Source organism: Vicia villosa, unplaced genomic scaffold (assembly GCF_029867415.1).
Source record: "Vicia villosa cultivar HV-30 ecotype Madison, WI unplaced genomic scaffold, Vvil1.0 ctg.002868F_1_1, whole genome shotgun sequence".
Classification (NCBI taxonomy): Eukaryota; Viridiplantae; Streptophyta; class Magnoliopsida; order Fabales; family Fabaceae; genus Vicia; species Vicia villosa.
The window spans coordinates 229,926-302,014 of NW_026706050.1; the positions used below are offsets into that span (position 1 = coordinate 229,926).

Here is a 72,089-nt window from a genome sequence, read left to right on the forward strand (position 1 = left end):
ATCCTAGTTCGTTGTTAACTAAACTACTCCAGTCCACCCCCTTGGAGTGATTTACCTCACCTGAGGATTTAATCCACTAATCACACAAGATTACAATGGTTTTCCACTTAGACAACTTCTAAGTCTTCTAGAGTATACTGATCACAACCTGATCACTCTAGGAACAAACTGCTTAGATACCCTCTAAGACTTTCTAGAGTATTTTAATCAACAACCTGATCACTCTAGGAATAAACTGCTTAGATACCCTCTAAGACTTTCTAGAGTATTCTGATCAACAACCTGATCACTCTATTTCTTACAACTTAATGTAAATAAATTCGTTTAAGAGTTACAATGCTTCTTATAAAGCTATTATCACAACTGTGATTTTCTCTTAAGTTTAAGCTTAATCTCACTAATATATTACAACAGCAATGTAGTGAGGTTGAAGATGAAGTTTGAGAGCTTTTTGAATTTGACAGCGTTTCTGTATATTTGCGCAAGTGTTGTATTCAAAGTTCGTAACCTTGCTTCTCATCAGAACTTCAATATATAGGCGTTTGAGAAGATGACCGTTGGGAGCATTTAATGCTTTGCGTGATCCGTACAGCATTGCATTTAATGTTTCACTCTTTTGTCAACTACCTCGAGCCTTGCTTTCGATGTGTCTACTGACGTTGCCTTTAATAGCTTCTAACGTTCCTTTTGTCAGTCAGCGTAGCCTGCCAGCTTGTACTTGCTTCTGATCTAATGTTTGTGTAATCAACGTTTGAAAATCATCAGAGTTAAACAGCTTGGTGCAGAGCATCTTCTTGTCTTCTGACCTTGAAGTGCTTCTTAGCGTGATACCATGAGAACTTCAGTGCTTCTGCTTCTGATCTCAAGTTCTTCTGATGCTTCCATAGACCATGTTCTGGTTCTGCTTGACCATCTTCTGATGTCTTGCCAAACCATGTTCTGATGTTGCATGCTGAACCTTCTGAGTCAGTGCTTCTTGCGCTGATTTTGTGCATACTCTTTATATAATTCCTGAAATGGAAATTGCATAGAATTAGAGTACCACATTATCTCATACAAAATTCATATACATTGTTATCATCAAAACTAAGAATATTTATCAGAACAAATCTTATTCTAACAAGAAGTTCTAGCGGACTAGAGGAAGAAACAACGTTCTTAGACTTGAATGCAGGATTGGAGAAATTTCTCTTCTGACATGCTTTGCAAAGAGCATCTGATTTATATTTCGGATTTGGGAGTCCTCTGATCAGATTTAGTTTGTTAATTTGAGAAATCTTTCTCAAACTAGCATGGCCTAATCTTCTGTGCCAGACCCATTGCTCTTCGCTAACAGACATAAGACAAGTTACCTTTTGATTCTTAAGATCCTGAAGATCAATCTTGTAAATGTTGTTCTTTCTCTTGCCTGTAAATAGGATTGAGCCATCCTTCTGACTTACAGCCTTGCAAGACTTTTGATTGAAGATTATGTCATAACCATTGTCACTTAATTGACTTATGGACAATAAGTTATGAGCTAATCCTTTTACAAGAAGTAAATTAGATATGGAAGGAGAGTTACCAGTACTTATGGTTCCAGAGCCAATAATCTTGCCCTTCTGATCTCCTCCAAACTTTACTTCTCCAGCGGACTTAAGCACCAGGTCTTGGAACATAGACCTTTTTCCCGTCATGTGCTGCGAGCACCCAGAGTCCAGGTACCATGACATGCTTTGCTTTTTCTTCTTTACTGCCAAGGATATCTGCAACAGAAATTATCTTCTCCTTAGGTACCCACATTTTCTTGGGTCCTTTCTTGTTAGTTTTCCTCAAGTTCTGATTGAACTTGGGTTTAGCATGATAATTTACAGGAGGTACAACATGATATTCCTTGGGTTGAGCAACATGATATTCTCTATTTTGTGTCACATGCTTCTTAGTGTGTGTAATGTGAAAGCTTTTAGCATGTGAGGTGAGCCTAATATCATGGGAGTGGCCATACTTGAACTGATCATACAATGGCTTGTATGTGATTTTCATATCATCTACGGGTTCAAGTTTGTATGGGGTATCACCCTCATAACCTATGCCAACTCTATTGTTTCCAGAAACAGCATATATCATAGAAGCAAGATGACTTCTACCAATACTTCTAGATAAGAATTTCCTGAAACTCAAGTCATATTCTTTAAGAATATTGTTCAAGCTTGGAATAGATTTTTCTGAACCAGAAGATGACTCAACATCTTTGGATAGTTTTAAAACTTTTTCTTTAAGTTCAGAATTTTCTAATTCAAGCTTCTTAGTTTCAGATACAAAGAGCTTTCTCAGCTTTTTGTACTTGATACTAAGCTTAGCCTTGATTTCAAGAATTTCAGCTAAACTGGAAGCTAGCTCATCTCTAGATAGATCAGAAAATACCTCTTCAGAGTCAGAGTCTGATTTTGATGTAGATTCTGCTTCATCATCCACAGTAGCCATCAGCGCAATGTTAGCTTGCTCGCCTTCAGAGTCTGATTCTGATTCTGATGGATCTGAATCATCCCAAGTTGCCATAAGACCTTTCTTCTTATGAAACTTCTTCATGGGCTTCTCCTTCTGAAGCTTTGGACACTCACTCTTGTAGTGACCTGACTCATTGCATTCAAAGCACGTGACCTTCTTCTTGTCATTTCTTCTGCTTCTAGAAGATTCTCCTCTTTCAGGCTTTTTAGAACTTCTGAAGTTCTTGAACTTCCTTTGCTTACTCTTCCAGAGTTGGTTTACCCTTCTGGAGATCATGGACAATTCATCTTCTTCTGATTCTGATTCTTCAGAATCTTCTTCTTCTGCCTGAAATGCGTTAGTACATTTTTTATAATTAGATTTTAACGCAATAGAATTACCTTTCTTCTGAGGTTCATTAGCATCTAGCTCAATTTCATGACTCCTCAGAGCACTGATAAACTCTTCAAGAGAGACTTCATTCAGGTTCTTGGCAGTTTTAAATGCAGTCACCATAGGACCCCATCTTCTTGGCAAGCTTCTGATGATCTTCTTGACGTGATCAGCCTTTGTGTATCCCTTGTCAAGAACTCTTAATCCAACAGTTAGAGTTTGAAATCTTGAGAACATTGTTTCAATGTTTTCATCATCCTCCATCTTGAAAGCTTCATATTTCTGGATTAAAGCAAGAGCTTTGGTCTCTTTGACTTGGGCATTTCCTTCATGAGTCATTTTCAATGATTCATATATATCATGGGCAGTTTCCCTGTTAGATATCTTCTCATATTCAGCATGAGAGATAACATTCAGCAAAACAGTCCTTGACTTGTGATGATTTTTGAATTGCTTCTTTTGATCATCACTCATTTCTTGCCTTGTCAGCTTTACTCCACTAGCTTTCACAGGATGTTTGTAACTGTCATACCCCAAAATTTGCCCACCATTTTTCAAGGTATCTTGGCCCAATTAATTTCCCCAGACATCTATGATCATCAGATACTCCAGGCTATGCAAGAATTGGGCATGCTCACACTTCTCCTAAGCAATGGGTCCTCAACTAGGGTTTGGCCTCTCCTCAAAGAAATAAGATTTCTGACACCTCAAGTGAACTTCATGGCTTCTTATATGTTTCAAGGAATCCCCATATCAATTTCCAAGCCTTGATTCACAAGATTGCTCAATCAATGGCTCAAAAAGTCAACAGCCGACTATGCTAAGTTAAAAGTCAACTATGGTCAACATACAGTCAAAACTCCCGATTTTTTGGTCAACATCAACATTTTGAAGTTACATTCATCATCTGATCAAGGGTTGATCACGATTCATCCGGAAAAGCTCAAAAATCATCAAAAGGAAAAGTTTCTAAATAGGGTTTTTGGAGTAAAAGTCAACAGAACTTTGACTGGCCATAACTTTCACATACTTTCTCAGAAATTTCCCAACCAAAGCTCAGTCTCAAGGAAATTCAATTCTCTACAAAGATATGGATCAAGACATTATAGGTCCTTCTAGATGTCAATAAAAAGCTATCTTTTGTCAAAGCCAATATCTTCAAAATAATTCCTCAAATGCAAAAAATGTTCCAAAGGGGGTTGTAGAGGACATCTTGGGCTTTCTAAAAAGTACAAGAACATCTCCATAGGACAAAACTTGAGAGAGTTATGATTGGTAGAAGTTGGCTAAATTTTGAAAAAAATGCTTGAAGCCACAATTGAGAAACTTTGAGTTTTTGAGTAATGGGCCCATACTTTTATGTTGTCCACGAAATTGCAAGCTTATTATGGGCCCATAAACCTATTAATATTTATTTCTTGATTTTATATCATTTTTATTTTGATTTATTCAATTAAATTCAACATAAAAAGAAAAAAATAAAAATAAATATTAAAAAGGGGAGTGTGGCGCCTATTTTTAGGGAGATTCTAGAAGGTGAATCATACTCATTCAAAGCCTTAAACATCCATCAAAGACACGGTCTCTTGAGTTTGGAAATTTTTCAAAATTTCAAGGAAAGAATCCTTGAAATTTATGACCATCAAAAGCATGTTTTGGGCCATGATTCTCCACTCTCTATTCTATAAATTGAAAGCTTTCTTCAGCAAAAAGGGCACGAAAAAAAATCCAGCAAATAAACTTTCGCCAAACTTCCAAAAATTCAAGAAACTAAGGCATTACGATTTTTTTTCTTTACAACCACTTTTAATCCAAACCAAACCTTCCAGTCGACTTATGAACGCACATAGGGTAAGGATAGGTTGTTTTTCATGCTCATTCACGTCTGAAATATAACATATCATGATCATCCTTTTCATTCATTTTTGAATTTTTCATATTTTAATTGTTACTGTGTTTTAACATGAACTAATGCTTTCAATGTGTTCCTAAGCTTGTTTAGAACAGGTATAGGTGGTTGTATGGGGAAGATAACGTACAAATTCATGGATGCCATGGTTAGGGCATAACCATGGTGAAGCTTCGTTCTCCCATTTAGAGGCCGTTTTAGACCAAACGGGCACCACCATTTGACTCTTAAGGGTCGATTTAGGGGGGGTAGGGTGTTTTGACTTTTAATTTTTCGTGATTTTTGCAAGTTTGGTTTTTCTGCAGGTTCTGCTACGCAAAATCGTAGCTAATTTTTGCAGATTTCCTAGCCAAATCGTAGCAAACTGCTACACTGAAATAAGGAAAGAGATGAAGTTGACGTGGCACGTAGGGCCATTCTAATTCGCTGGTCAGCCCATTGTTGGACCAGTTTGACTGCTTTAACCATTTAGTACTGTTTTTAATATTTATTTATTTTCTTGGACATGGTTGACAACTAATGATTGTAGCAGGAGTGGTAAAGTGTGAAGATTTTTACCTTCAAGATCTCGGTTCAATCCACATGGTTATTTAATTAATTATTAAATAGTATACTTTTTTATTGTTTTCACCTTTAATTAATTATTAACATCTGATTAAATTAACATTTTGCCATTAATCACTAATAATTAGATTTAGGTTAATAATAATTAAGTTTTCTATAAAAAAAAATTTTGTTGCAAATATATCTTAATTAAGACGTAATAAAATTAAAAAAGACGAGGTAGGATTAAATTGTTATATATATATATATATATATATATATATATATATATATATATATATATATATATATATATATATATATATATATATATATATATATATATATATATATATATATATATATATATATATATATATATATATATATATATATATATATATATATATATATATATATATATATAATTAATTAGTTATTTTGATTGGTATTCTAGATTTTTAATTTTGTAAATATTCTTGTACTTAATTTTTTTAATTTTAATAAAAATAATAAGCCATAATATATATATATATATATATATATATATATATATATATATTTATATATATATTGAAAACATTAATAATTTTAGTTATTTTTAATTAATAATTTAATTAATATAATTATTTTGTAAATAGTTTCTATCATTTAAAGTCAATCGTTAAATTTTTTTATTTTTTTTGTTAAGTTTGTATAATTATCATGTATAATTAAATTTAATTTGTAAATATCTCATTTTAAATTTCTTTAAACTTTGTTTAACTGAAATAATAAAAATCATAAAAATCTTTAGACTTAGGTTTAATTTAATTTTTTTTTATTGAATACAGTTAGCATTTTCTTTTTTAACATAGGATATAATTAGTTTAATTCTAAAATACCTTCTGAAAGATATAAACGTTAAAACTTTCTTCTAAATGTTATTTTCTATTGTTATTTAATTTTCTTAGAACAATTGTATAGGTGGCAAATATTTGTAATAGCTTTAAATAGGTTTTATATTCTCGCATCCCCCCATTTTTTATTGTAAACCCCCTAACCCCGAAGCCTTGTAATAGTTAGGATTTATTTTCTTTTTTTATTTTCCGCACTATATATTTGTTAGATGTATGCTTAGGATTGTATGGGAAGATAATAATCAATCGCTAGATCACCTTTAACTCCAAGATAAATAATATAATCGAATATAACACACTTGCACGCACTCACCTCTAGGGTACACCCCTCTTGGTTGTCTTACGAATAAAGGTCGTGTCCCTCGAATATAGAGGTATCTTAGAAAAACGATGACCCTCGAGTAAAATCATCATAAAAGATCATAGTCCCTCGATGTCCCTCAAGGTTGCCTTCGGTAAATGATCTTGTCCCTCGAAAAATGATGATAATCCCGCTAAAATGCTAAGGTACCTTTATTTGTTGCCTATACGACCTCGATGACCCTTCGATTGTCCCGAACGTCCAATTAATAGGACTACCTACCCTAAATGGTAAGGATAGCCCTATCCCTTTTCTAGAAGAATAAAAAGCATAGAAAAGACCAATTTAGGGTAGTGCTCTTAATATGCTTAGCTCGATTAAAAAAAAACATCTTTTCAAAACTCTTTCAAAGACTAAGGCTACGCATTTACGCTAAAGTCCTTATGTCCCTTTTCAACTTAAATCAAACAAAACAAACATGAGCTAAGTAAATTAAGTGCCCGTAGACAACTACGGATGAAAAGGGTGCTTACACCTTCCCTTTTCATAATCTACCCCCCGAGCCCGTTTTCTTAAGAAAGGGTCTTTTTCTGTTCTTTTTACCCTTCCAAGATGTAGGACAAAATAAAAGTCGGTGGCGACTCATGCTACCACAACATTGTTTGCTCAAAATTAAAAGTCAGTTCACCGAGTTACAATAACCATCCACAAGCAAGTCCCACAAATCACCATCTAGACTAAGAAAGTAACTTTCCAATCTATCTTTCCAGTATTCTAAGTTTTCACCATCAAATACTGGTGGTCTAGAATATCCATTGTTTCCATTTCCATTGTGTTGCTCAGCAAAGCCAGATGTAGATGTAGGTGTTGGAGTATAGCCCATCTTGACTTAGTGTTTTTCTCTTCCTGAATCTTTTCTAACACGGTTAAGTGCTTGCACCTTAGAACCGGCGCTCTGATGCCAATTGAAGGATAGAAAAATACTTAGAAAGGGGGGTTTGAATAAGTGTAACTTTAAAAACTCTTAAGATAAAAACAATTGCACAATGATTTTTATCCTGGTTCGTTGTTAACGAAACTACTCCAGTCCACCCCCTTGGAGTAATTTACCTCACTTGAGGATTTAATCCACTAATCAACCTTGATTACAATGGTTTTCCATTTAGATACCTTCTAAGTCTTCTAGAGTATTATTCTGATCACACCTTGATCACTCTAGGAACCTTTTACAAATCAATGTAAAACAAATTCTTACAAGAGTATAGAAATGCTTCTTAATAAGCTATAATCACAACTGTGATATTTCTCTTAAGTTCTAAGCTTAAATCTCACTAAGATATTACAAATGAAGTGAGGTTGAAGATGAAGTTTGAGAGCTTTTCAAATTGACAGAGTTTCTGTATTTTTGCGTAAGAGTTATGTGTTCAGCTTCTCATCAGAACTTCTATTTATAGGCGTTTTGAGAAGATGACTGTTGGGAGCATTTAATGCGTTGCATGATCCGTACACCATTGCATTTAATGTTTCCTGCTTTAACTGAATTTGCCTTTAATAGCTTCTAACGCTCCTTTTGTCAGTCAGCGTAGCCTGCTGTAATACGGTGGGAGAACTGACTTTTTTAGAAATGTCGCGGTAAGCAAGAGTCGCCACCGACTTTTATTTTATCCAATTGGAAAGGCTAAAAGAACAGGAAAGACCTTTTAAAAAAATTTTGAGTTCGGGGGGTAAGTTATACAAAGGGAAGGTGTAAAGTACCCTTTGCATCCGTGGTTATCCATGGGCTCTTAATTGCTTAGCTCACTTTTTAATTGTTTGAAATGTTTGAAGTGTCGTGTGTGAATAGTAAAAACTTTGAAGAAGAACTTTAGCTTGTAAATAAGCGTAGTCTTTTTTAATTTGATTTTGAAAAGAGGTGTGAAAAGTAATTTGAATTTTAGAGCAAGCAATTAGTAGCAACTACCCTAAGTTTGAAAAATCGTTCTTTTAGCTTTTCGGGCGAAAGGGTCTATCCGTACCATGAGAGGGCAGGAAGTCTTTTAATTGGATGTTTGAAGGGTCATCAAAATTATCGTTCGCCATAAGACTGTCCCATGCCATAAAGAGGGAAGGTAGTCTAAGGAAAGGATATAATAGTCATTTAATATTTGTAGGCATTAGGCGAGGATACCTTAGCAATTGGGACAATCATCTTTTACCGAGGCAACTTCGAGGGACTATATGATTTTCAACCTCTTTAGGCATCTTTAGGCAACCTTGCTTTAGGTATCCTCGAAATCGAGGGACTTGACTATTTAGTACACATAGAGGCAACATGCAACAATTAAGGCAACAATATAAGGCAACAAGAAGGTTTACCCTAAAGGTGTGTGGGTGCACAATCACGTAGTTAACTTCGATGATATTTATCTTGTAATTAGTGAGCTATGTTAATTCAAGGCTTGCACTCCCTAAGATTACAAACCACAACAGAAAAATAAAACAGTTTAAATGTCCTACGCTATTACAATAAACACATGCGGGAGAGGGGGAATTAAAGCAGAAAATAAGAAATATGAAAAATTAATTTAATTATCTTTATCTTGAGCCTTGATCCTCCTCGAACCTTCGATTGACTCTGAACATCTGGGAATTAAATAGAAAATAATAGGGGTGAGTGCATTACAGCTTCATTAACTATTTGAAGCAAACCCTATTTTGGGCAAAAGGCAAAAATAAAAGTAAAATAATATTTAAATAGGAAAAGAATTAAAAACTTAGCTTTCGATCCAATATGGCGCGTAATCGGAGGATCTTGAGGTAACCCTGAAAATTTGCACAAAGAAGGGAAAAGGTTAGTGCATTAGTGATCTAATGACAAACCTCACAACCCTGATTAGGGCACAAGTTAACCATGGTTAATAGAAGAAACAGGTAAAAACCTAGACTAAGGTTAACGGACAACACCTACGAATAACAGTGATTAGTGATCATGATGAAAAGAAATAATAAAAATAAAAATCAGGGTTTTAAACATAAAAAATTAAATTATTACCCTAAAATAATCATTAGTAAAAAAAAACCTTTTTTATTATAAAACAATTATTTTTTTATGTTATGAAGAAAAATCGAATCTTTGAATAAAAATAAATACTTGTCAAAATATAACATTATTTAATCAATATAAAATATTTTTACAAAAAAAGATAATTACTAAGAAAAGAAAATAATTAAAAAGAATAATGTAATTGAAAAATAAAAGAAAAAAGGAAAAAAAAAAGAAAATAAATAAATAAATAAAACTTAGCTGGATCTGGTGTGTTGAGTGCTGAGGGAACATGGTGGACCAGCATCATGACGTGCGTTGGATCTAGAAGAGGATGGATTTGATGGCCTGAGATGAGGGTGCGTCGTGGTAGCGCTGCATAAGATCCACACGCAATTGCTTTGCAAAACAAATGAGGAAAACAAGCTGGCGGAGTCCAGTTTCAAACCCATGCCCATGGGGTCTTACATCTCCTCCTCTTGCCAACTGAGCCAATTGTGTCTGCGCGCGTCCAATTAAAAGAGAGAGGGATATGGATTGTTTGACTCGCCAACCAGTGCCTTCCACGCGTGAGGTTGCAGCTCATCATCTTCCACAAATTTCAAGTCCTAATTTGCTACGAATTGCATGCCACTTTGCTACGGTCTCTGCAACAAGAATTCGTAGCGATTTCTGCCTTCTAAAGAAAACCTGCGAAACCAATTTAAACAAATAGGGAGATAGCCCAGATCCACCAAACTAACCATTACGAGTTCAATGGTGGGCTTCGTTTGGTCTGGAAATTCCTAAAAGTGTGAGAACGAAGACAACCTTCGCATATGCCCTAACAATGGCATGACCTCATTCCCACGTGAAAGCTTGGATGTAAAGGCTCAATTCTTTCTTAAATCATATCAGAAACTCAAGAAAACGATTAAACGTAATTGAAGCATGGTAAATCATAGTGAACAAACATCAAGAACGCATAAAAAAATAGAATGGTAGCTCGTCGTTCTGGACGTGAACGACCTTGGTTCTTGACTTTAACTTACCCCTTAGTGTCTCTGGAACACGTTTTGATGCTTGGCTCTGATGGAGGACGGTTGGAGATTGGAAACTCGCTCTTCACTTTTCCTTGAAATTTTGCTCTTTGAAGCCCTAGCCTTATTCACCAATTCTCCTATTTTCGTCCTCACTTGTTTGTTTAGGTTTAGATATATATATATATATAGAGGAGATTAGGTCAAATATTTGGAGAGAAATCCAATCTTTTTATGATATGGAAATATGCAAAAAAAATTTATTGAAAATCAAATCTTAATATTTCTATTTTTTATCAATCTTCTCCAATCACCTTGGCCATGAATTAAATTGAATATTGGATACACAAAAATAAACCAAAATAAAATCTTTTGTGTCTTTACTATTTTATATAATTAATTTATGATTTAAAATGATTAAAAACCATAAAATAATTAATAAAACAATATCAAAAATAAAAGGCTCTTGTTTTGGGGCGTGCATGGGCCTAGGATAAAGATTGGATGGAAATAAAATAGGCCCATTTGGAAATATTTGGAGTTTTGAACCTTTTCTCTTCATACATGCCCTTGAAAATAGGTGAACTTATGTACCTTGCCATTTCCTCATATTTCCACATTTTTTCAAGTTCTTGGACTTTTTAGAAACCTTGAAGAGTCCTATAACCAATGTATTTGGTCTCATGTCAAAATATTTTTCCATGCTCCTAGTATGCTCTTTTGAAAAAGATGACTTTTGGTTGATTTTCAAAAGGACCTATAATGTTTTAAGTCATATCTCTCAATTGAAGCATTTTTAGACTTGGCATGTGAGAGACAAAGTTGTAGAGAATTCAATTTCCTTCAAAATGAGCTTTGGATGGGAAATTTATGATGTTCCATGTAGGAGTTATGGCTGGTCAAAGTTCAGTTGACTTTCTCCTATGAAAACCCTAATTTAGAAACTTTTGAATTTGTTGATTTCTGATCTTTTCTTGATGAACCATGATCAATCCTTGATCACATGGTGAATGATACTTCATAATGAGGATGTTGACCAAAAATCAGAAGTTTTGACTGTGGTTTGACCATAGTTTGACTTTTAGGTCAACCAGTCGATTCTTGATCGTTTGGGCCATTGGGTGAGCACTCTTTTGAATCAGAGCTTGAAAATTGGCATGAGGATCCTTTGAGGCATATAAGAGGTTATGAGATCCACTTGAATTGTCCAAACCTGACTTTTCTTTGAGAAAAACAAAACCCTAGCTCAGAGGCACTTGTTTAGGAGATAGGTAGCTTTGAGCAATTGGAGATCTTTGAGCATTTGAAAGGTGAAATGAGATGGGCAAATTTTGGGGTATGACACCTGCCATCTTATACTTTCTTCTGATCTAATCTTTGTAGATACAACGTTTGAATATCAGAGTCATTCAGCTTGGTGCAGAGCATCTTCTTGTCTTCTGACTTTGAAGTGCTTCTAGCGTGATACCATAAGAACTTCAGTGCTTCTGCTTCTGAACTCAAGTTCTTCTGATGCTTCAATAGACCATGTTCTGATTCTGCTTAACCATTTTCTGATGTCTTGCGAGAGCATGTTCTGATGTTGCCTACTTGAACCTTCTGAGTCAGTGCTTCTTGCGCTGAATTGTGCATTCTCATCATATATTTCCTGAAATGGAAAATGCATAGGATTGGAGTACCACATTGTCTTATACAAAATTCATATACATTGTTATCATCAAAACTATGAATATTGATCAGAACAATTCTTGTTCTAACAGATCCTTGTTTGCCACATGCTTTAGTTCGATGTTTCCATTCTTATGTGAGAGTTAATATCATGAATAGCTTGTTTTAAAATATCAAACATAAACTTATAGAGGTGTTAAAAAAATGGTTTGTTATCCTCAAAACTAAAGATCTTTTAACACTTACGTCACTTGTAACACCCTTCCAAAACCCCGCGGAAAATTAACAATAATCAGAGTAAACATGAAAAAGGGTATTACAACTCCAAGAAAATAAACAAATATTCATGTCATGCCATAAAAGGAACGATAAACCAAAATTTTCCAGATAACATGTTAACACAGTGGAATATTCTTAACATCTGAATAATTAAACATCCGGAGTCGGAGACTCATGATTCAACCATAAAACCATAAACAAAACAAGAGTCTATCAGTCAACTCTAAAATAACGTTCCCAGTGTTACACAACCAGAGCATGACACAGACCCAACTGACTCTAACGAACTACTTGACGAGCTAACCCTCACCAAGTACAAAAGCTACTCCTCAATCTGAAAAATAACAACAGTAAGGATGAGTTTCATTCGCATTAACAAATGTTATAGGAAATGCATGTATCAACCACGACATGCTCATTATCAACATCCACCAACGATTCATAATCATTCATCCACAACACACAAAGCATACTAATATCACAACCATTTGATATTTACCACAACATAATACATTTAACACAACAATATATTATCACCTCACCAATCATACTAGCTAAAACACCGCATAACATATTCATACCGTTACTCAATTTACTACCAAATACCAATTCTCAAAACCAAACAAAATGATTTTTAAGTTATAACTCTCTATTATATTTCATAAAATAGAGAATTAATTCATCTAACGGTTTCTCAAAACGACGTACAAAAAGGAGTAACGGTTTAAAAGTTACGGATATTTAAAATAAACATTTTTTTCAAAAAGCTTCAGTGGTAACCGGTTACCTGGATGATGTAACCGGTTACATCACTGACAGTAACTTGTATTTTTCAATTTCTCCAAGTGGTAATCGGTTACCTGGATGATGTAACCGGTTACATCATCGCGCAATGCAGTTCTTTGCTATCCTGAGACCATGTAATCGGTTACCCTCCTCATGTAACCGGTTACATTACTGATATAGCAGAAAAATCACTTTCCTGCAGCACTTCATTCATCCCAAATGCGAACCCAATCATACCAAAACGTCCATAATCTCATAACAGCACGAAAATGCATATTTACACATACTTCTAACTTGTTTTAACATCAATATCCAACATCAATTATCATTCACAACAAATCAATTGCATCACACATCATAGATTGAACCTAAAGTTCTCCAAAACCCCAAACTCCGACCTATAATCCAATTTAGAATCCTAACATACAAACTCAATCGAATCATTCATAATACCCATAATAGAGGTTAATGAGAAGAATCCCCCCTTACCTCGATGTCGAATTCTTGGATGCTCTCGCTCTTCACACTTTGCTCTTCTCCCAATTTCACGTTCAGCGCTACTGTTCTCTCTAGGCTTCCAATTTTCACAACTTTCTCTCTTTTCCTTGTTTATGAAAAATATAACCTTAGTTTAGTAAAAGGATTTGCAACTGACACACCCCCTAATCGCTACTCGCAACACTAGCCCATTAGCCTTATTATTCCATATTTCTCAAATAACTCAATTAATTCTAATATTTAATTAAAAAAATCAATTAAATTAAATAAAGAAATTTATGGGGTGTTACAACTCTCCCCCACTAGAAAAGTTTTCGTCCTCGAAAATATACCTTAGGCAAAGAGTTCCAGGTAGGAGTCCTTCATCTGGCTCTCCAATTCCCACGTAACATTTCCACCGGCTGGTACTCCCCAAGCTACTCTGACCAACGCTATCTCCTTGCCACGCAATTGTTTCACCTTCCGATCCTCAATCCTCATAGGCAAAGCTTCAACTGTCATATTATCCTTTACCTGTACATCATCCACTTGGATCACATGAGACGGATCAGCAATGTATTTCCTCAACTGCAACACATGGAATACATCATGCAGATTCGCAAGCTTCGGTGGCAACGCAATGCGATACGCCACTTCCCATACTCTTTCCGAAATCTGAAACGGACAATTAAAATGAGGAGTCAATTTCTTTGACTTTAGAGCTCGTCCGATACCAGTCATAGGAGTAACTCTCATGAACACGTGATCACCTTCTTGAAATTCAAGTGTTCTCCTCCTCTTGTCATGATAACTCTTCTGACGACTCTGAGAAGCCTTCATCTTCTCCTGAATCATCTTAATCCTTTTCGTTGTTTCCTTAATTTCCGGTCCAATCACAGCACTTTTGCCAGATTCATACCAACATAAAGGCGTCATACACCTCCGACCATACAAAGCTTCAAACGGAGCCATACCAATACTCGAGTGAAAACTATTATTGTTGGTAAATTCAATCAAGGGTAGATAACTATCCCAAGCACCGCCTTTTTCCAGTACACAAGCACGCAACAAATCTTCTAGTGATTGAATAGTTCTTTCCGTCTGTCCATTAGTCTGCGGATGATAAGCAGAACTCAATCTCAGCTTAGTATCCAAAGCCTTATGCAAAACTTCCCAAATTTTAGATGTAAACCTTGGATCTCTATCTGACACGTTACTCGAAGGAATACCATGTAAACTCACTATCTTCTCAATTTACAATTGAGCCAGTTTCTCCATCGGATAATCCATTCTCATTGGTATAAAGTGAGCAGACTTTGTCAACCTGTCTACAATAACCCAAATGGCTTCATAGTTCTTCACCGTCCTTGGCAAACCAGAAACAAAATCCATAGATATACTATCCCACTTCCATTCTGGAATAAATAACGGTTGCATAGCTTCATACGGCTTCTGATGCTCAATCTTCGACTTCTGGCAAATCAAACAAGCATAGACAAATTCAGCTATCTCCTTTTTCATTCCAGGCCACCAAAACAGCTTCTTTAAGTCATGATACATCTTAATAGCACCAGGATGAATACTCAATCCATTACGATGTCCTTCCTCGAGAATACTCTTCCTCAATTCAGCAACATCAGGAACACAAACACGATTACCAAACCTCATAATACCGTTCTCGTCGATTCTGAATTCACCTCCCTTGCCTTGGTTAATCAGAGTCAACTTATCAACCAACTCGACATCAATCTTCTGACCCTCTCGAATCTCTTCCAGAATACTACTAGTCTGTAAACTCGGTTTTTTGAGGCGAACTGACTCCTTGCTCTTTTTTTTGATTTTTTTTTGTTGCAAGAGTCGCCACCGACTTTTATTTTATCCAAATAGGAAAGGCATAAAAGAACAGGAAAGGCCTTTTGACAGATTTTGGGTTCGGGGGGTTGGTTATACAAAGGGAAGGTTTTAAGCACCCTTTGTATCCATGGTTATCCATGGGCTCTTAATTGCTTAGCTCACTTTTGTTTAAATGCTTTATTGATTTGAAAATAGAAGAAGTGAAGATGGACAATAGGTCACATAGGTCTCTGAAGAGTTTCACCGGGAATAATGCCCTTCAAATACCAGATGAAAGTTTTTGGAAATAGATGAGAAGTTTTGAAAACACGTTGTTTGTAAATGAAAGGTGTTTGAGCAAGCAATTAGGAGTTACCTACTCTCAATTTATAAGATCTTTCCTATGCATTTAATACTTTTCTTAAATGATGGTATGATTAAAAAAAGTAATAAGAGGGAAAACCATAGAGGTGCAAGTGTGCAAACTTCTTGTCACACTGATAACTGTATCAAACAAATGATCCTTTGAGAAGGACTGATAAATTGTGCTTGGGGATTGCTGAAGAAGATTGCCCCTGATTGAATAATTGTTGCAAGTTAACTGATCATGGCTTCAGTTGAACTATGTTGGGGATGAACTGATCATGGATTCAACTCTTGAAACGAATGTTGGGAAGACTTGCCATAGTATACATCTTGAAGAGGATATTCTGATCAACAAATCTTGATTAAACATATGAACAACAGGATCTTGAAGTAACGTGCCCCTGATAGGATCACTGACCAAGTTTCTCGACTGTTTGAACTTCCTAGAAGATGAGTGCTTACTTGCAAATAAAATGTTCATTCAAGAATGGTAATTTTAATGCAATGCTCAAAACATATTTTTTGAAATCAAAGTCACTTTGTAAAGAAAATGGAATCACTGGTCAAAACATAAAGGTTAAGACAATCAACGTGAAAGATAAAGCAAAGATATGGTATCAACATAAATGATTGGTAAATCTCTTGGGAGTCAGCTTACGCAACCTTGTTGTAGTATGCTTTCAAAATAAACCTTGCTTCAATTGGGGCTTTTGAAGGTTGTAACGTGGTCAGGTTCAAGGTTTAAAAAACAAAAGGTATAAGGCTCAAAATTTTTGTAACCCACCCCATCTTCGTGATGATCTTCAGTCCTAAACTCAGTTAATTCAAAATATGCATTCAGGTTCCAAGAGACATTCTGGAATTTTACCTGTTGTAATGATGATAGTTCAACAAGCCAAGAAAACTTAGAGACAACAGTCACTTCTTCCTTTTGATATTCACAACATTTTGTGGTTCAAGAATTTATTGACTTATCTCTCCTTTTTCTTTTTGATATCCCTAACTTTTGCCTGAACTGTTTATTTTGAACTCACAGTCAGTGGGATGCCTTAATTTTTGCCTAAGTCATTTTTTGATTTTGACTTAGCAGGCTTCTCTTTGATTTTCTTTTTTGATACTTTTTTTTTGAAAGATAGTGACTACCTTGCTTAATGATTATAATGAACCATCATCGACTTTTGCTTGGCATCTCCAACATTTCTTTGATGTATGTGGAGGAAAGCTAGTGATTGAAACACTTGTTGGAAGGAGTACTGAATGATTCTCTTGAAAGTGAATGCACATCCAAATTAATTGAGAACTACCCTACCCCAGGTTAAAATGTGGGTTATTTCGTACAGAAAGAAACACTAACTTCTAGGCTCAAAGGGGTGAACGAGGGATTATCATCCTTATATCTCCAGTGTTTAGGAATTGAAGGAATGCCTGTACATCGTCAACAAAGTTTTATTTGAAAGCATACTAATGCGACTTGGATATTTCGTTTTCATCATCCTCCCTCCAATCTTTGCATAAAACAAAAGTTTGATAGAGAAAGCAAAATAGAAAAAAAAAATTTGTAAAAGAAGCATAAACATAGACATAGTAGATGAAAATGAATTCAAACATACGATGCTCATTTCGTTAAAACTAACATTCAGGAATAAACAAAGTTTAAAAGCAAACAATACAACTGAGGAAATGCAAACAGTAGGGAAACATGGCCTAGTGACTAATCAATGACGAGGATGAGCTGTCCTGTCTTGATACACTGGCTTTAGGGAGATAATTGTCTCTGACCCGTTTTCAGCCATTCTGATTCGGCAAAGGATTAGTGACAACATTGGGACCAACATCCTTAAAAGATAGCATCTTTGATCTAACCAACTCTTGAACGCTGGCCTTCAAAGGGAAACATCTTTCTAAATCATGGCCTGCTGCCCCTTGATGGAAATGACAATGAAGATCAGACCTAAAACCTTCTGGAAGAGGATTCCGAGGAGGAAGAATCAGCTCGATGGTAGACAGATAACTTCGAAGATGGAGACATACAAGGATAAGTTGCATGGATAACCTGGATGTATGTATGCAAATGATGCAATTGTTGTTTATATTATTTTTTTTGAGTTTCAAAGAACTTAAGATATTAATTTGCAAACGTTCAAGCATTGGATTAAAGCATTGATCAAGTTATCATCAAAATCAATCATCCATTTTGGTAGATTAGAGTTTTCACCCCATCAACACCCAAGATCCATTGAGTTTGATGAAACTTATGATGTTTATAAAGAAAGACCTCTAAGTTCATTGGAAATCAAAGGAAAAGATTTTTATGAATTTATGAATGCATGAATGTATGTATGCATCATGCATGAATGCATGGATGTATGAATGCCACATATACAAACATGGTAACACAAACATGGTGCACATAAGATAGGTTCAAAAGTTCAACGTCATGAGCATGAGGTCAAAGAACCAAACATGGGATAGTACTAGGGGTTAATCACCTGCACAACATGTTCTACTGATACGTCAGAGTCCACATTCTTCTTTCGGATATTACCGGCTTGCGCAACTGAACTTGTGAGCCAATAATATTCTCAAGAAAAACTCGTCTGCGTGTGATTCTCTGCATGACAACTAATCCAAGTCTACACCTAAATAGTTTCTGCATCACAACCTAAGAAGGCCAAGATGGGATAATGGGTTCTACAGTCAACTCAACTTCTACAGTTCAATGAAAGCAATAATGTTTTCGCAACTGAACTTGCTAAAGATATACTACCAGCAAGGAACCTCCACTGAGTGGAAGGATTCTCATGACATCTTGTTAAGGACTGAACTCCTTGTATGCCTTACATGACTTTACCTCCACCTAATTCTTATGTGTACTTAATCCGGGTTAGGATTTGTCCATAATGTATCTCAAATGACGGAACGACACATATATCATGAAATAACAAATATGTAAAAAATAAACAAGTATAAGCAACTATTAAAGTGATCTAAAACTCTAAGGTAACCCCTCTTTTAAAAAGCTTTTTCAAGTCCCCAGCATAGTCGCCAGTTCTATAAACTCGGTTTTTTGAGGCGAACTGACTCCTTGCTCTTTTTTTGATTTTTTTTGTTGCAAGAGTCGCCACCGACTTTTATTTTATCCAAATAGGAAAGGCATAAAAGAACAGGAAAGGCCTTTTGACAGATTTTGGGTTGGGGGGTTGGTTATACAAAGGGAAGGTTTTAAGCACCCTTTGTATCCATGGTTATCCATGGGCTCTTAATTGCTTAGCTCACTTTTGTTTAAATGCTTTATTGATTTGAAAATAGAAGAAGTGAAGATGGACAATAGGTCACATAGGTCTCTGAAGAGTTTCACCGGGAATAATGCCCTTCAAATACCAGATGAAAGTTTTTGGAAATAGATGAGAAGTTTTGAAAACACGTTGTTTGTAAATGAAAGGTGTTTGAGCAAGCAATTAGGAGTTACCTACTCTCAATTTATAAGATCTTTCCTATGCATTTAATACTTTTCTTAAATGATGGTATGATTAAAAAAAAGTAATAAGAGGGAAAACCATAGAGGTGCAAGTGTGCAAAGTGTTTTTTTTTAAAGTTTTATCTTGATTATTAATGTTTTAGCTCAAAGGTAAAAATATGGTCCAAGTGGACAAAAGGAAGATGACGGAAACATAAACAATGCGTCCAAATGGACAAAGAAAAAATAGCGGAAGCATAAATAATATGACTAAATGGACAAAGAGAAAATAGCGGAAACATAAATAATATGTCCAAATGGACAAAGAAAAATAGCAGAAACATAAATAATATGTCCAAATGGACAAAGAAAAAATAGCGGAAACATAAATAATATGTCCAAATGGACAAAGAGAAAATGACATAAACATAAATAATACGTCCAAATGGACAAAGAGAAAATAACAGAAACATAAATAATACGTCCAAATGGACAAAAAGAAAATAACAGAAACATAAATAATACGTCCAAATGGACAAAAAGAAAATAACAGAAACATAAATAATACGTCCAAATGGACAAAAAGAAAATAACAGAAACATAAATAATACGTCCAAATGGACAAAGAGAAAATAACAGAAACATAAATAATACGTCCAAATGGACAAAGAGAAAATAACATAAACATAAATAATACGAATGATACAATAAAGCATAAAACAAGAAATATAAAGAACAATATAATAAAATGCGGAAATTAAAGTAAATTGTTAGTATGTTAGCACGCGAATCATCTTGAAGCTAGTCAAGTATATCCACGATGTTAGTGAAGATCGATGGTGAGTGAATGATGATCTCGGATTTAAAGTTAATGAAAATTTATCAGAAGCTTGATATAATCATAGCGACTACACGATAAATTTCTAAAAGTCTTAAATCAACTGCATACAATCTCTGCCATATTTGATCTTTTATTCCAATTCGGGACAAAGAAAAATATAAGAAATAACATCAAATAATATACAAAAATAAACCTGAAATTGTGAAAAATTTACACAATAATAGGAGAGATATTTTGAAAGTATAATTAGGTTAAGAGAAAATAAAATGACAAAATCTTAAATCTAAAACAAATTAAACCTAATTCATTTTTTTTTGTGATTTTTTTGGCATTGATTTTAAGTTAATTAACAAGCTAATTAAACAAATAATTATACAAACAATTAAACTTAACAAGAAAAATAAATCTAGCTATGTATAAAATTAGTATATAACATATAAACCTAATTTAACAAAATAAAATATTTTTTTTCGAATTTTTTGATAGGTTAGAAATAATTAAAAAAAGCAAATATATACATAATTACTAATTAATTAAGAAAAATAAATTAACTATGAATAAAAATAAAATATTTTTATGTCAAATATTAGATTATAAAAATATAAACCATAATCTAAAAGGAAAATATTTTTGGAGTTTTTTGATTGGTTGAAAATAATTAAAAAGCAATATTTACATAATTACTAATTAATTAAGCAAAATAAATTAATTATGAAAAGAAATAAAATATTTTTATGTTAAAAATTAAATAAACATTTTATCAACTTAAAACTAAAATTAAAACATTTTTTTTGAGAAATTGAAAATATGCATAAATATGGAGTTTTTAATTCATGAACTCCTAACACTACTACATATTAAAAACTACATTGTACTTACTCTATGATGTCCCAAGAGTGGAATAGAGTGATTGAAATTGATTGAAGGTGGCTATTTGAATGAGCCTTGATTTTTTACAAGTTTCTTGAAACTTTTGAAAAATATGAAATGCTTAAACTATGGCTTTGGTGTTTGTTGTTGTTCTTTCCCTTTGGCTCCTCTTTTTTTTGCTCCCATTGAATGAAGAAAATGAAGCTCTATTTATAGGCAAAGAGTTTGATCTTGGAGGCCAAGCAAGTGGAAAAAACCATGATTGATTTTGTGGAAAAAGAATGGAATATTCTTTTATGCTAAGTTAAAAAACTTAACCATGGTTTAATCACTCAAGTATTATTCTCTCCAATCTTGCAATATTATCTTTAAGCATCTTGAATGGTCATTGCTTGCATCACATGAAGCTTCCTTGCATTATCCTCGAATTATCTTTGAATTATCTCACTTTAATTGAATTTTAAATAAATAAAATTCAATAAAAAATGAAATGAAAAATGTTATGAACCATGGATATATTTGGAATTCCCTTAGCCTTATTATAATCAAGATTGAATTACAAAAGAATTGGCCTTTTTGAAAAAAAAATCAAGTTTTGGTCATTACTTGTTTCATGCATTTTTCCAAAAAAGGTGAACTTCATCAAGGCATATCTCCCTCAATTTTGATCCTATGAAAGTGTTCTTGTACTTTTTGGAAAACCCAAGTTGTCCTATACAAACCACTTTGGAAGCTTTTTTGCATTTGGAGAAGTTATCTTAATGATATGGGCTTTGACAAAAAACAGCTTTTTGTTGACTTTCAAAATGACCTGTAATGTTTTGGCTTATATCTCTTATGCGGAAGCATTTCTTGACCTCGGGCCCAACATCAAAGTTGTAGAGAATTTAATTTCTTTGAGAATGAGCTTTGGTTGGAATTTTTCTGATAAATTATGAGAGAGTTATGGTCGGTCAAAGTTCAGTTGACTTTTAGGTAAAAAACTCTAATTTTGCAATTTTGAGTTTTGTTGATTTCTGAACTTTTCTTGATGAATTATGATAAATCCTTGATCAATTGATGAATATTACTTCCAATGATTGATGTTGACCAAAAATCTTGATTTTTGACTGCAGTTGACTTTTTTCGATGAACCGCAGTTTTGCGATCTTTCAATGAATCAAGGTCTTCTCCTCCATTAAATGACATGAATTGAATATAATGTTGATTTGAAGGCCTTTGAATCATGAGAGAATGATGAACCTCTTGTGGGCCTCAAAACCCTAATTTCTTCAGCTTTCTTTTGATCATTCTCCTGTTTTTGACACACAAGCAACAAACTTTTTTTTTAATATTTTTTTGTTAGTAAATAAAAATATGCATGATGATAAATGATAATGATAATGATCACGATACTTAGAAAAATGATGGGATCTCAGAGGTCAAAAATTAGGGTGCAACATAGTCAACTTCAACATACCCAACTTAACACTGATAGGAGTTTCTTCGCATACCAAACTCAAATCTCTGAATTGTTCAATTAAATTCAATTCTCTCACCATTAGCATAGACATATGCAAGGACTTCCTACTCAAAGCATCGACAACCAAGTTTGCTTTACCCGGATGGTAATTCAATCCAAAATCATAATCCTTGAGGAACTCTAACCATCTTCTTTGCCTCATATTCAGCTCTTTTTGATCAAAGAGATACTTCAGGCTCTTGTGATCACTAAATACTTCAAACCTCGAACCATACAGATAATGCCTCCACAATTTCAACACAAATACCACTGCTGCCAACTCTAAGTCGTGAGTCGGGTAATTCCTCTCATGCACTTTGAGTTGTCTTAACGCATAAGCGACTACCTGTTGATTCTGCATCAGTACACCTCCTAATCCCATCAATGAATCATCACAATAAACAACAAAAGATTCCGCCGGATTCGGCAAAATCAAGATCGGCGCACTAGTCAGCCTCCTCTTCAACTCTCGGAATCCTTCTTCACATTTTTAATCCCAAATGAACGCTTGACCCTTCCTAGTCAACTTAGTTAACGACAACGCTAACTTTGAAAAACGTTCAATGAACTTCCTATAGTAACCCGCAAGACCAAGGAAACTACGCATTTCGGAAACTGACTTCGGAGCTTCCCATTGAGACACTGCTTCTACTTTCGTTGGGTCAACGACAATACCATTTTTAGAAATTACATACCCAAGAAAGCTTACTTCACTTAGCCAAAACTCATACTTTGACAGTTTCGCATAAAGTTTCTTTTCCTTCAATAGTTCCAATACCACTCTTAGATGCTTTGCATGTTCTTTTTCACTCTTAGAATATATTAGAATATCATCTATAAATACCACTACAAACTGATCCAGGTAAGGATGGAAGATCCTATTCATATACTCCATGAAAACACCTGGCGCATTAGTTACTCCAAATGGCATCACTGTATATTCGTAATGACCATGCCTTGTTCTAAATGCCGTTTTCTAAATATCGTCCGTCTTCACCCGAATCTGATGATATCCCGAACTCAAGTCAATTTTGCTGAACACGCTCGCACCAACCAGTTGATCCATCAAATCATCAATCCTCGGTAATGGATACCGATTCTTGATAGTAACTTTATTCAATTTCCTATAATCCACACACAATCTCATAGAGCCTTCTTTCTTCTTTACCAACAACACCGGCGCACCCCACGGTGACACACTAGGACGAATGAATTCTTTTTCCAGCAATTCTTCTAGCTGACTCTTCAACTCCGCTAACTCAGATGCCGACATTCGATATGGCGCCATCGACACAGGACTAGTTCTAGGAACTAACTCAATAGCAAATTCTACCTCCTTCTCTAGCGGTAACTCTCTTACATCTTCTGGAAAAACTTCTGGAAATTCACATACTACCGGTAAGTCACTACTCACCATTTTCTTTTTCACTTCCATAGATGCAATCAACATAAACACGTCAGCCTCGTCCTTCATTGCTTCATCCACTTGTCTAGCCGTCATCGCTAAGTCCTCAACACTGACATCTTTAGGAAAAATAACCGTCTTCGTGAAACAGTTGATATGAACCCGGTTAAATTGCAACCAATTCATACCCAGGATAACATCAAGTTGTTCCAACGGAAGGCACACTAAGTCCATTCTGAATTCTCTACCAAAAATATCAATTGGACAGTTCAAACAAGCAAACGAAGTAGTCACTAAACCCGACGCAGGAGTGTCAATGATCATACTTCCATTAATATCAGATATTTCCAAGTTCAGTCGTTTAGCACAATCCAACAAAATAAACGAGTGAGTTGCTCCAGTATCTATAATTGCAATTAAAGGAGTGCCATGGATAAAACACGTACATTTAATCAATCGATCCTCTGGAGTAGTCTCTGAACCTGATAAAGCGAAAACTTTACCCCCAGCTTGATTCTTCTTTGGCTTAGAACACTGTGGACTAATATGAACTTCTTCACCGCAGTTGAAACAAGTCACAGTCTTTCCTTTGCACTCAACAACAATGTGGCCAGCCTTACCACACCTGTAGCACTTTTTCTCTTCACTTTTGCATTCGTGAATGCGATGTCCAGGTTCCCCACACTTAAAGCACTTAACAGGAGCACCAGAGTCTCCCCCACTAGGCTTCCTCCAACCTCCAGCTTTTTGATTACCTCTACCATATGGCTTACCATGGTCCATAGGCTTCTTCCCTTTCTCGTCAACTAACTCGCGAGAGTGAGATGACTTCAGCTTGAGGTTATCCTCTTCATAGATTCTACTACAATCCACCAAATCAGTAAACCGACGAATCCTTTGATACCTGATACCCTGCTTAATTTCATCACGGAGACCATTCTCGAACTTAACACACTTCGAAAATTCGCTCGCTTCATCATTGTTATAGTGGACATAGTATTTAGCCAGCTCAACAAACTTTGAAGCATATTCCGGCACCGTCATGTTACCTTGCATCAGCTCCAAAAACTCAACCTCTTTCCTGCCCCGAACATCTTCAGGAAAGTACCTCCTCAGGAATTCTCTCTTGAACACAGCCCAAGTAATTGATACACCGGCAGCTTCAAGTTCATCCCTACTAGCCATCCACCAATCATCAGCTTCTTCAGACAGCATGTGAGTACCATACCTCACCTTCAGATTTTCAGCACAATCGATCACTCGAAAAATCCTTTCAATTTCCTTCAGCCACCTCTGAGCGCCTTCGGGATCGTGCGTGCCTTTGAACAACGGAGGATTGTTCCTCTGAAAACTGTTCAGCTGCCTGTCAGCACCAATACTAGCTCCATTGGCATTCCCTCCCAGCATACCAGCAATCATGCCTAGAGCCTCTGTAATCGCGTCGTCGTTTCTTCCTCCTCTTCCGGCCATTGTTCTACTAAATATAAAACAATATTCATTAGAACAAGAAGTATCGATAGTGTCAACCTTACACTAATCGTATACGAGGGATTAACTGACGCTAAGACTCTGACTCAAACGACCGACTATGCTCTGATACCACTAATGTAACACCCTTCTAAAACCCCGCGGAAAATTCACAATAATCAGAGTAAACATGAAAAAGGGTATTACAACTCCAATAAAATAAACAAATATTCATGTCATGCCATAAAAGGAACGATAAACCAAAATTTTCCAGATAACATGTTAACACAGCGGAATATTCTTAACATCTGAATAATTAAACATCCGGAGTCGGAGACTCATGATTCAACCATAAAACCATAAACAAAACAAGAGTCTATCAGTCAACTCTAAAATAACGTTCCCAGTGTTACACGACCAGAGCATGACACAGACCCAATTGACTCTAACGAAGTACTTGACGAGCTAATCCTCACCAAGTACAAAAGCTACTCCTCAATCTGAAAAATAACAACAGTAAGGGTGTGTTTCATTCGCATTAACAAATGTTATAGGAATATAAACAATACAACCTCATTCATACATTATTCAACCAAATCAATTATATTCAGATAGTATAACAACATTCATCAAAATACAACCATTCATACCAAACACATACGAATTATAACATTGGACAACTTCCATTCATGTTATAATTATGCACAACAACCTAATGCAATGCAACTAAATGTATGTGTTACCAAATACGGGACGAACCCATCTCACCGGTCCACCATCGTCAAGGATACGACGACACCCACTCACTAATTCCACACAATGGGAATTAGCTACCACTGATCCACCATCGTCAAGGATCAACCACATAATGATTATGAAATGCATGTATCAACCACGACATGCTCATCATCAACATCCACCAATGATTCATAATCATTCATCTACAACACACAAAGCATACTAATATCACAACCGTTTGATATTTACCACAACATAATACATTTAACACAGCAATATATTATCACCTCTCCAATCATACGAGCTAAAACACCGCATAACATATTCATACCGTTACTCAATTTACGACCAAATACCAATTCTCAAAACCAAACAAAATGATTTTTAAGTTATAACTCTCTAATATATTTCATAAAATAGAGAATGAATTCATCTAACGGTTTCTCAAAACGACGTACAAAAAGGATTAACGGTTTAAAAGTTACCTGAATGATGTAACCGATTACATCACTGACAGTAACTTGTATTTTTCAATTTCGCCCAGTGGTAACCGGTTACCTGGATGATGTAACCGGTTACATCATCGTGAAATGCAGTTCTTTGCTATCCTGAGACCATGTTATCGGTTACCCTCCTCATGTAACCGGTTACATTACTGATATAACATAAAAATCACTTTTCTGTAGCACTTCATTCATCCCAAATGCGAACCCTATCATACCAAAACGTCCATAATCTCATAACAGCATGAAAATGCATATTTACACATACTTCTAACATGTTTTAACATCAATATCCAACATCAATTATCATTCACAACAAATCAATTGCATCACACATCATAGATTGAACCTAAAGTTCTCGAAAACCCCAAAACCCCAAAACCCCAAACTCCGACCTATAATCCAATTCAGAATCCTAACATACAAACTCAATCGAATCATTCATAATACCCATAATAGAGGTTAATGAGAAGAATCTCCCCTTACCTCGATGTCGAATTCTTGGATGCTCTCGCTCTTCGCACTTTGCTCTTCTCCCAATTTCACGTTCAGCGCTTCTGTTCTCTTTTGGCTTCCAATTTTCACAACTTTCTCTCTTTTCCTTGTTTATGAAAAATATAACCTTAGTTTAGTAAAAGGCTTTGCAACTGACACACCCCCCAATCGCTACTCGCAACACTGGCCCATTAGCCTTATTATTCCATATTTCTCAAATAACTCAATTAATTCTAATATTTAATTAAAAAAATCAATTAAATTAAATAAAGAAATTTATGGGGTGTTACATCACTCCTCACCCTCTCTCTAAAATATTTTTCTTTACTTTCTCTCACTCAAATTCAGTCGCAACGCTTTCGAGAAAGTTGTTTTGCAAGTGAGGCATTTGTAATTCAGGAAGGGTAGTATTTAAATTTACCAAGGAAATTTTGTTTTACCTTGGTTGAATAATTCATCCATTTAGGGATTTTTTATTTGGGTTCAAAGTTAAACCTGTTAAAAGCTTTAGTTACTAAGTCACTAGTTCGGTTAGAAGGCTCATCCCGCTCAAAAGTCTTCATCGGTTTGAGGTCAGCCATGTATTCAAATCTCACTTGGTTGGTAGTTATCCTGTGTAAAATATCTTTTCGATTCGTAAGCTCAGCCCGATGTTAAAAGATTACTAAGGTTGGATATCAACCTTGTATCAAATCTCCTAGGTTCTTGAGTTCAACCAGATTAAAAGCTCACCCAAGTTTGCGATTAGCCTGTATAAAATCTCGGTTTAGCTTGAAGACTAACCTCTCCAAGTTGGTGTTGAAAAGAAGATTAATCGCTTCGATCCATCGTTTGGAAGGAAGTCCCACTACTTCTCTCCTTGTTCGTTGTTTGGTTGGTAGTTAGCCACAAAATTAACTTTTCTTGTATAAGGGGACTCGAGAGTTCAACCTACTAAAATCTCTTAAGTTTATTAGATACTCTCAAGAACAAATGTTGGAGAGAGGATTTGGTGCTTTTTTATAACTTCTGGTGTTATCTCCCTATTCCTAAACTTTTTATTTTTCGCATTTTATTTTTTCGATGCTTACTTCTAAAACTTTTCTAAAAATATTTTCAAACTCACAAATTAAACCTAAACTTTTTTCAAACTCAAAATTTTCTGAAACATGCAATTCACCCTCTCTCTTATATGTGAAGTCATATGTCCAACAACTAGTATCTAAATAACTTGTCTCTAATTAAAAATAGGTGAACACTCTAGTACTCCTAAATTTAATTGGGTAATAGTACCTGTCATACCCCAAATTTGTCCTACCCTTATTTATCTGGTTTACGCTTTGCATTCATCTGCATCTTTCCATTAGGTCATTGACATAACATACATCATTAATCAATAAAATTGACAAGGGATCGAGGTCGTAGATAGAGCTGAGGTGCAGGCTTGTTTCTATTGAGGTTTTCAACTAATATTGGAGTAGGGTTCGTTTCGTTGTGCTGGTGGATTTTCAGGGTTGTTCCTATGCTCATCTTATTGTTAGGGTGTAATCTGGTTTATTCTTCAATCCAAAGTTTGGTTCATTTGATTACTTGAAATACAAGCTATTCGTTTGAAGCTTCGCCAAAAGGGTGTGTATTCATTCATTCGAAGAAATGAGGGAAATGCATTCTTGAATTCAAAAAGAAAGCAAAATGGAGGGAAGAACATATTCAAAGGCTATTTAAAGAAGGAAGAAAATTTCATTACTTCATCACATCATATCAAATATTTGTTACAAAAAGGAACCATTTCATTACATGTCCAGGCTCATTATCCATTACATTTCAAGAGCCAAACATACATTACAAAAGCCAAGCCATGTCCATCTACACTTTCAACCATAGCAAATCCATAAACCATAAAAACCTCTAATATAGCTTCCTGACAGTCTACCAAAACCAATACAAATTCACCCTAAACTTACATCAAAACCAAATCCATAAACTAAAAGCCCATTCAAATTTCATTACAAAAATCATACAATACAAAAATCCCTTACAAAATATCCAAACATCGAGTCTTGGTGCCTTTATCCTAATCTCCAATCTTCAATTCAAGTCCAATAGACCTTTTTTTCTTCATCTTCAAGCTCAGCACCAGAACTCAGCTTCACTCTCTTTCTTTATGAACCTGTAAACAAAAAATAAATACAATCAGTCTCTGCATCAAATTCAGAAAAAAAACAGTCGTGCATTAATCCCCTAACATACTAACGGTTTCAACAGAGTTTCCGCATACAATAAGCTGTTCATACATATTCCAAGCGGCAGCCATTCAAAATCCAGAAATTTACAAGAATTCCACACACATTAACTAAATCAGCCCCACATCATATACCATATACATCTACCTGCATTCAGTTTCAAACATGGCCACAAATCCACAACACTAATAGTTCCAATAACCTAACAACCTACCCTCACACCTCACCAACAACCTCTAACCGAATTTCAAATTAGCATAACTAACCTCCTAACAACCTAACTGTCATAAACTTCAAGTGAAACCTAACTAACTAATCTCTAACAGTTTGTAACTGATTCCAACACCCATAACTAACTTTCACAAACAGAGTTAACTCAAATCAAACAATCTCCTAACTGCCATATAACTAACTATGCCAGCTCACATAACCAACAAACAGAAAATCTTGAGCCGAGCTACGGTAACTCTGATTCCTGAAAAGGATACGTAGGCAGCGGGGTAGGGCCCGTGCGAGTACAATTCTTTCTTTTCCCTACATTTTGCATTCATTCGCATGTAGACATAGACATAGTACACACCCTTTAGATAGAAACAAACATAGGTGGATACCATCGAGTACGATGGGCGTGAGGGATGCTAGTACCTTCCCCTTGCGTAACCGACTCCCGTACCTTGATCTCTGGTCGAAAGACCCTGTTCCTTCCTTTGTTAGGTTTTCTGATATTCCTTTCCCTTATGAGATAAATATATTGGTGGCGACTCTGTTCATTTTTCGCAAGCGTGCGACAGTACCCTCAAGGCCTCAACCAATCAAACAATATAATCCAATATCACATCACTTTCTTAGTATATTTTATTTTAAAATAAATTATAACTATAAAATAACTTGCACTAAAGATACTGATACCTAATTTAAACTCATGGATATAAAAAAATTTACCTTAAAAACATTCATTTGTATTTCATTAATTTTTATATAACTAATTCTTTATAATTTATTTTTAAAATTTTAATATTATTCATTTTAATATTTGGCTCTCAATAGTCAATACATTCATGAATTTTTTTATGGGATTGATTTGGTAATGCTAGAAGACTTGCAACAACCAAAACAAAAAATCTCATTTACGTCTTCAACCTTAAATCGTATTATAATATGCATAATGATTATAATTTTATTTTATTTTTAGTTAAACAAATTAAAAATGACTAAATTATAATACTCAAACATGAAATTCATTGAAACTATAAATTTGTAAATATTGAAGAGAAGGTATTAATAAATTGACATTACATTTAGAGTTGCTGATATAGTAACGTTAATTGGTTAGTTGGTCTAGTGGTGATTGACGTTGAATTTAGTAGAAGAATTATAGTTTGTTCCTTGTAATTACGATGAGAAGGAAGTTGAAATTAAGGGTGGCAAAACTGTATTTTACCATCACTTTTCTGCGGAACAGAACACGATTTTAGGTTCACAATTTCTACTGTCTTCTATGTCTCTATTTTTTTATGTGCGGGCACATATATCTACATAAAATTTTGCATTTTTAGGCATAAAAGATAAAATTCGCGGACATTTCCAGTCTTCGACCTCATTTTTTTTAGGGCGGACTAAAGTTTTAAGCCCGCACCGTTAACTATGTCCGCCCCAACGATTTTTTTACAAGCTTTAGCAGGGCGGACTTAAACGGCTCGGACATATCCGTTTTCACCCTTAACTGAAACTATTTAATGCTAAACTTGATTTTCGAACTAGATTAGACGGTCTAATAAATCGAATAATGCAATTAAACAAAAAAAATTTGATATATCAACATTAAAATGTAAACCGGTTATAATAGTAAAATTGAATTGCTCGGTCCTTATCACCAAAAAATATGTAGCAAATAAGAATGTGAGAGTCATTAAGACTTAATAAAACTGATTAAAAAAAATTCAGTTCCGTCTAAGTAAAAATTAAAAACTAACAAAAGGAAAAATCTGTAATAATTAAGATCAAATAAAAATCTAAGATTCATTAAGAAGGCCAGGTTCATCTATTATAACTAACTACTAGTAGAAGACCCGTGCGTCCGCACGGGTTAATTCATTTATATTTTAGATCATTCGACTGTAAATATTTAAAATTAAATATGTAGCAAATCACCAACATGATAAAGTTAATGTCTAATAACTATAAATATTTACAAATATCACAAATAACTATAAATATTTATAAATATTCTGTTGATTAAAATAAAAAATGTATTGTGGTGATAGTGACCTGTAAAAATAGTGAATATATTAAAATTTATAAATATCACTTTCATTTTTTCCTTTTAATACAATAATATATTGCTAGTTTTAGTAATAAAATTCACCGGAGTTACATTACAAAATATAAAATAAAATTTTTTTTTTTTTACTTTTTAAGAGTATTCATTAATAAGTATCTATATTTAAAAATAAATATGTAACAAATTACCAATATGATAAATTAAAATCCAAAGAAAAAATTGTTACTTAGATTTCCGTTCCTTTACTTTTCTTTGTTAATATGGGGAGTGAATCCAACACAATTGTTTAAAAATAATATTTGAAATGTGTATGATTAATTAACTCAAGGTTTTTATTGAATTTATATGAGATGAATTTTAATAAAATTCTTCTTGCCTGAGGTGTGAGTACATTGAAATGTGTAAGATTTAACTCAATGTTTTCATTGGATTTATATGATATGAATTTGAATAAAATTCTTCTTGCTTGAGTACATTGAATGAGCTATTTTTACTCGCAGACAATGAATTGAGTGGGAGTGTTGGAACAACAATTTTAGTAGAAATACATTGGTGCCTATTTTTATTTTATATATTACTATAACAAAATTTTATAACTATTAAAATAATATAAAACTGAACTAAATATAGAGGCTGCACATAAATAAATAAATAAGTTTATTATAATACTAATTTAGAAGAAAAAGTTCAATTCATACAAAGTATGAATTAGCATACACTTTATTTAAAATAAACTTTATTTAAAATAAGTAGTCAATCTCAAATCATGGATAAAAATTAAAGCTTCAATATTTACAAATAACACTGGTTCACATTTTGGCGTTATATAAAGGAATGAGTTTCAAACACTACTTTTGAATCAATTGTAGTTCCATCTATTGCCATGTTACTTATACAGTTCCATTTTTTCGTATGGTCATAAATAGCAAAAATATATTCATGTTTAAATCTTTATTTAAGAGTCAACTATTGAATTGATGCTAAACTACCGTTTCACTGGCTGCATCAATTATGTTTCTTATTACTTTATTCTCATTTAGCAAAATCAATCTTAAAATCATATCTAATTCAAACTATTACAACTATCATTATAAATATGGATGAACTATTTAAGTATAATCAGTCAATATGAAATGATTTGATAATGAGAAAGGGCAATACAACAATTACTAAATAGTACCAGATTAACAAAAACATAATCCTCTAGTGTTCAATAACCAATGTAGATATTACTTCGAAGAGACATTAGCCCCTATTGCGATTCAAAAAATGGCTGCATCACATCTTCTGTTATCAATTAAACAAACAAAATTTAAAAGTAGCTTTTAATAAATTAACTAATATAGATTATCAAATTCTAATATCAGTTCATTGATGAACCAATCTGATATTAAAATACTCGTGCTCCCATACAAGTAAATTAATTATGATATTATAGAGATATCTAAAAAAATGGAGAATTCTAAAGAAGAGTTATAAATTTAAAATATGTCATCAAAAAATTTGTACTGTCTTGACAAAGAGTGTCAAAGATCAAAAATATTGTTCAAAAAGTAAATGAAAATACAACTTGCAGTACAACCAATATTGAAATAATCAAAATATGACAAGAAAAGAATTGCAATGTCTTTACACATAATCTTAGATTTGTCACATAACTCTTCAAAATAAGATTTGACCTGTAAAGAAAATTATTAGTGTCAGGTAACAATTCAACATGTTAATAGTATTGAGCAAAGTATGATATAAAAGTTCCAAAAAACACCTATTGTAAACTCTCTACTACAATTGACAACATACTCCTTCATATTTAAGAACATAGCATACTATTGTATGTTCCATGTAATGTCTATATATTGTAAAAGGCTCCTGATCTAATGTCTATCATATATCCATCCAACTGAAAAATCTATAAACAAAATGCAATGTAAGCTGAACCTTGGAATATGTCTGAGATGCATTTAGATGTAAACATAGCAACAAAAGAGGTAATAACCTTGGTGTACAATATATTTCCAACATGCATCATGTTTGGTGACTATATATTACCTTGAAACCAACAGAAATGATATTGTATATCCATCCAACCTAGCCCATGATTTTCATAGTCTTAGATTACAAACAGTTGTAGTCTCAACCTTGATGAATATGAGTGGCATCCATGTGTAACATTCAAATTGATCCTAATTGGGGACAAATTTAGGAAAGTTAGAGGACTATTGAGAAATTATAAAAGTTTCATATTAACTACAAATTAGTCTCTCATGATATCTTAGTCAGAGAACCAAAATTTAATATTACTTTTATGAATGATAGCCCAAACTATGGTTTGAGCTAGTTGATAGAATGGAAGCCTAGTTAGTTTTTCCAACTTAAATGACCATGTGGCATCGATTTTAAGTCTTTATAATATGGTTCATAGTTATGGACAGAAAGTGGCTTGGTTATAGTTTTTTACAGTGCAATACCAAAGCTAAATGGGTCTTAAAACATAGGTTATGATGACTATGAAAATAATGAACAACTAACATTATGAACATTGAAGAAAAATAGTAGGTTGAAAAGTACTGCATATTAAAGGATTGAACCCTATTAGTATTACCAATAATATAATGCATAAGATGAGTTGAGAAGGTTGTGCCATTGGATACATCAAATATACGTTGTGTAAAACCGGTTTGTCACCATGAACATAGTGAGGGTAATATTGCCTAGTTGTAAAAGTAGTCTGTTTGCATTTAAGGATGAGTTGACCATAGAGTGTATTATTCCCAAAAAGCAGGAATCAGTCAAATCAGAACCTAGGAAAGCAGCAGGAAGCTATCTGCCAAAACAATGAAAGTTGTCATATCCGGACTCATTTTAGTCAAGCATGTAAAAGACAATTATGAAACCATAATAATGCAACTTGTTTATGAACAAAACTATGTTAAATATTCACACGCAATAGTCTAAGCATCCTTCTAATTCAAAAAGTGCAATAATAGTTAACTTTGTACTCAACAAACGAAAGAAACATCTATACATTCAAACATTTGAAACTAACAGAACTAATGCAAAAACTAACAGCGATACAAAGAGTGCACCTTTTTTCAAGAAAATCAGTGCAAAAGAGATGATAACTTCAACACACAAGCTAGGTTCCAAATGCCTATTTCTAACATAACATACTGAATTTGGCATCTTGAAAATTATAATAGTAAAACAATTACTTATCTAATTCTTAAATAAGAACCTGTTCAATATCTAAACCTTATCAAATTCTAATACCAGTTCAACCAAACCTTATTAAATTAACCAATATGAACCAGCCCTATCAATGTCTATATATAATATGTGTTGGTGTCATAAGTAGTTAATTCGAACAACCTATAGACCAATTTGTCGTGATTCAAGTTGTTTCACAGTTTTGTAACTAATGAAATCAAAGTAGGTTTAGAGAATTATAATATGATATGAACTGTCCCAAAGTACTTGTCAACTAAGAAACTCTTAGTAAAATAAATTTAAATAAATTTCTGAAACACTAAGAAGTAATTGTGTAATAAACCCTCTATGAGTAACTATATTTGAACTATATATTTGATGGCCAAATGTAAAACCAGTTTAACATGGCTAACTGTTAATGGAACAAAACTGATTTTAATTTTTTTGCATATTAGTTTAAGTATCCATTGGTGATGGTGTACCCTGTAATGAAGTTGAATTCAAGCCAAATGGATTCAAGCCATTATGTACCATATGACATCATCTATAAAGAAAAGAAATCCAAGGAGAAAGTAAAATTCATTTCCGGTACTAAAAATTATAGTGTTGCTCTCATCTTCTTCATTCAAACAAAACACTACACACATTTGTTCATATATATAAATATTTCTCTTTAACTCTAACCATCACTTTACAAAACAAAAGATAGAAATTGTCACATTTTTCTCTCCTTCAAGACATATGCCTAGTATATGATTTATATGCTATATATGGATCTTAGAAAGCTATCTTCAAATTTTTAAAAACAAAATACCTATCTTCAAATTCTTCACTTACTTCATCATAAAATCAAGCCATGCTTGAGGATTCTTGGTGAGAGCATTCACAACAGGTTCATACCACTCTCTGGTACATCAATGATTTCGTCTTGTTCCCTTTTCAATTCTCTAGTGTAATGATCAGCTTCACTTTTTGCTAGCAAATAACTGCACAACGCAAATGCAACGTTTTGTTTCAATTCATGTCAATAAACACTATATCATATTAGTATACAAGTTTACGTACTTATCTGGGTCGTCAATCGTCATGCCTCCTCAAACCTTCACGTAAAAGGCTAACGACATGCTGGCTTCACATAACATCCAAGATGCCAACACATTGTCATCTGTTAGAACCATTTGACAGAAATCGGGCTATGCAATCAAAGGTGAGGGAACACCCCTAGGTAACTTCATGTCCCAGTCTCCTAATGCTCTGGTAACTGATAAAACGCCATTTAGGTAACCATCTTCTACATAGCCGCCCAATTCTTCAACTTGTCTACTCTCTAATGGATAAATAGGCCGATGATCTTAAGACATATCAATGGCTTCGACAGTCACCAGCATTAGCCACCATTAGAAGTCTGAAAAAAACATATTAGAAATTAGTCAAACAAACATTCAAGAAGGCTATCTCTTTCTCCATAACTAATGCAACAATAATATCCTATCATGAATCATATCTAATGAAACATGTTTAGTGAAATGAAATTCATTAAACTCAAATTCTTAATAACAGTTTGAGATATAGCTTTCTCTATCCTCTTTCAACATCTAAATTTTTGTATCAATATGTCAAGCTAGTAACCATACATTAGAGCTATTACAAATGTAGAAAAGAGACAAACATAATATAGTGGAGTGAGAAGATAGATGGACCTACCTTCCAAATATCATAGCAGTAAGAGATGTGGTCCTTGAAGAAGTATTCACACTGCAATCATCAGCCATAGTCGAGTCCGCCAAAAGACTCAGTCCCTTTTAGTTGATAAGCGCTTCATCCTCAAACCCAAAAGGCTCGGTCCCTTTTATGGAGACCCAAGGCCTCATTACTTCAATATTCATATTCGTCATATGATTTAGCTTTCATTTTTTCCAAAAGCGAGAAAAAAATGGTGAGATAAGCCAAAATGGAATATATAAAGAAGAACCTAACGATTTTGAAGATGACACCCTATGATGCATCTCTCTGTTACATCATCACCATCATTGTTTGGTTGTATTTGTCCCAACAGATCTGCTTTCTGTCCTCATTTACTCTTTGTATCCAATTTTAGCCCTAGATCTGCAAGATTCAAAGAAAAGTTAATAAGAGGGATAGAGAGAGAAGAGGGAAAACCGGAGAGATAGTGAGAGTATTGAAAATGTCAAAAGTGTGGAAAGAGGGTGGATAAAGGAGAATGAGAGGGAAAAAGGGAATTTGAAAAAATTGAATGCCACTTGTACAAAAAGACTCTTTTCATTGGTTGTAATTAATTGAATTAGTAAATTACGATAAAGGGCAATTCTTAGTGTTAATTAAAATGGAAGGAAGGGTAATTTAGACGGTTTGGTGGCATCTTCTATTCTTAGTTAGGTAGTTGATTGGAGGTCTTCAATAAAAAAAATCATTTATTAAATAAAAATTAGTAAAATTAGGCTTCCTAATTTTAATAGCCAATGACTGTAAATAAAAAATTAAATCTAACAAAAAAATCTTTAGCCATTAATATTGTAAGATTCATTAAGATTTAATAAAATAGAGAAAATAAAAACAAAATCTAATCTTGTAGTTGAAATAAGAAAGGAAAAATTAACCGACATATGAGAGAATATTGACTAGCCGTTAACCCTAATTAGCTATAAATATAACTAGTTGTTTAACACTTTCAGCACTTTCTTTCAATCAATTTCAGAGCGAAACTTTCTTGCTTTCTTGTTGCTGCGCGCGGTTTCCTCCGATTTTGATCCATTAATGGCTACCTCATTTCATTCATTCATGCCTACCTCTTCCCATTCATCTTCATCTTCATTATCATCTTGTGTTTCTTCATCTTCTTCTTCTTCTGTTATCTTTGTCTGTCCTCATCTTGCACTTGGTTCTTGTTCATCATGTTCCACACAACAAGTCAGCAAAAAGAGGTATTAGGAGTTTATATTTTAATACGCAAGGATTTCATTACGTGCACTCAAGGTACACTCTCAGTCGGCGCATACTACTCCAAAATCAAAGGTCTTTGGGAAGAGCTCGCCGAGTTTCGTCCCATTCATCAATGTGTTTGTGGTGGCGTAAACCCTTTGATCGAACACATCAACCGTGAGTATGTGCTCACATTCTTGCTGGGATTGAATGAAAGTTTCAATTCAATTCGTGGACAAATATTGCTCATGGATCCTTTGCCATCTGTTAGTCGAGTTTTTTCATTGGTTATGCAAGAAGAAAAGCAGCGTGTGGTTAATGCTATCACTAGTAACAACAGTGAGAACCTTGCCTATGCTGTTGCTGAATCTAATGGATCCAAGTCTAAGAATGGGAGAAGGGATAGACCTCTGTGCTCACATTGTAATGTTCTTGGTCACACCAAAGATAAGTGTTTCAAGCTTCACGGTTATCCACCAGGTTTTAAGAAAGGAAAAGTGTTCACCCCTTCACAACCAAATGCCAATGCTGTAAACACAGAGAACATGGATGTAGAAACGCCTTTGAACACCAAGCAGTATCAGCAACTCATAGCATATATTCAAGGACAGATGGCCAGACAATCTAACACAGACCCTACACCAAGTGATTCAGTTGGTATGGTTTTTTCTTCTACACATCAAAATAAATATCCTACTTGCAATACTTGGGTAGTTGATTCAGGTGCAACCTCCCACATTGTGCATTCTTTAAACATGTTCACTTCATATAAGTTTTTATCTCACAGATTTGTGACTTTACCCAACAATAGCAAAGTCCCTGTTTCTGCTATTGGTACAGTTGTTCTTAATCCCCATTTAACTTTGCATAATGTGTTGTACATTCCTCTTTTTCGCATCAATCTTTTGTCTGTTGGTCAGTTATTACAGGATTCTAAACTCTCTGTCATTTTTTCTAAAATTGGATTCCTGATTCAGGACACTCAGCAGGGGAAGGTGACTGGTTCGGGTGAATACACTCATGGCCTCTACTTCCTCAAGTCTGCTCATAAGGAGGATTCTATTTCCCTTAATGTCCATTCAAATAAAAGTTCTCTATCTGAACCTAGCTGTAATGTTGTTGGAAATGTTTCTTTCAATACTTGGCATGCTAGATTAGGACATTTATCTGATCATGTTTTACATTCTATGCATAAATCTGTTCCAAATCTATTCTCCTTTAATAAAAATAGTCATGAATTCTGTAAAGTTTGTCCCCTTGCAAAATTTCATCGTTTACCTTTTATTGCACACAATAATCACACTACATCACCCTTTGATCTCATCCACTGTGATGTATGGGGGCCATTTGCCAAAGCCACATATGATGGTTTTCATTATTTCCTAACCATTGTTGATGATAATACAAGGTACACTTGGATTCATCTAATGAAATACAAGTCTGAAGCTCCTATGTTGATTAAACAGTTTTTTAAGTTCATTAAAACACAGTTCAACACTACCATAAAAGGAATTCGAAGTGATAATGCCAAAGAGCTCGACTTGACTAGTTTTTTACGAGATGAAGGAGCTACACATCAGCTGTCTTGTCCACATAGGCCTCAACAGAACTCAGTTGTAGAGCGAAAACATCAGCATTTGCTGAATGTTGCTAGAGCACTTTTGTTTCAGTCTAAAGTTCCTTTGAGATTTTGGGGAGATTGTGTGAGTACAAGTGCATACTTAATCAATAGAGTTCCTTCTTCTGGATTGGATAACAAGTCACCATATGAGCTGATACAAGGTAAATTACCTGACTATGAATCTCTAAGAGTATTTGGTTGTCTTTGCTATGCCTCTACGATTCCTGCATATAGGTCTAAGTTCACCCCTCGTGCATCCCCCTGTGTTTTTCTAGGATATCCTCATGGTGTTAAAGGTTATAAGCTCCTTAACTTAGACACCAGAAAAATCATGGTCAGTAGAGATGTCACATTCCAAGAGACCATTTTTCCATTCAATTCTATAGCTGACGATACAATCCTGTCTAGTTTTTTTTCTGACACTGTATTGCCAAAGGCAATCACAGATTCCTTTTCTTATCAAGAACCAAACCCTTTGATCCATAATGATGATGAAGCACCACAGCTTGATGTGGATGCTGAAATGCCAAATTCACCTACTGCAGCTCAAAATAACAACCAAATCTTCCCTGTTGAGAATAATCAGCCACCTCAAAGGCCCATTAGAATACATAGGCCTCCAGCTTATCTTCAAAATTATCAATGCAGTGTCCAATATCCCATACAAAATTACCTAAACTATGATAACTTGCATCCCACTTATAAACAGTTTATAGGACAAGTGTCCAACATTTATGAGCCCTCTTTCTATCATCAAGCTGTATCTAGTCCTGAGTGGAGACATGCTATGGCAGAAGAAATTGCTGCCCTAGAGGCAAACAATACATGGACCATTCAAAGTCTTCCTAAAGATAAGAAAGCTGTGGGTTGTAGGTGGGTCTACAAAGTGAAGTACAGAGCTGATGGATCTTTGGACAAGTACAAAGCACGTTTAGTAGCTCAGGGATTCACACAACAGGCTGGTATAGATTTTCTGGATACATTTTCTCCTGTAGCAAAAATGACTACAGTAAGAATCTTACTTTCTATTGCTGCACAAAAACAGTGGAGTTTCATTCAATTAGACATTAATAATGCATTCTTGAATGGAGATTTATCTGAAGAGGTGTTTATGCAGCTTCCTAAAGGTTATCCAATCAAGGGGGAGAGCCTAGTTTGCAAATTAAACAAGTCTTTGTATGGCTTAAGACAAGCATCTAGGCAGTGGTATCAAAAGTTCAGTGACACCCTCACATCTTTAGGTTTTCAACAATCTTCAGCTGATAATTCTTTGTTTACATGTGGCAAGGAATCTTCTCTTGTCATTCTACTAGTGTATGTAGATGACATTGTGCTTGCAGGACCAGATTCAAAGAGGTTAAAAGAAGTTGAGATTCTCTTGCAAAAACACTTTAAGCTGAAAGTTCTGGGAGATCTTCACTACTTCCTAGGCTTAGAAATTGCAAAATCAACTAGAGGGGTCCATCTTTGTCAAAGGAAATATACCCTACAACTTCTTAAAGATACAGGCTATCTTGCCTCCAAACCTATGACCGTTCCTTTAGATTCTACAATGACATTTAACGATACTGATGGAGAAATCCTTGAGGATGTTTCTGCTTATCGAAGGCTGATAGGGAAACTAATGTATTTGACAATCTCTAGGCCTGACATCGCCTATGCAGTAAATAAATTAAGTCAATTCATGCAGAAACCTCGCACCACTCACTTGACAGGGGTACGTCATGTTTTGCAATATCTTAAAGGCACACCAGGAAAAGGTTTATTTTTCCCAACCAAGTCTTCTTTTAGAATCACAGCTTTTGCTGATGCTGACTGGGGGAGTTGCAAAGTGACACGCAAATCCACCACAGGTTTCTGTGTTTTTTTAGGTGATGCCTTGATTTCGTGGAAGTCAAAAAAACAGCCTACAGTAGCAAGATCATCAGCAGAAGCAGAGTATCGAGCTCTAGCCTCCCTTACTTCTGAACTGCTATGGCTGAGGCAACTGTTACGAGCATTTGAAGTCAATTTGCAGTCGGTTATGGTGTTTTGTGATAGCATGTCAGCTGTCCAGCTCGCATCAAATCCTTTGAGCCATGAAAGATCTAAACATGTGGATATAGACTGTCATTTCATTCGCCAGCATGTGCAGAACAAGTTTCTCAAATTAATTCATGTGAAGTCCTCACAACAGCTAGCAGATCCCCTTACCAAAGCTCTTCCACGGCCACTGTATGAATTCCTAACATCCAAGTGGGGAATGGTGGACATATATCTTCCCACTTGAGGGGGAGTATTAGGAGTTTATATTTTAATACGTGTCAGTTTCCTATAGGGTAGATATATTTTCTTTTTCATTCTATAGTTTTTCATTGAATATATATAGATAGAATGTAATTGTTTGGAGTAACAGAATGATAACAAACTGTAACCACTTGATAATGAAAAGAGCTTTATCTTCATCTTCTTCTTTGCTCTGCAATTTTCTTATCTTTCACATGGTTCAGATCATGAATCTTTGATATATTCAATAAGAGGAAACGTGGATACCAAGAAACCAACAAGACCAACAATGTTTCTTCATCCCTCTTGGATATCTCCTCGTATCCCAAAACTATTGTGTGTCTCCATCTATCTCTTAATGTTTGTACTTGTCTCCATGACACACACATTGTAGAGAAACAAAAATGCGTCCAACAAGAAACCAATGTTTCGACAACAAACAGCACATGCACTACTGTTGCGACAAGTTCTGGTTGTTCAACCAATGTTGGTGATTCATGGATGATCAAGAAGGTGCTCACAAAGAGTGATCTTGACGACAATTGCAGACTTTTGTTGAATAGAGATTTGGCTAAGAAATGGGTGGTTCCTGTCGTGGATAAAGCTAAAGCTGAGAACGACGGAGTCGAAGTTGAAGTGTTAGATGTTGACACTGGCTTTCCTCTTTCTCTTACTTTCAAGATACGGCCTTCAAATGACAGTCATGTCTTCAACAACACTTGGATCCCAGATTTTATGGACAGAAGAGGCTTAAAGAAAGGAGATGAAATCGGTCTCAAATGGAATGAAGAGAAGAAAAGATTTGATTTTTCTGTTCTTCATCGATCTTGATGATAATTAGTATTAGTTTATGATTCTTGAAATTTTAGAGATTATGATTATTTGTAAACATTGAGGATTTGTGTTTTGATGTTATTAATTAGAATGAGAATGTTTACAATTCATTTAATGATAAATTGGTATGTTCCCTTTTCTTTGCTTTGCAATTTCTGTCTTATTTTTACATGTTGTCTTAAGGTTGTGAGAGTAAGAAGAAAAGTGTCAGTATATGGAATGAAATGCTTGTCTAATGATTTACATACATTGAGTAACAAGCTAATATACATAATTGATCAAGAATAGAATGCGCAAGGTAATAACAGAAGAAAATAACTAGTTCAACTTCTAACTTACTCTTATAAAATGAATATCTTTGCAATATTAGGCAGAAACAATTGTTACCATTGAGCCCAAGCTCAAATAAAATGCTCATTTTTTTTATTCAGAAATGAAATTAAACGATATCATATCCACAATGACCTGGTGAGAAGTGTTGTTATACCATTATTCCGCCCAAGGTAAGGTCTTAGAACACTGATTAGGCTGATGAAAAGTCACGCAGCGCAAGTACATTTCTAGACATTTCTTCAAGGTCTCGGACTCCGTCGGATTGGGGACAGTAAGCTGTGCTCATCGAAAGAGTATTACCATGCAAATTAAACAGTTGTGATCCAGTTACTTGTGAAAAATTTATCGCGATCCGAGACAATATGGATAATGGAATACTTTTGTTCATAAAGACCTATGTACTTTTCTGCTGTCATGTCAGACTTAGTGAGAAAAATTGCCTTACTTTGTTAGTCAATTCACGACAACTATGATGACTTTGAAACAATTAGAGCTAGGTAAAGCGGTTATGAAGTCCATAGCAATGTCTTCCCAAACTTGGTTGGGGATTGGAAGAGGCTTTAGTAACCCTGCAAGTAGTGTAGTAGTGTAGCAGGTGTTTGCTTCATCACTGCACACTGTTGGACAAATTGTCTTACATCAAGGAGCATCCTGTTCCAATGAAATTGGACGGCAATTCGATCCAAAATTTGGGTTATACCCGAGTGAACCCCTATTGGAGATGCATGAAGCTAGATTGAGGGCCGGAGCAAGTTTATTCTTGGCACTGCTGAACAAGTGATTTTAGGTAGCTATCAAATTGAATGCCTTGGTGTAAATATGCTAAAAATGCTGAACGGGGCTCAGACCAAGCCAATATGAACATTCTCGACAATGCATTTGCTGCTCAATTCTCCTTTCTCGCTTATATTCGTTTGTTAAATCAAATCCAATGAACTTATGGAGCCAAACTTGCTGCTCCGGGATTTGAAGCCTCGGGTCTAATAGACTTTTGAGGCTTTTTTTTTTTTACCATGGGAGACGAAATTTCATTACAAAGAGGGACATAGTTGCACTGAAAGCAGCAGAACTACGTTATTGATATAATTGGCAACTGTCTCACTCTTATTACATCATTTAAGGAGGCATAGTGATCACTAATGATAACTTTGATCTGTTTGATTTTTCTCTTTTTCACTCATAACATAACATGTAATATGTATGGTGCATTTTGCATACAAACAACATTTCAAAATACAGTGATTGTACCAAATCCTAGTTATTAGTCCATTTGGTCCTAATTGCTGCTCGACTTTGTTTTGAATGTTGTTGTTTATTGCAAAGGAAGTACCAGTAACGGGCTCTTTTCTTGTGGCTGCAACTGCAACAGGGTCAAGTGCTGTTATAGACATAGTCTCATCTTAAGTTTTAAGAAGCTTTGTATAAATTGGTCGCAATTTCACTACGATAAAACAAATCAAATTCTATTTAATGACAGTTTAACTGAGGAAAGGATTTTATCGGGTCTTATTTAGCTAAACTTTACTTGTGATAAATTTTGAGTCTTGTACGGTACTCCGTCTTTCACGCTGTCGTTAGACATTGTTAAATGAGAGCAGTCAACAATTATTGCTAAGGGAGCCATAGTTATTGGTTGGAAATCCTTTGGAAATCTTGTTACCCGCTTTTCAAATTTAGATACTAATTTTGTTTTTATGGTAATGAATTTGCTTTAAGAAAAATCAAATACAAGTTTTAGAAAATGCTATAGTCGGTCTCATCATAATCATTATTCATTATAATAGTTCAATAATTCATTTTTTCTGTTTTTCATCCCTTTTACTATGGTATAAAATTTTCATCTCAATATATTAACAGCATTATAATATTTTTTTTTTTACAAAAAAATGCTTGTGTTTATGCTATTATAATGAGTTCATATAAAAATAGAAAGTAAACGGAAAAACAAGCTACATTCCTATGCTATAATAAAATTATAATTAAAATATCATAAAATAATATTTAATTTTGAAATTAATTGAAATGCACTGACAGTGTAAAGAAGTTTTACACTGCAATGAATCACAACCGTTGATAAGTTAGAAATATTTGACTTTTATTTTTATTTTTTTAAAAGTAATACAATTGAATAGTCATGATCCACTGATGGTGTAAAATTTTTTACACTGACAGTGCGTAGCAATTAAACTCTTTAATTTTATGAATTATTTTAGTTAATAATTAAAATATCAACTATTTAAAATTAAGAATTTAAATTCTTTAATGCAACTAAATCGATATTTATATCTATGTAAAGCAAACTAATATGATGATTTGACAACTTTTAAGAGGTTAACAAGCAACGTTATTAAAACATATTTTATTTTTTTAATTAACTATTTTTTTATTAATGGTTAGTCGTTCTTTATTAATATTTAATATTTTTTAATTTTTATTGAGTCGATCATGAAAATGGTCTATCTACTACGACTAGGGGTGCTCGCGGTGCGGTTTGGGCGGTTTTGACGAAAAAAATCATCCGAACCGCAAGAGAAAAAATAGTGCGGTTTGGTTTGGTTCGGTTGGCTTTTAAAAAAAATCCGAACCAAACCAAACCAAACTAATGCGGTTTGGTTCGGTTCGGTTGGTTCGGTTTTTTACAAATATTTTATTGAGCCATACATATATATATATATGACAACATAATTTTATATTTAGACATTCATACACTAACAAATAACAACAAAACTCGTCATATTTTGACAACGATTTTCCATTTAATATGTAAAAATTAAATTAGACAAAAGTGGAATATTAAACATAAAATAATAGCATAAAACAATATAAAAATTATTATAATGAAACAAAAAAATAGAAGAGACGAAAGATTAGTGAAGGTGAAAAAGAAAAAGAAAAAGTGTTGAGAGATTAGAGAAGAAGATGTGCGATAAAAATGAAACTGAAATACGGAACATTTACATAAAAATGAGAAGGTGAAAAAGAAAGAATATAGGAGAGTTAAGATTATAGAAGAAGAGGGAAGATGTATGTGGCAAAGAAGGTGAAATAATGTTATTAGAGATTTGAGAAGATCGGGGCTGAAATTATATGTGTAAGGATGAGAAAATTGTTTGTAATCATAAGACTAATGTATAATAGGTTTAATTTTGGGTTGGATGTGAATTAAGTAAAATTTAGGTTGTAACATAATGCGGTTTGATTCGGTTTGGTTCGGTTTACAAAATACAAACCGCAAACCGAACCAAACCGTGCGGTTTTGTTAAAAAGTGACCCAAACTAATCCGAACCAAATGCGGTTTTTTGCGGTTTCGGTTTGGTTTGGTTTGGTTTGCGGTTTTCTATTGGGATGGTTTGGTTTTGAGCACCCCTAACTACGACGGCAAGAAGTCTTGTAGGGTGATGTTTTGTGGCAGTTTATGAGTCATGCTCACGTGAGATGAGCGACTTTGTTGATTGACGGATGATGCTTGGAAGCAAGTGTATGGTTACGACCAGTGGGGTGTTAAGACCTTGGTGAGCATTTTTCTCTTTAGGGTGAATAGAATGTGTATGACTTAGGGTCTGTCTTCTCTCTTTAAGAGGAGATTTATTTATAGAGGCGTAAACCGCTCCCTTCCTATCTGGAGAAGTTATTGACCACCTATATTTCAAGAGCTAGTGGAAATGTCTTCTTTCTTGACTCATATGTCAGGGGCACCTCTCGATAGGCCTTTGAGTCATTTCATGGGCGACATAATTCCTGGCCGAGGATGCCCTAGTTTAGGTCTTCGCAAATATAACACTACACGATCATTAAGAGATTGTCCAATAGATTTTAGACTCAACTAAATGAAAATAATTGATTAGGTCATTAAGTCTAATCAATTATTAAATTAAAAAAACTCTTCCAATCAATCATACAGACACGACCAAACGAGCTTTCACACTTCCTCTCTTTCACAACTTTGAAGCTTTAAGTCTTGGATTTATTACCTTAGAGTTTGCATCACACAAGAACTTTGAATCTTCTTATCGAGACTTGAGATATCTTCATGTTGATTACCATAATATAAAATTTGACAGGTTAAACCACCGTTGAACCTTGAAATAGAAGTATTCACTTGAATGTCATTTGACCATAATATTGACTTCAAAGAGATGCCTTGATCTTTAAGAGAATCTTCAAAAGGATAACTTAATTCAAGAGGATAACTTGATCAACTATCTTGAGCATCTTTGGTCGCTTGATCAATTTTCAATAGATATGGACTTTAGTTAATATCGTTTGATATTAAGTGTTGTCATCATCAAAATTAAACAACTACTTAGTTGACTTATAGCTTTGTTATCCATATATAAACTTCACCACCTAGGATCATATTGACAATACCTTCAAACACAAAGATTTAAATTTTCTGCCCTTTTTAATGATGACAACGCATCTTTTAGAGATGTGGTAAAAGAGAAAAAAAAGATAAATTTTAGTTTTTAAACTTCCCACATCTCAGATAGGTAGAGCGCCTCGTTTACACATGCGCCAATGTTTTTCATAGGATTCCATCATGAAATTAAAAGAATTGATCTTAACTTATAAATTGATGTCTTACTCCAAGAATAATATAAGAAAACAATAGCCTGACAAAGGACTTAGACGTCAAATGGAATCCATAATGGATTTGAGATATTGATAAGGTGATTACTGTCAAACTGATACGACACTTTCATATATCTCAAATTGTATATTACAAAGGGAAATAAGTTATATTTATATACACAGAAAACCCTATTTCTAATTATAATTAAATCAGAATAATTATAACCAAATCAAGGTAATTAACAATTAATAACTATATTCCTATTATAGTTCCTACAATCTTGTTGACAGCTAACACCAACACTCCCCCTCAAGTTGGTGCATAGATATCTCGAATGCCCAACTTGATTAAGTGCGTTATAGAAGTCTCTACTACATACAGTTTTTGTGAGTATATCGGCTAATTGATCTTCAGACTTAACAAACGGAAATTGAATTATCTTGGTCTCCAAATTTTGCTTAATAAAGTGTCGATCTACTTCCACATGTTTTGTTCGATCATGTTGAACCGGATTATGAGCAATTTCAATTGCAGACTTGTTGTCACAAAAAAGATTCATCGCATTATTCGGAGTAAAGCCAATTTCAATTAACAGTCTTCGAAGCCAGAGAAGCTCACAAAGACCTTTAGCCATCCCTCGAAACTCTGCTTCAGCACTTGATAATGCTACAACCTTTTGTTTCTTACTTTTCCAAGTAACCAAATTTCCTCCAACAAAGTTAAAATAGCCTGAGGTGGATTTTCTGTTAGTGATATCTCCCGCCCAGTCAGCGTCTGTATAGCCTTCAACTTGTACATGATTATTCTTTGTGAACATCAAGCCTTTTCCAGGCGATGACTTCAAGTACCGCATGATTCGAATTACTGCGTCCATGTGATCTTTACTCGGGTTGTGCATAAATTGGATTACTAAACTTACCGCATACGCTATATCAGGTCGTGTATGAGATAAGTAAATAAGTTTGCCAACCAATCTCTGGTACCTTCCTTTGTTTGTTGGCACTTGGTCTGGATATTCTCTAAGTTGGTGGTTCTGGACAATTGGAGCATCTACAAGTTTACAGTCTAGTGGCCCAACTTTTGATAAAAGATCTAAGATGTATTTTCGTTGAGATAAAAAGATGCCTTTCTTCGACCTAGCAACTTCAATACCTAGAAAATATTTGAGTCCACCTAGATTTTTCATCTCAAATTCGGCTGCCAGTTGTTTTTGAAATTTTGCTGTTTCCTCAGAGTCATCTCCTGTAATAATCATATCATCTACATACACAATCAAAGTTGTGACCTTACCTTGACGGTGCTTCATAAACAACGTATGATCTGCGTTGCTTTGTTGGAAGCCATATTTTTTCATTGCCAGGTTCAATTTCCCAAACCACGCTCTAGGAGATTGCTTCAAGCCATACAAACTGCGTCACAATTTATACACCACCTTAGTCTCATAATTTGTCATGTATCCCGGAGGAATATCCATATATATTTCTTCTTTCAAGTGCCCATGGAGAAACGCGTTCTTCACGTCTAAATGATGCAATGGCCAATCAAGATTTACTGCAAGAGATAAAAGAACTCTGACAGTGCTCAACTTGGCAACAGGAGAAAAAGTTTCTTGATAGTCTACGCCATATGTTTGTGTAAAGCCTTTAGCTACTAGTCTTGCTTTGTACCTTTCAATAGACCCATCAGCTTTGTATTTGATAGAGAAAACCCACTTACACCCTACTGGTTTCTTTCCTTTTGGTAAAGGGACAAGAGTCCATGTCGCATTCTTGTTTAATGCCTCCATTTCTTCATTCATAGCTTGAACCCATCTAGGGTCTTCAATGGCCTCTTCAACGTTGCAAGGTACACTGTGTGAAGATAGCTCATTTGCAAATTTCTTAAGTGGTTCAGATAAGTCTTTCATAGAAACATAATTAGCAATTGGATACCTCGATCTATGATCCTCTTCTTCAGGAGAGTAACGCTTCGGTGGTTTTCCCCGATTATGCCTGTAAGGTAATTCATAGCTAACAGAGATATCACCATTATTATTATTATTATTATCAGGAGATATAGGAGAGCTTACCTCAGTGATATTCTCAAGAGATGGATCGTTGAGTACTGGAGAGGGGGGGACTCTGATACTTCAACTTCAGGATTCATATGGTCTGTTTGAGTTTGACAATAATCACCAAAAACTTCAGTTGATGGCATATCAATATCTTTGAACCAGTCAAATGTCGATCAATTCGACTCTTCTTCTAGTGTCTTCCCCTGAAGAGAAGAATTGGGTGATGCCGAAGAGTAGAACTGGTCAAATTCCAAGAATGTAACATCCATAGTTACATAAATGCGTCGAGTAGTAGGGTCATAACAGCGATACCCTTTCTGGTGTACACCATATCCCAAAAACAGGCAACGAATGGCATACGGATCAAGCTTTGTTCGCTGGTTTTTATGTAGGTGAACAAACGCAACACACCCAAAGACACGAGGTGGCAGCATTTGTATTGTAGGCAGCGGTACATATGTGGACAAGGTCTGCAGCGGAGTTTTAAATTCAAGAACCTTTGATGGAATCCGATTGATGAGATATACTGCTGTAGTAACAGCATCAGTCCAATGGTGGTGAGGCACATGTGCTCCATGTAAAAGAGCACGAGCAGTTTCAAGGATATGGCGATTTTTCCGTTCTGCAATACCATTTTGTTGTTGAGTTTGTGGAACGTGGTTTCGTGAATAAGTCTGTGTTTTTTGAAATACTCATGGAATTGGTGATTTACAAACTCCCCACCATTATCAGAGCGAAGGATCCTAATCTTCTTTGAATATTGAGTCTGAATCATTTTATGAAATTGTTGAAATATGTATACCACTTCATTTTTTTGTTTTAACAAATAAATCCAAGTCATTCGAGTGCAATCATCAACAAATATCACAAACCACCGATAACCAGAGATAGAAGATTTTGGGGATGGACCCCATACATCAGAATGGATTAAAGCAAAAGGAACATTACTTTTATTCATACTTAATGGAAAAGTGACTCGATGACTCTTGGCTAAAATACAAGCTTCACATTTAAAGTTCAACAAAGATGTATCTGAAAATAAATTTGGGAACACATGCTTCAGGTAACCAAACAAAGGATGGCCTAATCGACGATGCCAAAGTAAGACTTGCTCCATTTTGTTGTTTCTTGGATAATGCATGTGATGCGCTCGGCCTACACTGAAATCCTCCAAAAAGTAAAGTCCCCCTCTCTTAGTACCACGTCCAATGATCTCCTTCGTGAGAATATCCTGAAGGAAACAGAAAGACGGATAAATTAGCACAACACAGTTCAAGTCTTTTGTAACTTGACTCACAGACAACAACTTATGAGATAGAGAGGGAACAAGTAGTGTATTTGAAAGCAAAAGGGATGGCGATAACATCGCAGTTCTAGCCCCTGTTACCGCCGATAAACCACCATTTGCGTTGGCAATACTTGAGCGTCGAGGGGTCGAACGTTCAGAAAAATCAGCAGCATCAAACGTCATATGATCGGTAGCTCCGGAATCAAGTATCCATGCATTAGATTCATCATCATGATTATAGAAAATTAGAACATTACCTTTAGTGGTGTGGGGACTTGATTTTGGAATGAGGGAAAAATGCGGTTCAGCAGTCGCTACTGCAGCTTTGCCCGAGTTGCTCTCTGTTGTTTCACGACGCTTTCGAGCCCGAAAGTCTGGCCACCAGTCTCGATAGCCATGAAGCTTAAAACATGTCTCACTAGTATGTTTGTTACCTCCACAATGAGAACACTTAGTGACATTAGATGGTTCTTTTTGTTTGGATTGAGAAAATATCTTACTGTTATGTAATTTGAGGCCCTTAGATGCGAGAACTGCTCCAGATAATTCATTGGAGTTGTCTGTCATCACTGCCTGACGAAGAGCTTCCCTCCTAACATGTGCATATGCTTGCTCCACTGTTGGAAACGGTTTCATTTGTAAAACATCGCTTCTGATATTATCTAAGCGGTCATCAAGTCCATCCAAAAACACATACACTCGTTCTTCTTGGACAAGTGTATTGTAGTGTTGGATATCAACTTGACATGTCATCGGATTTGGATGACGAAAATCTATCTCACGCCAAAGTCCTTGGAGATCGTTATAATATTTTTCAAGAGAACCACCAGCTTGTTTAAGACGTGTCACCCGTCGCCGAAGGTCATACACTTGGGAGGTATCACTGCCATCAAAGTATATGGTCGCAATTGCATCCCACACCATCTTGGCAGTGGAGAATCAAAATGTAGGATCTGTTTGAGGGGGTTGCGGGAGATCTCCGTTGATATATCCCAGTTTGTCTTTGCCCGAGATATACATCTCGACCACCTGGGACCAAAGGGGATAGTTTCTGCCATCTAACTTGATGCCAATCGGTGCCACCATATGGTCAGAGCCAATTTGTGATGGGGCTGAAGCACGGTTCAGAACTTCCGTCATTTTCGTTGTCAACTCAGCAAGAATAGAAGACGAGGTAGCCTCATCGGAGTTTGAATCCGATTCAGCCATGGAAGAAGGATGGAAAGTGTTACTGTATGTCTGGATTAAGACCTGGCGGCTGATACCATGTCAAACTGATACGACACTTTCATATATCTCAAATTGTATATTACAAAGGGAAATAGGTTATATTTATATACACAGAAAACCCTATTTCTAATTATAATTAAATCAGAATAATTATAACCAAATCAAGGTAATTAACAATTAATAACTATATTCCTATTATAGTTCCTACAATCTTGTTGACAGCTAACGCCAACAATTACACACTCTTTTCAATTCTAGGAAATGAGTCTAGGGACCTCAAAAAAAATTCTCTTTTCTTCCTATCTAATGAACTTTAAGGTGTGTGAAGTTTCATTTTATATGATATCTTTATTTATGTAGGTTGATAGATAGTCCATTTAACTTAAGTTGATCCAGGCCAGAAGTAGACCTACGTCAAGATAACCTTCTCCTTTAAAAAAACTTTGATAGTGCTCTAAGATTTGGATATAAATAAGAAATCAGAGAATGGAGAGTCATTTCCTTTTTCCATGTGTTAAGAAAAAATATGGTAGACTAATTGATATTTCTATTTGTTAATGAAAAAGCCTAATGCAAAAAAATGCACTTTGGGTCTTTAAAATAAGGATTATGCTAACGAGTGTCCTCGAGATTCTTTAAGGATACCAAATAAAGAAAATATTTTTTACAAAAGTCAATATTTCAATTTTCAATGCATTGAATACACACATTTTTAAAAAAACTTACCACTTTAATCACTGAAGGAGTGCTCCAAGGGCACTCGTTAGCATTTCCCTTAAAATAATTCAAATCATTTTGATAATAATAGTTTGATTTGTTTTACTGAGAAGGTCGTCGGTCCGAGTCCGTATATCCCTAATATTAGAAGGCGACTATCATTCACTCTAAATCAAATCTAGTACTCCAGGAATAACTTCAAGTATGATAATCAAAGGCCTAGTTATAGGAACTCTCCATCATCAGGATTCTAGCTCAGACTAAGATGGCTGGAAACAATACTATCAATCATTCTTCCATATTAATTTCTGATTTTGTTTTGATAAAGGCCTTTGATGTTAAAATTCACCCCTTATAGCCCCCAATATTAAAGAAATTCTCCTATCGCCTACAAACCAGGGATGTTATATGTGTAATTGTGACAGAGGGTATTCTCTTGATACAAATCCTTGGGGATGTGGTGGCATTTTTAGGAACAACAATGGAGATTTTTTTATTAGCCTTTGTTAATAATTTATCAACTGGATCCTCGTTGTATGCAAAATTCTTTGTTGTCTTGAAAGCTATTGATATTGAAAAAGTTAGTGGTTGGCGCAAGATTTGGATAAAAACTGATTGTGTTATGATTGTCTAAGCTTTCTCTAACCCTAGTTGGATTACTTGAAGCTTAAGAAACAAGTGGCTTGCGAGCACTAACCCCTTTAACATCTCTAACTTACTCATCACACACATATATGGAAGGAAGTTCTTCACTGAATTTTTTGCAATTATAGGCCTCAACGCAAATTCTATAGTTTTTTTTACTCAATCCCCAGTGAGATCAAAGGTGGTTTGTAAATAATAAGTTAGGCAAACTTTTCTTTAGGTTATCTTCTCTTTGATGGGGGTAACATAGTTCCTCTCTTTTGTATCTTTGGTTGTAACACCTTTTCTTTTCAACAATGTTATGTTGACACCAAAATTTGACACCAATACCTACATTGTATACGCTGTTCACCGTATTTGTACGGTGAATAATGTTTTTTAAAATAAAATATATATTATTTTAAATACTGCTTGTGAATAGTGTCTGTGAACAGTACATGAACAATGACTTTTTAATACTAAAACCAAATTGGTTAATGAAATCTTAAATGTTGGTTAATCAAGTGATGAAGTTGGTTAATAAACATCCAGATATTAAAACTAATTTTTAATAGTAAAACAAAGTTGATTATTAAAAAGTAAAATGTTGGTTAATGAAGTTATGAAGTTGGTTAATAATCGCCGATATAGTAAAATAATTTTTAATAGTAAAATAAAGTTGGTTAATAAAAAGTAAAATATTTGTTAATGAAGTTGATTAATCACGCAATTTTATATCGGTACTCCTTAATTTTAAAAAAAATTATATATTTTTTTTAAAAAAATTATTTAATATTATAATATTTCATTGTTGACCTGATCGTATTCGTGAATAATAAAATACGATCTAGTGTAAGAGTGTGTAAGAGTGTGGTGTAAAAATATCATTTCACTTTCTTTTTCAATATATTAGTCCATATTAAAAAAAAAAACTTATATAACACCATACAAAAATAGATAATTTTAACTCATGTTTAACAAGGCTTACACTATAAAGATTAGTTTCTATAAATGAAAAAGAAAAGTGAAGTTTAAAAAAAAAAGAAGTGAAACTTAATTTTAAATATTTTAGTTTCAAATTAGAAACTAAAAATTTATTTAAATTTAAAATATTAATTTGTAGGTTTTAACAATAAATGTGTAAGAAGTCATAAAATTATAAATTTGAACTAAATAGACCTGCATCACAAGTTAAAAAAAAATATTATTATAAATAATCATCTACATTTATGCCTATTAAAAAATATATAAATAAATAAATAATCATCTACAATATAATGTGGCTTGCTTTCCAATGTGCTGCATGTGGCTTACTTTTTCTTTTGGCCTTAGGAGTTGATCCATCTAATGTTGCAACTGTTTTGCTTATGATGATGTTTCTAATGGCTCTCCCTTAGATTCTAAGCTCTTTGTAATTTATTCAATTTGTATGCTGAGCTGTAGATGATCTTCTGATTCACATGTGACTTCTGCTGATGTTTGTATGTTATTTGTCACTGTATCGTAACTTTCAGAACTTGTTACTTCAGAACTTCTGATCTTCATACTTGCGTGATCTTCTGATGTTTGTAATAATCTTTCTTGTTCATTTCCTTGCAGCTACTGATGTATTTTCTGATTGAGGCTTTCGTATGTAGACTTTGATATTGCTTGTTCTTCTGAATGCTCTTGTCTCTGATTGTTACTTTTCTTGCTGCGATCTTTGGCTTGTTTGACGTGTTCTTAATTAGAACATCTGATTAGCTTTGACAATCTTCTGGATGTAGTTGTTGATAACACGATTTTATATAGTATATTTAGCTTGAAATCCGTAGATATTTATAGCGTTTTCCGTTTATTATATTGATTTATTATGATATTATACGAGTATTTGCTTTGTTTCAGGTTTTACACTCTTATTATGACTATTTGTGAAAAGGAGAGGAAATGGAGCTAAAATGACCACTATTTATGCCTAAAAGATGAAAAATGGGTGCTGAAGTAAAAAGGAGGTGCAAATAAGGCCCAAATGTGCTAAAGGAGACCCAAAGGCTCAATTGTGCGTGGCCCAAACCACACAAGCAAGTGGAGACGCACGTCTCCAACGTTCCATGCCACGTCATCCAAGGGAGACGCACGTCTCCAGTTCCCTATATTTTCTCCACTTGAGACGCACGTCTCAAGTCATTCAAAGGAGCTTCCCCAAAAAGCGGAGACGCACGTCTCCCAGTCCAAGTCAGCTGAGGTCCCTCTTTTCACGCGTCCCAACTGCAGAAGCTCCCCTATAAATAGAAGCAGTCACTTCAGTTCAAAACGTCTGATTTCCTGCTAACGAAGTGCTGCCGAAATTGTTCCGCGCTTATTATTTTTCTTCCTGCTTTCATTTAAATAGTTTATTTTCTCACAACAATTTCTACACCGGAAATTATTGTGAACCTTTTATAAATCTAGCCTTACGTTAGATTTATCGCTTTTATTTCCTTGTTTTAATTTCCGTCCGTTTAAATTCCGAAGAACGATCCAGCCAACCTGTGGTGGAAGTTCGGTACTTGAAGATCCAGTTGCAATTTATTTTATTCAGGTTTATTATTTACCGCATTTATTTATAGTTATTGCATGATATATTATATGCCAATTAACATGCCTTTTATTATAAGCCAAATTAATTTATGCATGCTTAACCGTATTAATATGTCTGGCTAATTTACTAAGATATCGGTATGTAAAGTAAGTTAACTATGGGATCCGAAATAAATTGGCTTAAACTATGTTTTATTAATTATCACTTGTTTTTTGTTTGTATGTCTAATTTAATTAGTAAGTCTTAAAACCAATAGAGCGAAAGTTTGAGGGGTTAAGACGGTCAAAGGTTAAAATCAATAGAGCGAAAGTTTGAGATCTTTAACTGGATAGTAGACATAGGACATTAGTTTTAAGGATGGCGAAAGCGTATTAAAACTAATTAGGACTTATTTATTTTCAAAAAATGTTTTTACACCCGAGCGGGATGGCGAAAGCATACGTTAGGGATATTAGCATGTTCCGAGTCAACAGAGCGAAAGTTTGAGATTAGGAGATTTAAATAGATAACAACTTCATAAAACAGGCATTTTATTAGTTACGTTGTTTCCAAAAAGCTTTTCTAATATCTAATGGGATGGCGAAAGCGTACATTAAGAGTTAGGATAGTAATCTAAATCAACAGAGCGAAAGTTTGAGACGAGGATTTTTAACCAATTGAATTAGTAAAGATTTTTAATTGAATTATGCATTAGCCAATGGACCTTCGGATCACCTAAAGTTAAAGGAAATACATACTGATATCTGTTTATTATTATACTTCCTTTTTTATTCACAAACACTCTCCCTTAGGAACAATCAAATTATTGGTAGCCTTAGCTTTACATAGTAACCTTAGATAACGGTAGATCGATTCATAGTCCCTGTGGATTCGATATCTTTTAAAACTACACGACACGACTGTGCACTTGCAGTCATCAGATTAATAGACACGTAAAGTCGCGATCAAGTTTTTGGCGCCGTTGCCGGGGACTATTTAAGTCGATATCGTAACTCACTGTTACACCGTAGAGACTAGGGCAATTCTTTCCTTACTTTCTGAACGATTGTATGCCAAATACTCGTTCACAAGGAGGAGATTTAATACAACGAATTAACGAGATTGAACGTTTCATTAACGTTAAACGTCGAGCTCGCAATCTTCCCGAAGTAGCACCAATTCCGATTAATCAGGAATTGACCTTTACTGATCAAATCAATCAAATTATCCCGAAGTTAGAGATGGCTGCTATTCGTCCTCTTAGAGACTATGCCGCTCCTTCACGCGCTGAACCGCACTCAAGTATCTCACCACCTGCGATTGAGGCGAACAATTTCGAACTGAAACCTTTGTTGGTACAAGCTGTTCAACATAATCAATTCTCTGGAAGCCCTGCAGACGATCCCAACCTTCATTTATCTGTGTTCGTGCAATATGCCGACACTGTCAAAGCTAACAACGTTAGTTCCGACGCTATTCGATTACGTCTCTTTCCTTTCTCCTTGAGAGATAGAGCTAGAGCGTGGCTTCAATCCCTGCCTTCTAATTCCATAACTACATGGGACGAACTGAAGAGAGTATTCTTAGCGAGATACTTTCTGCCTAGCAAAACTGCTATGCTAAGAGGTCAAATCAACGGATTTACCCAGAAAGATAACGAATCACTCTTCGAAGCTTGGGAACGATATAAGGACATGCTTAGACTATGCCCTCATCATGGACTCGAACCATGGTTGATCATCCATACTTTTTATGGTGGTCTCCTTTATAACACTAAAATGACTATAGATGCCGCTGCTGGCGGAGCACTAATGGACAAACCCCATGATGAAGCATACAACCTCATAGAGAACATGGCAAAAACCATTACCAATGGGGTGGAAAACGAGCCGCTCTAGAGAAAACCCAAACCAAAGGAGGAATGTACGAAATAAGTGGTATAGACCGCATTAACGCTAAAGTAGACGCTTTAACTCAAAAGATCGAAAACTTAACCATCACTCCTTCAGCCACCGCTACTGCCGTAACACCTAACTGCGAGATTTGTGGATTAACTGGACACGCAGTTGCCGAATGTCAACTCTTGACTGGAATCCCATCTGATCAAGTAAATTATGCTCAAGGAAACCCTTATTCTAACACGTACAACCCTGGATGGAAAAACCATATGAACTTTTCATATAAAAACAACAACGCGTTGTACGCGCCTGGACAAGCACCTGTTGTGCCACCTGGCTATCAAAAAGCGCCTGTAGCTGCTCAAAACGCCCCTAGGAAGTCGAATCTAGAAATCATGATGGAGAACTTTATAGCTTCCCAACAACAAACCAATAAGGACTTCCTAAATCAAAATATCCACAATAGCGAGCAACTAAAACAACTATCGAACAAAGTAGATGCCTTAGCTACGCATAACAAAATGTTAGAAACTCAAATTTCACAAGTAGCCCAACAACAAGCACCTACTGCTGCCCCTGCTGGCACGTTTCCTGCTCAACCACAACCTAATCCTAAAGGACATGCGAACACAATAACACTACGAAGTGGAACGAACTACGATGGACCTATCGATCCTAGAACTCAAAACGCACCCATGTCCCAACAAGAGCCAAAGGAAACCCAAAAGACATCAACTGATGATCAAACTGCTAAGACTAATGAGATCAACAACGAAGTGGAACCTGAAAAAGAAAAACCTTACGTTCCACCGCCACCTTATAAGCCACCAATACCTTACCCTCAGAGATTAGCTAAATCAAAAACCGAAGCACAATTTAAAAAATTTGTAGAACTTCTGAAACAATTAAACATAACCATACCGTTCACAGAAGCCATAACTGAAATGCCTTCGTACGCTAAATTCTTGAAAGAAATCCTATCGAACAAAAAGAAACTCGAGGATAACGAAACTGTAACACTTACCGCTGAATGTAGCGCTATCATCCAAAATAACATGCCTCCTAAACTGAAAGACCCTGGTAGCTTTTCTATACCTTGCGTAATAGGAAAGACCATTATAGAGAAAGCCTTGTGCGACTTAGGAGCCAGTGTTAGCTTGATGCCTCTTTCAACCTGTAAGAAGTTAAATCTGGGTGAGCTTAAGGCAACGAGAATGTCTCTTCAACTAGCTGATCGATCAGTTAAATACCCTGTAGGAATGTTAGAAAATATCCCTGTTTGTGTAGGCCAATTCTACATCCCAACTGACTTCATCATAATGGATATCCAAGAAGATTCTAACATCCCGATCATATTAGGAAGACCATTCTTAGCAACCGCTGGTGCAATTATAGACGTAAAGCGAGGAAAGCTTACCTTCGAAGTAGGAGAAGAGAAAATAGAATTTATTCTTTCCCAATTCCTAAAGGCCCCATCTATAATTGACACATGCTGCTCTGCCGACATAATCGACGAATGTGTTAATGAAACAAAATCCGAACCACATGAGGAAACCGAGATCCTAAGAATTCCTATACCGGCAATTTTTGAAGACGACAACTGGCGTGGGGAGTTTCAAGATAACCACCTGAGTGAATGTTTGGCATTAACTCCTGATCCTATACCTGGGCCTAAGAAACCTGCTATAGAACTTAAAACACTACCTACCGATCTTAGGTACGAATTCCTAGACGAAGAACATAACCGACCAGTTATAGTTAACGCCGATTTAGGACAAACCGAGACTGAAAAATTACTTACCGTCCTAAGAAAATACCCGACCGCTTTAGGATATAACATATCAGATTTGAAAGGAATAAGTCCTTCCATCTGTATGCACCGCATTATGCTCGAAGACGATTGTAAAACCTCTAGGGAACATCAAAGGCGAATAAATCCAATTATGAGCGATGTGGTTAAAAAGGAAATCCAAAAACTGCTAGAAGCCGGAATAATATATCCAATATCCGATAGTAAATGGGTTAGTCCTGTTCATGTCGTACCAAAGAAAGGAGGAGCTACTGTAATCACTAACGCAAAAGGCGAATCTGTAGCACAACGTACCCAAACTGGATGGAGAACGTGCATTGACTATAGGAAGCTAAACAAAGCCACCCGAAAAGACCATTTCCCGTTACCATTCATAGATCAGATGCTCGAACGTCTAGCTAAACACTCACATTTCTGTTATCTGGATGGATACTCCGGATTTTTCCAAATTCCTATCCACCCTGACGACCAAGAGAAGACCATGTTTACCTGTCCTTATGGTACATTCGCTTATAGACGAATGCCTTTTGGACTATGCAATGCACCCGCAACCTTCCAAAGATGCATGATGGCAATATTTGCCGACTTCTTGGATGGAATAATGGAGGTCTTTATGGACGACTTCTCTGTCTGTGGAGGAAGTTTCGAAACATGTTTAGAAAACCTTGAATCAGTACTTAAACGATGCGTAAGCGTTAACCTAGTCCTTAATTGGGAAAAATGCCATTTCATGGTTCGACAAGGAATTGTACTTGGACACATCGTATCCGATAGAGGGATCGAAGTGGATAAAGCTAAAATCGAAATTATCGAAAACCTTCAACCTCCCAAAACTGTTAAAGAAATAAGAAGTTTTCTAGGACACGCTGGTTTTTACTGACGTTTCATTAAGGATTTCTCTAAAATAACCAAACCCTTAACCGAGTTACTGATGAAAGACGCCGAATTCATTTTTACCGATAAATGCACTGAAGCATTACATACGCTTAAACAAGCATTAATCTCTGCGCCAATTATGCAACCTCCCGACTGGAACGAGCCTTTCGAAATAATGTGCGACGCAAGCGATTATGCTGTAGGAGCCGTTCTAGGGCAAAGAAAAGATAAGAAACTACATGTCATATACTATGCGAGTAGAACCCTAGACGAAGCTCAAATGAATTACGCCACGACAGAAAAGGAATTATTAGCTGTCGTATTCGCGTTAGATAAGTTTCGTTCTTACCTGGTAGGAGCCAAAATAATCATATACACTGACCACGCCGCTATTAGGTACCTCTTAACCAAGAAGGACGCCAAACCGAGACTGTTAAGATGGATCTTGTTATTACAAGAGTTCGACCTAGAAATTAGAGATAAAAAGGGAACTGAAAATGTCGTAGCAGATCACCTCTCTCGATTGGAAAATCTGAAACCCGAACAAGTACCAATTGACGATGATTTCCCTTATGAAAGACTCATCGCTCAGTTAGAAGCTAACGAATTAGAACCATATCATCCAATCACTGAAACTAATAACTTCGCAGAAGTAGCTTTAGTCCGCTCTGACACACCTTGGTATGCAGACTTCGTAAACTACCTAGCTGCTGGTGTACTTCCTCCTGATCTAAGTTACAGAAGATGAAATTCTTCCATGACCTAAAACATTACTATTGGGATGACCCGCTCCTTTTCAAAAGAGGCCCCGATGGAATCTTTAGACGTTGTGTACCCGAGGAAGAAATAGGAAGCATAATAACACACTGTCATTCTGCACCGTGTGGAGGACACCATAGCACATCTAGAACCTGCGCCAAAATCCTTCAATCTGGACTCTTCTGGCCCAACCTGTGGAAAGACGTTTATTTTGCTGTATTAAACTGTGATAGATGCCAACGAACCGGAAATATCTCGAGACGTGACGAAATGCCTCAAAAGGGCATTCTAGAAGTAGAAATATTTGACGTCTGGGGGATAGACTTTATGGGTCCGTTTCCATCATCATTCGGAAACCAATATATACTCGTAGCTGTCGATTACGTTTCGAAATGGATAAAAGCTATCGCTTCTCCTACAAACGATACACGAGTAGTTATCAAACTCTTCAAAAACGTCATCTTTCCTAGGTTCGGTGTGCCAAGACTGGTAATTAGCGATGGTGGGTCTCATTTCATTTCAAGAATCCTTGAGAAACTCCTTCGAAAATATGGAGTAAATCATCGAATAGCTACACCATACCATCCTCAAACAAGCGGACAAGTAGAAGTATCTAACCGCGAAATAAAACAAATATTGGAGAAAACTGTTGCTATATCTAGAAAGGATTGGTCAACCAAGTTAAATGAAGCTTTATGGGTTTATAGAACAGCTTTCAAAACTCCAATTGGAACTACCCCATTCAAACTCGTTTATGGAAAATCATGCCACCTCCCGGTAGAGTTAGAACATAAGGCCTATTGGGCCATTAAGAATTTAAATCTAAATTACACCGCCGCTGGTGAGAAACGACTTCTAGACATAAACGAATTAGACAAACTTAGACAAGACGCTTACGAGAACACCAAAATTTATAAAGAGAGAACGAAAAAATGGCATGACAAGCGTATATCTAGGAAAAATTTTAACATAGGCGATAAAGTACTTCTATTTAATTCTAGATTAAAATTATTTCCTGGGAAGTTACGATCTAGATCGTCTGGCCCTTTCGAAATTACTAACATATTTCCGAGTGGAGCGATAGAAATCAAAGGAGAAACCGTCAAACCATTTGTCGTAAATGGCCAACGTCTTAAGTTTTACCATCATCTCGAACACGATGAAAATATCCAAATTTTTAAACTTGACGAGCTGCCCGCTCATTCGAAAAAATAGTTTTCTATTTTTAATCGTCGAGCTTACGACATAAAACAAAGCGCTTGGTGGGAGACAACCCACATTTATTTATTTTTTATTATATTTTTTATTTTTATTTTTAACTTTTTTATTTTTATTTAAATAATCTATTCTATTTTGAATTATTTTAATTTTAATTTTAATTATTTTTATGTTTTTCCTACATTTTATAATAATCACTATAATTATAACCGCTATCTTTAAATCGCAAAAATATTTCCTTTTTATAATTATATCTATTATTATAACTTGTTACTTTTTTATTTTATTTTTCTCTTTATTTTCCTTTTTAAACAACACTAGCCTAGTTCTAACTTAATCTTAATATTTTCAACTTATAGGTTTTCTTAACTACTAACTAATCAAGATGCAAGAAGTTGACAATATGGAAGTTGTGTTCCGTGGTAGAGGACAAGAAGCGAGATATGCTAAGCTGGCCGAAAGGCAAATGGATTTGACTTGCTATCCTCACCAGCTGACTATGGAAAGACTTGGTATCGAAGAGAGCGTCATGCACTTGCTGAACCAAATCGGTTGGACCGGTTCTCACCTGTTCCGCAAGTTTAGTACTTACCGAAAGCTCACTCTGGAATTCTTGAGCTCCTTGACTTATCTTCCTAACTGTGGACAAGGGCTGAGGAAAGGAGTTATCCTCTTTTGACTCTTTGGTTTGGAATATAACTTTTGCATCCGAGATTTTGCTGAAATGTTAGAATTACCTCATGGATCAGATGCATACACCAAAGTAGCTGAAGACAGTCTTGCTTACTGGGAATTGGAGAGATTTTGGGGCAAGATCACTGGAAACGATAACCCTGAAGAGAACGAGTTTCAATCTGAGAACATCCATAACCCTGCCTTCAGATACTTGCCTAAGATCATCGCTCACTACATTTTCGGTAAACCCGATAATATTATTGAGGTCTCTAGAGAAGAGTTATTCATCATGTTCTGCACCTCTCAGAATCGTCCGGTCAACGCCATCGCATTCATGCTAACAAACTTCGAACGCATCACGCAAGACGAAGTTTCACCTATTAGGATCAGCGGATTTTGTTAGAACAAGATTTGTTCTTATCAATTATCTTAGTTTTGATGATAACAATAATATGAATTTTGCTTAAGATAATATGGTACTCTAATCCAATGCAATTTCCCTTTCAGGAAATATATATAAAGAGTACGCATAATTCAGCGCTCAGAAGCTGTGTCTCAAATGGTTCAGCATGCAACATCAGAACATGGTCTGGCAAGACATCAGAAGATGGTCGAAGCAGAATCAGAACATGGGTCTATGGAAGCATCAGAAGAACATGAGATCAGAAGCACTGAAGATCAGAAGATGGTATCACGCTCAGAAGCACTTCAAGGTCAGAAGATCAGAAGATGCTATGCACCAAGCTGTTTGACTCTGATGATATTCAAACGTCGTATTCACAAACATCAGATCAGAAGGAAGTACACGTGGCAGACTACGCTGACTGACAAAAGGAACGTTAAAGCTACTAAAGGCTACGTCAGTAGACACAGCGTGAACAAGGCTCGAGGTAGTTGACAAAAGCGTATAACATTAAATGCAATGCTGTACGGAACACGCAAAGCATTAAATGCATTCAACGGTCATCTTCTCAACGCCTATAAATATGAAGTTCTGATGAGAAGCAAGGTTAACGATCCTGAACAAAGACAATTCAAATTAACTTGCTGAAACGCTGTTCAAATCTAAACTCAGAATCTTCATCTTCATCAAAGCTCACTACATTGCTGTTGTAATATATTAGTGAGATTAAGCTTAAACTGTAAGAGAAATATCACAGTTGTGATTATCGCTTTTAAGAAGCATTTGTAAACTCTTAGAATTACATTAAGTTGTAAGGAACTAGAGTGATCGTGTGATCAGTATACTCTAGGAAGTCTTAGCAGTTAGCTGAGCAGTTTGTAACTAGAGTGATCAGGTTGATCAGAATACTCTAGAGGAAGTCTTAGGAGTGAACTAAGCCTAGAGTGATCGTGTTGATCAGTAGACTCTAGAAAAGTCTTAGAGGGTATCTAAGCAGTTGTTCCTGGAGTGATCAAGTTGTGATCAGAAGACTCTGGAAGACTTAGTTGCGGACTAAGTGGAAAACCATTGTAATCCGTGCGATTAGTGGATTAAATCCTCAGTTGAGGTAAATCATCTCTGCGGGGGTGGACTGGAGTAGCTTCGTTAACAGCGAACCAGGATAAAAATATTTGTGCATTTATTTTTATCGTCCAAGATTTAAAGTCACACTTATTCAATCCCCCCTTTCTAAGTGTTTTTCTATCCTTCAATTGGCATCAGAGCGCCGGTTCTAAGGTGCAAGCACTTAACCGTGTTTAGAAAAGATTCAGGAAGAGAAAAACGCTTCATTTAAAAGATGGTTGATGAAAGTGAAAAGACTACATCTACATCTGGCTCTGCTGAGCAATACAACGGTAACAATGGTTATACTAGACCGCCGGTATTTGATGGTGAAAACTTTGAATACTGGAAAGATAAACTGGAAAGTTACTTTCTGGGTCTAGATGGTGATCTATGGGATCTTCTGATGGATGGTTACAAACATCCTGTAAATGCCAGAGGCGTAAAGCTGTCAAGGCAAGAAATGAATGATGATCAAAAGAAGCTTTTCAGGAATCATCATAAATGCAGAACTGTTTTGCTGAATGCTATCTCTCATGCTGAGTATGAGAAGATATCTAACAGGGAAACGGCCTATGATATATATGAGTCCTTGAAAATGACTCATGAAGGAAATGCTCAAGTCAAGGAGACTAAAGCTCTAGCCTTAATCCAGAAGTATGAAGCCTTCAAGATGGAGGATGATGAAGACATTGAAAAGATGTTTTCAAGATTTCAAACTCTTACTGCTGGATTGAGAGTTCTTGACAAGGGATACACCAAGGCGGATCACGTAAAGAAGATCATCAGAAGCTTACCCAGAAGATGGGGTCCTATGGTGACTGCATTCAAGATTGCAAAGAATCTGAATGAAGTTTCTCTGGAAGAGCTTATCAGCGCCTTGAGAAGTCATGAAATCGAGCTGGATGCAAATGAGCCTCAAAAGAAAGGTAAGTCTATTGCATTAAAATCTAATATCAAGAAATGCACTAACGCTTTTCAGGCCAAAGAAGAAGATCCTGAAGAATCAGAATCTGAAGAAGAAGATGAACTGTCCCTGATCTCCAGAAGGCTAAATCAAATCTGGAAAACCAAGCAAAGGAAGTTCAGAGGCTTCAGAAGTTCAAGGAAATTTGAACGTGGAGAATCTTCTGATGAAAGAAGATTTGACAAGAAGAAGGTCATGTGCTATGAATGCAACGAGCCTGGACACTACAAGAATGAATGTCCAAATCTTCAGAAGGAAAGTCCCAAGAAAAAGTTTCATAAGAAGAAAGGTCTTATGGCAACCTGGGATGAGTCAGAAGATGATTTAGAAGATGAGCAGGCCAACTGTGCGCTGATGGCGACAGAAGATGACGGATCAGAATCTACATCAGAATCAGATTCTGAAGAGGTATTTTCTGAACTTACTAGAGATGAGTTAGTTTCCGGTCTAACTGAACTTCTGGAACTCAAGTCTCAGATTAGTCTCAAATACAAAAAGCTGAAAAAGCAATTTGAATTTGAAACAAAGAAGCTTGAGTTGGAGAATTCTGAATTAAAAGAAAAACTTTTAAAATTATCCAATAATGTTGGATCTCCTTCTGATTCAGAAAAATCCACTCCTAGTCTGAACCATATTCTGAAAGAATATGATTTAAGTTTCAGAAAGTTCTTATCTAGAAGTATTGGCAGAAGTCAGCTAGCTTCTATGATATATGCTGTGTCTGGAAACAAAAGAGTTGGCATTGGTTATGAGGGTGAAACCCCATACAAACTTGAACCTGTTGATGAAATGAAAATTACATACAAGCCATTGTATGATCAGTTCAAGTATGGCCACTCTCATGATATTAGGCACACCTCACATGCACAAAGTTTTCACATAACACACACCAAGAAGCATGTGACACAACCTAGGAAATATCATGAAACTCATATTAAAAACTATCATGCTGTTCCTCTTATTGCTTATAATGTCAAACCCAAGTTCAATCAGAACTTGAGAAAATCTAACAAGAAAGGACCCAAGAAGATGTGGGTACCAAAGAAAAAGATTATTTCTTTTGCAGATTCTCTTGATAACAAAGAAGACAACATTCAACATGACATGACACCTGGATTCAAGTTGGTCTCAACACTTGAAGGGAAGAAAGATTGTCTTTCAAGTTCTGGTTCTTAAATCTGTTGAAGAAACTATGTTTGTAGGAATTCAGAAAAGAAAGTTTATTAGTCTTGGAACCATCTGTTTTGTTTGTCTCTAAAGCATTGATGTTTCATTCTTGATTATTCTGAATGCTCTAAATGCTACAGAATATACAACATTGAAACAATGATTGTGGACAAATCAATAAACATCTGTTTTGATGATAAACTTGTTTCTGATGAAACAAAGAGCTTAAGAATTTCTGCAGATACAGTTTTGTCTTATCAGAAGCTGCAGAACAAAGTAGTGAACCTCCAGAAGCTGTGTACATCAGAAGTAATGGATCAGAAGATCATTCAGACTTATATCAGCACACTTCAGAAGGAGTATTTCCAGAAGAGAAATTAGATCATTTCAGAAGCAGTAATCAGAATTTGAAGGCGTAAAATCTCTCTGATATTTACAGCTGTCATCTATTATCTGATGATGAACACGTGTCTGTACGGTTTGTACAAAGCGTGCAGTTGAAAAGACGTCGACCTAGGTAACTGTATTAAATCATTTCATTTACTGTGTTCTCTCTCCTAATGTCATTTCTCATTAAATGCATAATAATTTCTTTTTAAATCTTTTAAATAACCCGCTTCATCTTCATTCCCATTTTTTCTCTCTTTCTCTCTCTTTTGTGCATTCATCTCGTTGCATCTCTCTTCAAACCCTAGTTCTTGATTTGATCACAAAGCATTATCATAATGAATCCATCTTCTCGCTCATCTATCTCTAAAGATAGTATCACTTCCACACAGAACCGTTTAAGCAAAAATGATGCTCCGTTGAAAACATGCTTAATACCCACGAAAGAACTGGAAGTTCTATGTGAATCGGCTGTGGACGTCAACAACCTTAAAGCAAATGGCTTTCAATGTGATGCAAGAATCTTTGAGCAAGGATGGTCTAAATATCTTGATAGATTGGTTGGTCCAATTTATCCTGAACTTGTAAAGGAGTTTTGGGTTCATGCAACAGTTACCCCAACTGCCATCATTTCATTCGTGCTAGGGCATGAAGTGACTATCACTGAGAAACTCATCAGAAAGCTGTACAATCTTGATGATGAAGAAGGTTGGTCTGAGTTTCAACCACATACAATTGACTGGGCTCTAGTTGAAAAACAAATCTCTACAGCTGTTGGAGTTGATTCTCACTTCACAGGCAACTTAAGGCCTTTTTATAAAGTATGGGCTGAGATTATTCTGGGTTCTCTTCACCATAGAAAAAAGATGCGCTGCTCCTCCTACATCAGTCCGACTCACAAGTATACTCTTTTCTGCATTGGCAAAAAGATAGAGATCAACATCTCCCATATTCTATTTGAGAATCTGAAAACCTCTATCTTTGAGTCAAGAGAAGATGAAAGGGCGAAGTATCCTCATATTCCAAGAACAACCATTCCTTTCGGAAGGATGATTTCAGACATTCTGATTGAAAGCAAAGTGGTGGACTCCATCAGAAATCGTAATGCCTCGCATTTTCTTGGAGTAACTCAAGGTCCCATCTTCAATGGTGTTGATCTGTTCGGACTGGAAGTCATTAAGAATGTACCTGTTATGTGCACGAGCTTTCCTGAAATTCTGTCTAGAAGAATTGCTGTTAAAGGGTTCATCTCTCTGTTTCATAAAGAACTTGATCAAGTTGTCAAGTTTTACTTGGAAGATTGCGTGAGGAAGCAATCGGATGTTGATCCTGCTTGGATCCGTGGCAGAGTACTTCCGTCTAAAGAGGATATTCTGAAGAAGGATAAGAAGGAACGACAGGCAAGGTTAAAAAGAAAGGCTGAAGAAGATGAGGCTGAAAGAGCCAAGAAGTTGAGGGTCACCTATGATCCTGACAAGGTGGACTCTAAAGGACGAAGAGATAAAAGGATCAGAGATTCCTTTCGCAGAACCAGATCTTCTTCTTCTTCTTCTGTACAAATCTCCAGAAATGTCCTTACTCCACCTCCTTCTGTCCCTAAACCATCTTTCCAATCACCTCCATCTGAACCAAAAGTAAACTTCACTTTACAAAATCCTTCTCCATCATCCTTCTCCTCTCCCATTCTAAACCCCACACCGTTGAGCATTCTTCCTCCATCACCGCATTTCCCCTCACCAATTCCCTTTACAAATACTCCACCCTCTCCTCAATCCATCCCATCTGATACTCCAACCTCATCAATCATTCTCTCAGATATCCCCTCTTCCTCAACCACCGCACCTCCACCTTCTATATCCCATCCATTACCTACCAGAAAATCCCAACCCTACTGTCTTCTCTATCCTGACTACAAATTCACCTTCAATCCGCCTGAACCTGAACCTTCTACATACCTGGAACTCTTCAGACATGAGGTGATTAGCAGTCTAGACCTTCTGAAGGATGCATTCCTAAATGGTCTGGATGATGTTTCTACAAAAAATCTCTGGAGAAGATTTCGCAAGGATTTTCAAGTAGAAGCAATGGGAGTTCAGAAAAGACTAGTGGCTGCTGCCCCTGGTTACCCTGGTTACCTTCTGGAGGAAGATAATGGTATATACTATCATCCTCTCAGAAATTGTGTTGCTGCTGAGGAGAAGCCCTTCTTGGATGAGATGGAACAATTGAGACTGGCTGCTGCAATGGAAGCAAACCCATGCAGGGACATGGTTATCTGGATTCCTGAGTATCCTGTTCTGCTTGGAGACTTCAAGACCTTATTTGACTTTCTGAGGGAAAACCCTTCTAAGAAAGACCCTAGCTTGGTCATTCCAGAAGTTGTTGACCCACCAGAAGTTGAAGGTCCTTCTGCTCCAAGGAATCTAGCTGCCATTCTTCAGGCACTTGAGAATGGAGACTCGGAAATTCCTGCTGCAGAATATGGAGATGCTTCTATGCAAGAAGCAGATGCTGAAGATCATGTTGCTAAATCAGACCCTGTTGAGGATATCCCAGCAAATGATACTTCTATGGAAGCTGCAGATCAAGTTGTCATTCATGTGGTTGAAAGCGGTGAAGCTTCTTCTGATGAACCTTCTCGTCTTGCAAGGACTCTAGAAGCGATTCAGAGGAGACAGGATGAGCAAAGCTCACTCAATGACAAGTATGATGCTTTCATTGAAAGGCAAGAAGGACACAACAACGATGTTAAAGAGATGCTGGCCAAGATCTTGTCAAGACTAGGGCCATCTTAGATTGAGTCTGTGTTGTTTCTTTCTTTTCTTTGCATCTGTTTTGTTTCTGTGCATCTGATCTTTTCATTTTGTACTTCTGTACCCAATGGTTGAACCTTAATGAAATCATCTTCTTCCTCCATGTGTTCTGTCTTATGCATCTAAATCTTTTAAAATATTCTTTTTGATGTTATGACAAAAAGGGGGAGAAGATAAATGATAAATGATTTGATTAAATCTATCAGTTGCTGGGTAAAGGCTCCCACACATTCACTAACAAGAACTGCAAGTTCTATATGGTTTAAGTGTTTTGCAGGTACAGAGAAGTGAAGTGCATCTTCAAAGCAAACACTAGAAGCAAAACCATAAGAAGCGTTATTCTGTAAAAGGAATAAGCTCTTGGAAACTGAAGCAAGCTGAGTGCTATCAAGCTTCAGAGATCAGAAGCAAGAAAGAAGAATGAATCAGAAGCACTGATAATAGAATTTGAATATCATTGTCTATCCTGTTCTGACAAAATTCTATTTGCACTGATACATATAATGTTATGGCTCTGATACATTATTTGCTCTGATACACGTTTTTAGCCTAAATGCTCTGATACATTTGGCTCTGATACATATCATGTATTTTGAATATACATTTTATGTTCTAACTCGTTCATGCTGACTTTTGTCGTATAGTTTTTGTTCTGTAACATTTCAGGATGTAGAGATGCTCTGATGATGCTCTGGTACATTCAACAATGTTCTGATACAAATCTAGCATGAAGTGATGTTGATAGACATTCAAAGTTCTGAAGCTATCCGAGGGAAGCAGAAATCAGAAGATGTGAATGTTCTAAAAGATCCAGAAAACTCAAGTTCTGAAGCTGTCCTGAATGGAAGCAGAAATCAGAAGCTGTGAATGTTCTGAAGATCAAAGAAATTCAAGTTCTGAAGCTGTCCTGAATGGAAGCAGAAGTCAGAAGCTGTGAATGTTCTGAAGATCAAAGAAATTCAAGTTCTGAAGCTGTCCATGATGGAAGCAGGAATCAGAAGCTGTGAGTGTTCTAAGGATCTAAAGAAATTCAAGTTCTGAAGCTGTCCAATGGAAGCAGAAGTCAGAAGCTATGAATTCTCTGAAGGCAGAAGCTTATATGATCGTCTCTACCGAAATAATCAGGGAAGTCTTTTATCAAAGTTCTTCGAGTATTTATTTCAGGGGGAGATTATTTATCTCAGGGGGAGATTGTTAATCTCAGGGGGAGACATATTCATATGCTTATGCTATAGCTGTGTAATTTGTCTTTTGCCGTCTACTCTTTCTGATCGCAAATTCATATCATTTATATATGTTTTTGTCATCATCAAAAAGGGGGAGATTGTTAGAACAAGATTTGTTCTTATCAATTATCTTAGTTTTGATGATAACAATAATATGAATTTTGCTTAAGATAATATGGTACTCTAATCCAATGCAATTTCCCTTTCAGGAAATATATATAAAGAGTACGCATAATTCAGCGCTCAGAAGCTGTGTCTCAAATGGTTCAGCATGCAACATCAGAACATGGTCTGGCAAGACATCAGAAGATGGTCGAAGCAGAATCAGAACATGGGTCTATGGAAGCATCAGAAGAACATGAGATCAGAAGCACTGAAGATCAGAAGATGGTATCACGCTCAGAAGCACTTCAAGGTCAGAAGATCAGAAGATGCTATGCACCAAGCTGTTTGACTCTGATGATATTCAAACGTCGTATTCACAAACATCAGATCAGAAGGAAGTACACGTGGCAGACTACGCTGACTGACAAAAGGAACGTTAAAGCTACTAAAGGCTACGTCAGTAGACACAGCGTGAACAAGGCTCGAGGTAGTTGACAAAAGCGTATAACATTAAATGCAATGCTGTACGGAACACGCAAAGCATTAAATGCATTCAACGGTCATCTTCTCAACGCCTATAAATATGAAGTTCTGATGAGAAGCAAGGTTAACGATCCTGAACAAAGACAATTCAAATTAACTTGCTGAAACGCTGTTCAAATCTAAACTCAGAATCTTCATCTTCATCAAAGCTCACTACATTGCTGTTGTAATA

At 35.6% G+C, this 72,089-nt stretch overlaps 1 protein-coding gene, 1 long non-coding RNA gene and 1 other non-coding gene across 3 annotated transcripts; 1 reads left to right on the forward strand and 2 right to left on the reverse strand.

Moving 5' to 3' along the window:
* Positions 1-33,237: 33,237 nt before the first annotated feature.
* On the reverse strand, positions 33,238-37,138 carry LOC131639925 (uncharacterized). Its single transcript, XR_009295085.1, has 6 exons — positions 36,653-37,138; positions 36,014-36,353; positions 35,786-35,934; positions 34,344-34,565; positions 33,791-33,924; positions 33,238-33,420 (listed from the first exon to the last, which is right to left on the reverse strand). It is a non-coding gene; the product is annotated as an uncharacterized LOC131639925 (long non-coding RNA).
* Positions 37,139-38,151: 1,013 nt separating this feature from the next.
* On the forward strand, positions 38,152-39,209 carry LOC131639923 (uncharacterized). The gene is made up of 2 exons (XM_058910362.1): positions 38,152-38,545; positions 38,866-39,209. The coding sequence occupies exons 1-2, from the start codon at positions 38,179-38,181 to the stop codon at positions 38,898-38,900; spliced, it is 402 nt and encodes a 133-aa protein (XP_058766345.1). The 5' UTR covers positions 38,152-38,178; the 3' UTR covers positions 38,901-39,209.
* An 18,373-nt stretch (positions 39,210-57,582) lies between these two features.
* LOC131639940 (small nucleolar RNA R71) lies at positions 57,583-57,689 on the reverse strand. The gene has a single exon (XR_009295097.1). It is a non-coding gene; the product is annotated as a small nucleolar RNA R71 (small nucleolar RNA).
* Positions 57,690-72,089: the final 14,400 nt, after the last annotated feature.

Excerpts from the sequence above, each read along its gene's own strand:
- LOC131639923 (XM_058910362.1), top strand. The coding sequence starts at position 38,179 with ATGCAAGAAGAAAAGCAGCGTGTGGTTAATGCTATCACTAGTAACAAC. Across the intron at positions 38,546-38,865 it reads TACACCAAGTGATTCAGTTG|GACACTCAGCAGGGGAAGGT; the intron begins GTATGGTTTTTT and ends TTCCTGATTCAG.